Raw genomic sequence first — 72,089 nt, 5'->3', positions numbered from 1 at the left:
GTGTATTAAAGAAAAATGCGGGCTAAGGTCGACAAAGGTGGACCAATTTGGAAAGATTGGTTGCGCTTTGTAGACGGTCACAAGTAAGAAGACAGGACAGAAATTACTTGTGACCGTCTACAAAGCGCAACCAATTTTTCCAAATACAATGAACCAACTGCTAAACCAACTGCTAAAGGTGGACGAAGGAAGATTAAAGTGGATTGGGGATGATTAAGGTTGATTAAGGTGGATTAAGGAGGATTAGGGAGAATTACAGTAGGTTTTACAAAGCTTTCGCCTTTGGGTCTCTTAGGCGATAGCTAAGGGCACCTGGTATTTTTTTTGTTAGCTTAGGAGGGTATGAGCCATTGCTGATGATGATAGTTTTTGCTCGCACACATGAAACCTGGTCGCGGGATCGAATCCCGGCCACGGCCGCCGCATTTTGATGGGGGTTAAATGTGAAAACACTCGTGTACTTAGATTTAGGCGCACGTTAAAGAACCCCAGGTGGTCGAAATTTCCGGAGACCTCCACTACGGCATGCCTCATAATCAGAAAGTGGTTTTGGCACGTAAAAACCTATAATTTCTTTTCAGATGAAAACTTCACGCTACCCTAGTCATAAACAGCTTCGCTGTAAAAACAGTCACCAGATATTTTCTCTACCGTGTGTAGCTGGGTATTTGTGTCTGCCCAATATTTCAGAGGGAGGATTTTTCAATGATCCCTTCTTGGTCTCTTATCGTATACATTGCACCAAGTGGCTTGTCCCAGCGATGACGACAGTGTCCCAAGCAACGACAACGGGCAACGCAGTGGGAAATGAATTGGATAATTGCAAAACACAGTCCAATTTATATGGATCCGTGGATCCGTAGCTATGTCCTAAACGTGCCTAAATATCGCCACAGGGACGTCAAATCCTAATTTAGTACAAAAAACTCTAGATCTAGGGATGAGTCCCTGAGTTGGAATCACTGCTGCTGGCGAAAGCAGCGAGTTTCGCCGACCCGTGATGCGCGGAGGGCAAGACCATCTGGTGGTGTTACAGGGAACTGAGGCTTGGCATCTCTTCACCGCACACTCCTCTTTCATAGGAAGCGCACGCAGCGTCGCCTGCATTTACGCCAATCACAGCTTCTTTTGGCACCTCCCTTGCCTCTATTTCTGCAGCCGGGGCCAGCGGTGCGAAGCTGAACAACGAGATAAGTAAAGCTAATGCTTTAAACACAGACAGACTCTGTGAGATATGTGGGCTATTAATCGAAATATTTTAACGCGATAGCGTTGAGGGCTCCGTGTCGCAGAAAACCCGGCGTCGGTGTCGGCAGAGTTGTTCGTGAGCGAAAATTGCCGTATATATTTGGATATATGCACTTGCCATGACTTGCTACATGGCATGCGGTATATGCGCGTTATATTGCCACACCATTCTATCACTTAAGTTGCTCTTACCTTGTCTGACATGCTTGACCAAGTTATTCCTCGGAATTTTGAGAATGACAGCCCACAAACAAATGTAATAAAACAAAACACATACAGCGCATGCCATTCATGTTAAATCTTCTCAGACTTAGATAATAAAAGTGTGTAACTATAACAGAAACCTGAAAATGATGTAACTTTGGGGGGGGGGGGGGGCGGCACTGCCTCCGGGAGCGGCCTATACGCAAGAGGCCGCGTTTGTACCAGAAAGCTCGCCTTCGCCGCCAGCCTTTCCTGGTAAATATTACGGGTACATAAGATGCAGTTGCCGGGAAGCGTGAGAAGCGGTCGGGGATCTTTGATTGCTATCGCGTTCCACTCTTAAAGGAGAATCTCAAGCGTACTCCAATTTTTGTAAGTGCCGTCCACGATTGGTTATCGCCACGGCAAGCATCTCGTTATAATACCGATCGCTGCCATGGGCGGCGGACGTCCGAAAACAGGCCAACGAGTAGAGAGGGAAAGAGGACCAGCGACGGCTATCGCTTGAGCCATCGACAGAATTAAGAAGGGGGAAAGGGAGACAGAAGAAGCAGACGCGCGGTTTAAAACAAATATGTGTTTCGTGTTCTCGTGCAAGTAATGTCCGCCTCTCTGAATGATGCAGCTCAAAGATTAGAATTACGTTAGCGCTGCAACACACTCTGACAGCGGAGCTGCTATACGCTAGGTTCTGGCGGTTTGTGTGCCTAGGCAAGAAAGATGGCGGCTACCCGAGAGGTAGAAGAGCTAACCCATAAAGCAAGAGCGTATCGCCGGGTATGCCCCAGCTGCGTTTAATCGCGAGGTGTGTCAAAACGTATTGTGATGAAATGTTACTGCAATAAAAAAAAGTAAAACCGGCATAGACACTGTTTTGTATGGATTGCGGTTTGACGACACGGGCTCTATAGGCAAACATGGGCAAACCACGTAACCTTATCTCAGTTCCCTTCCATCCGTGCAATGGGTTGGCCGCCTGCGGTGAGGACTGCAGAAGAACAGCGCACCTACGAAGAACACCCTTGGAACACCGTCGTGAACAGAAGCGGGAATGTGCGTGACGATAGCGGGCGGCACGCAAATACGGACAAAGATCATGCCGCAAACGCCAGGAGTAAGCAACTTTGGTTGGAGAACCACTACCGACTAGCCTCCCATCGTAATTGTGGGTGATTTCAGCATAGACGTGTCTCGGCTTGACGGAAAGTGATTCGTGGCGTTTCTCTTGGAAAGGTTCGGCATTCAATAGTACACAAACATTGGTGTGCCAACGACGCGTCATCTGTCGTGTATACACCTCACATTGGCCAAGAGCCTTTCCGGTGTCGCCACGGAGCCACTGGCAGTATATCATAGAGATCATAAAGCAATAGTGGCCTTGGTGACCAAATAATAAATCCAAAAAAGCAAACAAAAGAATGTTAAAAATACAAAGAAGCGTTGAGTACTCAATTTAATAAAACAACGAAAAGCTCGTTCGAAACGAAATTCATTGTGGCATGTCTTTTATTTTCAATCAACATAGTCACTATCAACATATCCATAATCATATATACAACTCCGCTGGTCATTCCCAAAGTGGAATGGCTCTGATTTTTGTTTTTAATTTGATAAAAATTAAAAAAACGATCACCTTGTATATCAGAACACCACTACTTGTTAACGGGTATGTAACAGGAGGAACACCGGAGTTTCACGTCACGGCACCCAGTTAGTCTGATTGGCAACTACGGTATGAAAATAATAAAATAATAAAAACCCCAGCACTCCTTATATTGATTTTACGCTAATAGCTGACCATTATTAGGCCACATTTTTTTTCACTTAGTGCAAAATTTATTTTATGAATGTTTGCTATGACCGAAACATTCTTCATGAGTACAAAGGAGAGAAATATTCAAGACAAAGACTATTGCTTCAAGGCATATAAGTAGGCAGAAAAATGGAATCCAGGAACGTATAGAAGGATAAGTGGGTGCGATGAGATACAGAAATTTGCGGACATTGAATGGAGTCAGCTTACACATGACATGATTAATTAGGATATTGGTGGGGCGGATCCTGCAGAAAACATAAAATAAGTTGCTGGTGTTGATGATGATATAAACAGGAAATTTAAAGCCTCGTGGCGCCTTGATCTGCACAGTGAATAACTATATTTGGTCTCTCGGGCCAATGAATCATGTTGTTATGATACTTATCTATGGCGTTAGATTGTCCCTGGACATCAAATACTGGCTAACGGTGTTTGAGAAGACCTGCCTCCTGGATGCAGTCCAAGAAAGAGCAAAAATGTGGTCCGCGAGTCCACTTGAGCACGCCTGGTGGCCAATTAGGATGAAGACCCACAGGGCGCGGATGACCCAGTTATCAGCGCCGGGAACGATGCCGCATACGGCACACTGGCTGCCCCTCATTCTGTGACGTCAGTCCATCACGTCCGTGCTATGGCAGGCTTTGCAAATTGCCGCAAGAGTCCGCCGCTCAGCGCAGGAGCTTGCAGCCCCATCGATTGCCCCCGCGACCCTGTGCTGCTTGGGCCGGAGGCATTGATTTATGGTCGAAGCTCCGTCCGATATTGGAAACAGCGTTCAACGATTTTAATTTGAAAAGGCTAAGTTCTAACACGAAACAAATACGTTTCTAAAGAGAACAACTTGAGAACAACATGGCTTCAACGCCGTGCACGGAAAAAATGAGCGGGCTTAGAGCGATAGAATTAAAAAAAAAAAGAAAAAACAAACAGACAAACAAACAAAAGAGGCTATGCCACAAGGGTCTCTGTTTTCTTTGCGTACACAGTGCTATCTGGGGTTCGAGCGTCAAGGGCGCATGCCGTCGCATATATTACCGGACAGAAAGCTCGGAAAGCGCTGACGTTGACCGGCTTCAGTGAGCGACCACTTTTAATTAGCCGCAGCGAGAAGCCACGAAGGCCGCACTCTTTGTACGCGCAGTCATTATGGCGAGCGCGAGAAAGGGACAAAATGATTTACGGTCGTCGTCCTGACCTTGCATCGATTCTCAAGAGACGTCTGAGGCTTAGCTCGAGACGTGCCCGTAGCTGCAAGAAGTGTTGCCACCTCGCTGCCCCTGTTTAATATTACTCTTATCGCGTACAGCGGCCGAAGGAGCTTAGCGTTGCCACGCGGATAGTGTCCAGGCACGCACATCGGCATCGCCATGAGGGTAAGCGAACACATGATCAGTCATTTGGAGCCTTTTCTGGCTCGTTTTGGCGCGGCTCACCTTTTAGAGGAATAAGTCAGCGAGGGTGCAACCGTATGCCGATGCATATGCCGCTCGGCGCCATATAGTATATATATGCGTATGCACACGAGGGTGCGAGGCGGCGTGTGGAAGATGTTTGCGACGAAAGGCCGCTGCATTGAATCTTTACTGTGATTTATCGGCGGCGTGCACTTATCGATATCACTTCCCGCGGCGTGGCGATGAATCTGGTGCACGGCTTTTGTGGTGCTGAACGTTGCTAATAATGTAGGCCTAGCGGGATGCGCACTATATGCTTTATCTCAACGAGATCCACATTAGCTCGAAGTATGCCAGGCGATCGAAGAAGAGCTTTCTTCCGTTCTCGTCAGCCCATTCTGAGCTTGTGAAACGTGCCATGGTCATTGCGGCCTTAAAAAATGTCTTATGCACATCATGCCTACATATCAAGTTCGAAGTATACTTCTGGATTGCAAGTACGCCCCTTGACCTCCGTCAGTTTTCCCGACCGAGGTGCTCGATCGGCTAAAAGCACTTTCGTAAATCTTTCTGGGAATCCTAGACGGCGATCTAAGGAACTGTTCTCACCCGCAACTGGCATACCCTATGTTCACGCTGCATCGTACAACATAAAAAAAGAAAATAACTGTAGGGCGCAACAGCATCGAGGTGCTGCTTTAGGCGCCTAAAACACTGGCAGCCCTTTAACGCTCGGATGATGTAGACACACAAATTTTCGAACAGAAATGGAAAAACCGGCTTGTAGGGTGCAAGAAAAAATGTTGTTCATTACATTTCTTCGACTTTTCCATGTCTTCTGTTTAACAAACAGTTTCCAATTAATCTGACCGACAGCTCGCATTTCGCTTTACCACTGTTGCTAGCAGGCCGTCTTTTCGTTCCTTACATCATTTTTTTTCCTTGTCGACACGGACATGTGACGTTGTCTATCTTTAATGACTTCCCACCATATATGGGTATAAGTCCTTCCTATGAATAAACCGCCAGTCAGTGCCTGTGCTGTTCCGTGTTTCTGTGGTCCTGTTGCATCGTTTTTTTTTTGTTTTTCTTTCGGAATGCTTCTTTTTTATCAGTGTCGTAGGTATGATGCCGGTTCACGACGGTCCATTACGGAATATTACTAAGACCTCTAAGAAGTTGCGCACACACGTGCCCTTTGTTGTTTTGCAGAGCTTTTATTGTGTGCTGGGTCTGGTTACACGTACAATGACGAATGCTTGGCTGAGATGCCTTTCGAGGCACAGCTATTTGCCAATGTTGCCTCGTCCGTGGTCATTCAGGCGCATAGCTGCAGCATATTTGGCCAACGTATCATCAGCCGCATAGATCAAAACGGTACGTAGTGAACACGTATACAAAGCTTGGGCGACAGAATGATTTTGATTTGTAGTGTTATTGTGTGCATTACACATGAAAGTTTCCAACGTCCTAATTTGAACGTGCCCAGTGTCAACAGCTGCTGGCCTAGCCTCACCAAACACTGCTCCTTCCCGCTAGTCAGACAATGAAAAAAATACATACAGGGCAGAAATCGTCTCACAATGTATGCAGACGTTAATTCGACTAGCATTGAAGCAACGTATAGCGATACACCGCATTGCCAACGCCGAAATGAATATGCACCGGGTTCCTCGCTCGCGCTTCCCACTGCACACGGTGCACCATTTAGCGGCTTCGATTCCGTCGAGCACCGGATAAATTTTAAAGAACCTTTTTTTGTGACGGAAGAGCGGCAGCACGCAGTGGCATATGTACCCAGTTACTCAAGTTGGCGTCGTAAAAAGGTTCATTGAAGAGCGGCACGTACTCTGGGCCACATAACCAGTGACCGAAGTTGGCGGTCAGACAGACCGAACGACCGACAGACCGGCCGACCGAATTCTTCTCAGAAAGCCTGGAAATATTGTGACGTCAACTATTTCCTTCAAAACCAATGTTAACATGTAGGTCATGTAAGAAACATTCTTATCTTGCTACTCAACGCAGTCCACAATGACCTGCAACGGAAGTGGAACATACAGGTCGTGCCAGTCAATCGCTAGGAGCGCGACCATGCGTATGTCTGTTCAGTTTCGAGGACAACCTTCAGCGTAAAACAACATTCAGAGTAAAAGTGAAGCTTTCCGCTTCCACCAACGATCTGCGCCTCCGATATACCGTCGAAAGTAACAGCGCAACAGTTCATGGACAGGCTAGAACTCTTATGAAACCTATTATCATGCGTGAAGACCTGGCTCGTATGCTGTTGACTGATATAAAACCATTTTAGCCCCTTATGTGGTGCCAAATTATAGGTTAGGCCGCGCGTGCAAGTCACGACGCAGAGCTGCCTTTGTGACATTCTTGCTTCTATGTCACTGCCTGCCTTTGTTTGTACACGTGCGCTTGACCTTGTCAGCGGGTTATACGCGCAGGCTCTCGCGCATGGCGAACTCCAGACTTCCAGCTTCTACGAAAGCGCGATTAAATCTTGAATATGAGACGTGCAGCCTACGCTCATCGTAAACAGAGCATAGATGCGGCCAGCATCATTGCATTGTTCATCGCTCTACAGGTTTGCAAATCACGTGCACTGCTTGGTACTTGACGATGCATGGGGCCCCATATTTAACCTTCGAATGAGGTTTTGCGTTTGGTATGCATATATACAGGGTGTTTAAGCGAACACTCAATTTCTTTAAAGATTGCCTGTGGCAGGTAGCACAAGCTAGTCTACTCGAAGAGGAGGACATTACTTGAAAAAAAAAAAAAAAGAATGAAATGGACTAGAATTGTGCTATCTGCCGCAGGAAATCTTTCAAAAAATTTGAAAGTTTGCTGAAACACCCGGTATATACCACGGTTTCGCATGCCTGACGACATCACCGTTCAAGTCGCCCTCCCTCTTCCACCTATTTTTGCACCATTGTTTAAAAACGTTTCTATTGCCATAAAACCAAAACAAGCAACCAGCGGTCATAACACGTCGTTATGACTCTTTATCTCTCGAAAAAAAAAGGAATGTAGATTGTTGCACAAGCAGTCATAGAAAAAAAAAACCTTTAAAGGGACACTAAAGAGAAAAATTCACCGACGATTACGATACTTCCTAATGCGAAATTTGAGCGCAGCTTTATGCGTGTTTTCATTTCGCGATAGATTGGCTGGCGCGGACAATCTGCCCCGTGCGGCACGTTGCAAATGGAGCGAAGTGCTGCGCGACTGCCTCGCTAATCTGGAGATCGCGAGGGCCAAGCGCGTGAGTGAAGCGTGGGCGCGATTCACAGCAGCAGCCGCCGCCGCCGCCAGACCTCCCACACGACGCGAGCTACTCTGGCGTCATCTCGTAGCCATTGTCGCTGCATTACCCTTTTCTTACGTTTTCACCATACACTCCTCCGCTTGCCGCCTCATGGTTCTGCTGCACCCTCCTCTCCGCTTACCTCCTCGCGTCTTTCATCCCCAGCTGCGCTCCGCGTTCACTTTCAGCTTTAGCTGTGCTCGTTCGCTCGGTTACGCCACCGCCGCCGACGCCGACGCTTGCTCCAGAAACGAGCTCCTAAGAGCTGCACTCTAAAAATAATTTGAGCTGCGTTAGTAAAGAGTAACCTTCTGCAATACAAAGACGGGTGGCGACAAGCCACCTTTAAGTGCCCACACTAGCTCGCCATGACGTCATGAACTTCGACGGCGTCTGCTCGGATGTGGTTGTATATTGGTAATGACTGTACTTAGTAAGATTGAAGAACATTTACTGGGCCAAAACGATCTGAATATGAAAAAAAATACATTGAAATCCGTGCCGGCGCTGCGGTTGCGGCGCGATGATGATGACCGAATTTTTTAAGAGCAGGCTTAGTTGTCTGGTCGCCTTCCTTGTGGGTGGCCCACTCAGTCCAGGAAGCTATGTGACCTGACCTCACCTCACCGTTTTCCTCAGCTGACTCTGGTTGTCATAGTTGAGGCTGGTGAGCTGGATCTGCCACTACTCCGGTGTGGGGTGAGTGATAGGGGGCATGTCGGTGCTTCTGTCGCATTCCCATACATAGTAGTACAGGGTGTTTGGTGTGTGGCTGACTTTGCAGTCGTATTCGTAAAGTGCGGTGTAAATGAAGTTGTATTTCGTGCGGTGTTGGAAAGTGTTCCTTTGTAGATGTCTGTAAGTTATCGCGCCCTCTTTCTAGAGCTTCGGATGTGGCTTGGCATAGATTCTTCTCCCCAGTCTGTGGTGTGCGAGTATGCCTATCTGCACGTGATTCTGCCCGGGCAGTATATTCGCGGGCGGCAGCGTAGGCTGCCTCGTTGCCTGCTAGGGACCAGTGTCCCGGGGCCCAGGCTATGCACAATTCGGGTAAGGGGTTAGTGCATTAGAGGATGCGTAAGGTGGCTGTCGATATTCTGCCTACCGTGTAACTGCAGCACGCTCTTTGTGAGGCTGTCAGGATTGTGACATAGTCTCTTGAGTTAGCCGTGGTAGCTGCTAGCGTTATTGCTACCTCCCCCGCTGTGTCTGAGTTCCGCGGCAAGTTCTTTTAGATTTTTTACTACCTAAGGGCGTATGCCTGCCTGCGTTTGTACTCGGCTGCGTCGGTGCACCTGGCAGTTTCCTCCTTCCCACAGGAGCGCTGCTGTGCGCGCACTCTCGCCTCTCTTCTTGCTCCCTGCTGTTCCGGTTGCATGTTTCGTGGGATAGGATAACTTTCTATTTGGTTCCTGATTTGCAATCGAATTCGCTGCTTACGGTCTTCTATGTCGTATCTCAGCCGGCGTAAGGTAGCTCGGTATGTTGTCGTGACTTTTAGGCGTTCTAATTGGCTGGTGCGTTGCGATTTGGCGAGTTCCTCCCACTTGTTGTGTACGCCCTATTGGATGAGTTTCTCCATGGTGAGGTGGGGGGAAGGATCAAGGTGAGAGTATGTGTCTTGCGCAAGAAGATGTCCAACTTCTCTCTTTCGCTGTTCTTTAAGCCGAAGAAAGGCGTGCCATACGTGACGTGGCTGATGACTAGGGCGTGCGAGAGGCTGAGCATGTCGTGTTCCTTGAGTCTGTGTTTTCGGTTGGGCAGTCTCCACACTAAGCGCATCACTTGCGTGATGGTCTCTTCGAACATCGTTGATAATCCCGCTCCATCTCTCTGTAGGAGGCGTCCGAGGATGCGGAGAGTGGGTAAGTTCTTGACCGTCACTCCGTGCAGCGTGACTTCGGGATTGGCGTTGCTTGAGGTGGTATTCCTCGCGTTCGTTTGTGCAAGACGGGAAGTTCCGATTTCTCCGGAGAGCAATAGAGACCCTCTTCATGAACGTAGGGTTCGTTCCTATCAAAAGCCTCTTAAAGCGCGTCCTCATGTTCTCCGGCCAAGCCCGTCCTCGTCCACATGGTCAGTTCATGGGCGTATAGGGTATGCTTGCTTCCTGCGATTCCTTCTAGGAGGGGTGGTAGACCTCGCATGGCGACGTTGAAAAGTGGAGGCAGATCACCGAGTCTTGGGGTGTTCCCTTATGCGGTGCGTGGATCTTCTCCGTGCAGATTGCGTCGAGGCTGACTGTGGCCGTCCTACTCGAAAGGAAGTCGCACGAAAAGAAAATGAAATTGAATTGTTATCTTTACTTTCTCTTCTAAATCAAGCACTTACTGCCAAATTGACGACTATATAATTCTGAGAAAATACGTTACATATATATATATATATATATATATATATATATATATATATATATATATATATATATATATATATATATATATATATATATATATATTTTTCCACGTGCTAGTAACGCTGGAAGCCGTGGACAACGAAGTGTGTGTGGCCATAGATGCCCTATAATTTGCAAAAACCAGCCCCAACATCAGTGTTTACTGAAGTTATATTGCCTGAATTAGCTCAAGTTATTCGTAACGTACCCTTACCAGCCGTGGTTTCTCAGTGGCTATGGTGTTGGGCTGCTGAGCACGAGGTCGCGGGATCGAATCCTGGCCAGGGCAGCCGCATTTCGATGGGGGTGAAATGCGAAAACACCCGTGTACTTAGATTTAAGTGCACGTTAAAGAACCCCAGGTGGTAAAAATTTCCGGAGTCCTCGGCTACGGCGTGCCTCATAATCAGAAAGTGGTTTTGGCACGTTAAACCCCATAATTTTTTAACGTACCCTTGTCAGCCCCTGGTCCTGATGGAATTACCGCTGATATGATAAGAATTTTATTCTATCTATCTCTTGGGGAGCTTCTAAACGTTATAAACTATTCATTAACCAGAGCCTGGATCCCTTACGATTGGAAAGGAGCTAAAGTAATCTAAAGTAAAGGAGTAGGTTATAACATTGAAAATATGAGACCTGTTTCTCTTGCTTCTAATGTGGTCAAGCTCATAGAGAGGGTATTATATTGCATAGTTACTATCTGGATGACTGATAAAGTAATATTAAGTCGAAATTAAATAGGCTTCACAGCTGATTGCTCAATAGGCTGTGTCCATGCTGATTTAGAAAGCCGCATCTAACTTGCTTGGAAAAGGAGGCAATATTCTGCTTTAGTGACATTAGATATAGCTAAATCATATGAGCGTTGAACATTCAATTTTACGGGATATTCTGCAATGTCATAATTTCCAAAATTATATTGTCGCATGGTTGGCAGAATTTTTGTGATCGAGAGAATTTTATTGCTTCAAGGACGGCTGTTCCTCGTCTGAATTCAAACAGACTCGCGGTGTTCCCTAAGGAGCAGTCCTGTCTCCAATATTATTTAGTATATTAACGAGCTCCATCCCTACTTGTCAGCACGCGCAAGTTTATGTGTATGCATGCAACATTGCATTCTTCGCGGTTGACAGTGTTATTTACGCTCTGACCAATAATAACAAAGATACATGAGCATGCTTGAGGTATGGCTTCAGACAATCTACATATCATTAAATGTAAGTAAAAGCGCAATCTTAGTGGTCTCGCTCACGGACCTGATTGCAATTCTTTATATCTTATAAACAACAACCCCTTCTTCAGGTTAAGCCTCTAAAATATTTCGAAATCATCTATGGTATAAAACTCAACTGGAGTCCACCCATAGAAAGTGTAGTATATAAGACACAACGTGCTTTAGGTATACTCCGCAGAATGAGTGACCGACAATATAGACTACGTAGGAATTCTCCGCTAATGATTTACAAAATTTATATGCGCCCAATATGGGAATTTCGGTGTGTATTGTTCTCAGGTGGCCCTGCTTATAAAACAAAGCCTCTGTTTTTTTGTTTGTTTTTTTGCAGCGTGAAGCCTTGCGCCTGTGTCTGGGACTCCCCAGGTTTGTAGCTAATGTTATCTATCAAGAAGCGCGCCTACCAACATTGCCCTACAGATTTCGTATCTTAACGATTCAGACATTTCTGAAATTTTACAACTTGCCGCTTAGACGATCTGAATACGCCTTTATTAATGATCCAAATTCCTTCTTCTTGCTCATTGGTCTCGTTTCCACACTCCGCTGATTGTATTAGTACAAAAACAATTACATAGTCTAAATGTGAACATTCGAGACGTAATTCCATCAACTGAATCAAATCAGAATAATAAAATAGAATTTGATGACATTTTCCCCGAGACCCTAAGTTTCAATCAGTCATGTACTTAACCTGTTGCAAGATTACCTTGCACACGTACAAACAAATAACATTATACCTACAAACACTTCAGTGAACAACGAAAAGACTGCCAGATTTCACTCCCGTCTTTGAAGCTGAGCTTTTAGCAATGATTTTAGCGCTTGGGAAAAACGCTACACAATAAGTGCGGTTATTATAACAGATTCCTTTTCTGTCTGTACATCGCTTACAGCTGCATCCAATTCGCCAACTCTAAAGACGTTTCTAACATTAGTTCCTCCACAGTTGAATTTTCTGAAACTATTATGGGTACCAGGTCACTGCGGATTACATTTAAATGAACTGGCAGACTCATTAGTGCAAGCATCCCTGAGTGGACCTATAATGCCAGTTCTTCCGGTAGTGGCGCACATAACAGCAATTAGATATCGAAAATATTCAATTCATAGAGATATCATTCAATCAATAATAACATGGACAGAATTTCAGCACCTAGAATTTCCGTAGAACATCCAGTGGTGCCCATCAAAACAATCAGAAGTAGTGATCACCAGATCACACTGCCATGTCCCTCCATTAAACCTATATTTACACAGGACTGGTCTGACATCACCTCTGTGTCTATACTGCCAAGAAACAGAATCCCTAGATCACTGTGTTTTGTTATGTTATAAAAATTGTTAAGAAAAAGACTTGTAGAAATTCCGCGTGCTAAATTAGGGTGAATCTTATAATCAGAAATAATACTACCTTTCGGTGTGTCATTTATAGGTTTCAGCCAGAGGGACGCGTCTGATGCCGTTTGCAGTTACATACAATCAATTAAATGAATAACTTTTTGAATGTTCTTTCATTATTTGTTTTTTTTTCTTGTATTCGAATATGTAGTACTTCAAAAAATTAAGTAAATGTTTCAGCGCACAATTCTTGGCCAATCCTCTAGTGTGGGTATGAGCCATATGAGACCACATCATCATCATCATCATCATCATCATCATCATCATCATCATCATCATCATCAGCAGCAGCAGCAGCAGCAGCAGCAGCAGCAGCAGCAGCAGCAGCAGCAGCAGCAGCAGCAGCATATGCTGCAAAAAACGAACAGCAAACTGACTACTTGCCTTTTCCTCTCGCGACAAACTGGTGGAGGTGCTGGGTACGCATCCGCCCTATGCCTACTGGTCCAGAACCAGAAGCTACCGACGCCAATACCTCGGGGATGGCAGAAATCCATCGAAGCAGCCGTCGCCTGCAAGGTCTTCCACAGCAATGCAGTACCCTGGCAAGCTCCGTGAGGAAGATGTCAACAACAACCGCAAACCAAACTAAGGGGTTCCCAAATGCTGCTGTACCATGCAATGTCAACGCTACTCGCACGCTTAACCCGTTCCACGGTGACGCCTTTGAGGACATCGAGGACTGGTTCGACCATTTCGACCGGGTCGCCACCTTTAATGACTGGGACGATCGCCGTAAGTTGAAGAACGTCTACTTTTCCCTTTTAGAGGCGACAAGATTTTGGTACGAGAACCACGAAGCTTCATTTACCAGCTGGGAGGAGTTTGACTGACTGCTTGGCAACGCCTTCAGCACTTACGAAAGGAAAGAAAGAGCCGAACAGGCACTATCTTCGAGGTTCCAAATGCCGAACGAAACCGTCGCCATGTTCGTCGAAGGCATGACGTGACTGTTCCGTCGGGCCGAACCACTAATGCCGATAGACAAGAAGGTGCGTCTGTTAATGCGAAGCGTAAAATAACAGCTGTTTGCGGGCCTCGTGTGCAATGCTACTACAGCAGTGTCTCAGTTCGTACGTGAGGCAACAGTCATGGAACGCATGCTTCGGCAGCGCCTCTCGCAGTATGAACGCCAGACCACCATGACTGCTGCATGCTCGCTTGTACCTGCAAATGATGACAGGGAGTTTCTTACCGAGCTAATACGGCAGGTTGACCGAAAAGAACTCCAGAAGTATTATGCATCGGCTCTGCCACCTCCGAGTGCCGCAGCTCTTACAGACGACATTCGGGAGGAACACTAGCCGAACCTCCCACGTTCTCGTACGCGTATGCTCTTCAGGTTTCTACGCCGCCGACGGGCCGTTTCTCGCAGCCGCTTGCTGGGATTCCTCAACGCTGCCCAAGTTCAATCCACCGCACGGCTCTGCAAGCAGCCTTTCATCCGGGTCCACGGAAGTCCGCGGCATGGCGCGCTCCTGAGAAGAGTTCGTTGTGCTACCACTGTGGAGAGGCTGGACACTTGTATCGCGACTGCCTGTACTGACGGATTGATGCGCGGGAATACCACCCGGACGCCCGTTGCCCGCGCTATGGCGAACGCCCGAACGAAATCGAAGAATACTTGGAAAGCAACCGTATTCCTCCTGCCCCGCAGCGAAGACAGTCGCTTTCACAATCATTTCGTCGGCACGCGTCACCAAACCGCGCACGACCCGCCTTTGATTGCACTGGCGTCAGCGACAGAAGCCCACGCTGGGAAACTGAAAACGGCGACTTCCATGGTCGCCACTGTCATGTGAACCGTCAAATATTCTCCGCCGACCACCAACCCCTTCCGACGTACCAATTCCTTCGAAACCGCCAAAAGAACTTCCGCTGCTATTACTGCTCCCGTCAGCTGTCATCCGGTAGCTGCACTTGTTGATACGGGAGCTGATTACTTAGTTATGAGTGCCTCAGTGGCCACGGCTACGCAGGGTGCTGACAGCGTGGAACGGCCCACATCTGATCACGGCTGGAGGACACTTCGTGTCACCCATGGTACGATGCACCGCCAGACTTGCAATTTGTACGTCGACCTTCGTAGAGTCTTTTCTTGTGCTGCCCAAGTTTGCTCGGCTGGTTATGTTGGGCATTGATTTTCTTCACGAATACGGGGGGATTATTCATCTGCGTGACTTGTTTCTGACTTTTTCTGTTTCTTCGGATTAGAATGTGGAGGATGAACATCGTCGCGCGGCTTTACGCATGGTCAATGACTGCACAACGTTACCGCCTCGAAGTAGAATCTTCGTCCTCGTTGAGTGCCCACAAAACCAAGTAGACTAGGCATCGCCTAAGGTAACCTCACCATTTTGTATCGAGAGGTCGGCGTCGCACGAGGTCTCGCCGAGCTCCAAAATAGGCAAACCACGATCCTAGTTACTAACTTCAGTGGCGAATACAAGCACTTTGCAAGGCATACTACCGTGGCCTACTTTGAAACACTGGACGAGTCCAACGCCTGTGCTTCGGTTACGACAATGTCGATTCAGGTACACAGCGATATGGACTTAACCAGCCACATCAACGTCAATCCACAGCTGGAACAACCTGAAAATGAGAGGCTCCTCAGTCTACCATCATCATTAAGCAACTGTTTCGCCACCACGTCGAAAGTCAAGCAGACTTCTCCAACCAAACATAGAATCATCACTGACCCGGCCGTTCAACCTGTTCGTCAACATGCTTACCGCGTGTCGCAAAGAGAACAGGATGCTATTCGTCATCAAGTCAAACAAATGCTGGATGATGATGTCATTCAACCATGGACAAGTCCTTGGCCTTCACCTGTTGTACTAGTTAAGAAGAAAGACGGTTCACAACGATTCCGTGTCGATTATCGCAAAATGAACAAGATCACGAAAAAAGGCGTTTATACCCTTCCTCGGATTAACGACTCTTTGGATAGCCTGCGAAATGCCCGTTACTTCTTTTCAATAGATCTATGTAGCGGGTACTGGCAGAATGAAGTTGACGAATGGGACCGGAAAAAATGGTGCGTGTGTGTAACACCTGATGGTCTCTGACTTTCAGCTCCTCCCTTTTGGATTGTGTTCCTCCCCGGCCCCATTTCAACGCATGATGGACACAGTTTTACCTGACCTCAAGTGGCACTCGTGTTTACTACTTAAGACGATGTAATTGTTTTTTTCACCACGCTTGAGCAACACATCGAGCGGCTTGAGGCTTTTCTCTAGGCCATCCGCACTCCCGGCCTGTCTCTGAAGCCCGAAAATTTCACTTCGGGTACGAGGAGCTTAAATTTCAGTGTCATATTGTCAGCAGCACCGGTGTTCGCCCTGACCCTGGCAAAGCTACGGCAGTTTCTTTGTTCCCAATACCGAAGACAAACCACGATGTAAGCGCATTTTTAGGGCTTTGTGCGTACTACCGCCGTTTTGTGCCCAAATTTTCTGAGATAGCCGAACCTTTGCAACGACTCATCAAGAACGTCGTCACATTTGTTATGGGCCCGGCACAACCCGACGCTTTCCACGACCTTCAGCGACGTAACTGCAAACACCGCCTATCCATGGTCACTTTGGCACAGAGACCGACACAGAAGCCCATACTGATGCTAGCAATGTTGTGCAATTGACACTCGTGATATTTCAAGTTGGTGTTGAACGCGTTATTGCCTACCAGCCCCACGCTGTCCACTGCTGAAAACTATTCAGCAACTGAAAAAAGAATGTCGGGCGGTTGTTTGGTCTATCCAGAAGTTCCGGCCATATTTGTAGGGATGCCCCTGCCTTTTCCCTCTCGCAACAATATATATATATATATATATATATATATATATATATGTATATATATATATATATATATATATATATAAATAAAGGAAAATGAAATAATAAAAAATAACTACAACGAAGAAAATTGTAATAAGACGACGACGGCGAAGGCGCTACTCAAGTTCCTAGTTCCTACGTTCCAGCGACCTAGTTGACCGACTTTAACACTCACGCATTTTTTTTTATTGCGATAGCAATTATATCGCCGCTCCAGGCGCATTTCTGCCATCACCGTCGCCGTGATGTTCCGCATAAAGTCCCAGGGCGATAGCATCGTCGCCGCGCACCGTACGCTCTATGTGCAGTTAAAGATTGGGAGGGTGAGCCTACGATGGCGGCTCAATATCGCCCGCTCATAGGAGGAAAGCGGGGAGGAAGCGTGCCGTCTTCCGTCGCGCGCATTGCACCGGGGGGAGGGGATGGAGCGGGCATTCTACTTCGGCGGCTGCTGCATATGACGTGACCGCGCGCTGCCGTGCGGGCCCTACCTTGAAAGCGATCTGCGAGGAACACAGTGCGCCGAGTGCTCATGGCTTCATGTGCGCTGTGTTTTCGCCGCTTAGTTCGCGTTGATGTGATAGGCAGCACGAAGGTTAATTTACTCGCTGCGGCCACGCTTCCTAACTGCAGCGTTTTGATAGCGAGTTTCCGCGGTCATTGAATGAGGTGCGTTCATGTTTGCTTGTGCGCACGTGACACCATGCTTGTTACTTTGGTTAGTAAGCAAATGTTTACAAGTTTATATGGCCGACAGAACTACTGTCCTTACTTCGTATAGCTGTCCACTAATTTGCTATTGCAATAGATGCTTCGCCTTTCGGGAGAAACTGCGACTTTTTTTTATTCCTTTCTTTTTTTGCCTATGCGTATGCTTTCAATCTTCGCTTTCTTTTTCGTCTTTCTACCTCGCCTTACCCCTTCTGTCTAGGCTAGCAAATCGGAAGTTTGCCTTTCGGTTAACCCCCCTAACTTTCACATATCATTTCTCTTTCTCTCGTTTACTCATCCATAAGCGAAAGACAATCATCGCTGCCATACAACAACAATGACAACAACAAGAACTACCGTATTGAATAGGAAGTAAAAACAACACAAACAAGAGAGTAGACGGCGCCAACGCAGCCTTTGTGTCATCTGCTGTCTTCCTTCTGTCGTGTTCTTGCGCGCTGCCCACCTCCTGTTCAATATTAACAGCTACCAACTCGCCAACTTATCGGCTTTACTGAACAACGTCAACGAAATTTGTTGAAATTATACAAATAAGGCACGTTGAAAGTTGCATAATAAGCTAAGCAACAACCAAGTCACCGCTGAGAAGTATGATCCCTCGGCGACAACGATTTTCATTCGGAAGCACTTAGACGCGAAAACACCCCCGAAGATGAACGACAGGAACAATTTATACGTCGCAGCGCGCAGTGACCACACTCGATCTGGCAAGGCTGTCGCCTGGAGGCGTGTTGGCTGCATCCACCTATTTCCCTCACGTTGCTGTATTCTATACGGCTGCGGGCAGCTGAAAAGGCGTTGCCTGAAAGTCTCTACCGAGTAGGACCATGGTCACTGAGCTCGTTCTAATGGCTGCCCATTAAAATTGCTCGTTAAGCGGACAGCCGGCGCGACATATGCGCTCTTCTAACAAATTACTGTCAGACGAAGCAAAATTGGTGCCCCAGTAGCAGTCGTTGCGAAGGAGTTATGTACATGAATGCAGAAGTATGAATGCGAAGTCCAAATGCGGAAGCGTGAATCTGACGCCGACGGCGGATTGAACCCTAGCCGGAGCCCTTTCTTGTGAGGGCTGCTATACTGCTCCCGAAGGCGGCGTTGCTACGCCGCGATTTCAATATTGCGCGCCTCGAGGCTCGGCTTATTGCGGGACCTTGTAAATAATTCGCACTTGTCGGCTCCGACGCTGCGCGTCTTTCGGTCTCTCGTGCCAGCCACTCAGTTTGTTGCCACGTGCGCCGCCGTTCGTTGTCGCGAGCCGTTTTTTGTTGCACTCGTTTTGGCGGTGGCGTATATTTGCCGCACCCGGGACACGTGTCGACGAGCCGTGCGCAGCTTCCCTTGCCTATCCGGACCATGCTTTAGAAGAAGCGCAGATGTCAAAATATCGACCGAATTTTCCTTCTTAAGGGTCACGGGTGGATCTCACTGGCTGCGAATCATAAACAGAATCCACACCTTAATTACCGTGCTCTTTTGTCTTTAAAGCGTGTTTTTACTGTTGATTGAAATTTGTCGAGATTTGGCGACTACCCGCAGTGGTAGTTTATAGATATCGTAGTGCAGAACACAGCTTAAGAATTAGAGATAGAGTCTTGCATGTATGCGTCCTCTACGCCTTACACGCTAGAAATAACGGGACGACACTGTATCCCAAGATTTTAACAGACATGTTTTCTCATTCTGTCTCTACGACTGATTCGAACATTACAGAATTTAACGCATTTTTGTAGTGTATGGGGGCCATTAGAGGAGCTGCATTTGTTCTGCAGCCTCTCCTAAAGCCTTCCTCACAGCCAGCATCTTTCCTGGGCTTATTAAAGTGGAGTGTTATGTATAGATATTATGGAAAAGTACAGTAGTTAACAAATATATGGCCGAATATGGATTAGATTCTGTCCAACTATCAAGAGTATCTGATTACGAATACGTTGGCGTTTACTTTTCCTTCAACCTCCTATGGAATAAGCACGTTGAGCATGTTTCATCTAATGCTTGTGCAATGCTGAATTTTTTAAAACGAAGTTTTAAAACGGCACCGCTAAAAGTTAAAGAGATTCCATATTTAACTTATGTTCGGTCTACATTGGAGTACGCTTGTGTTGTTTGGAGCCCGCGAACTTTACATTTAACCGACGTGCTTGAACGTGTACAAAACTGTGCCGCTCGATTTGCATCAAGAGATTATAACTTCCGTAGTAGTGTTACTAACATTAAACTAACGTTGGGATGGGAGCTTTATGTTCTCGCCGAAGGAACTTTCAGTTAGAAATGTTGTATAAAATTTATCACGGTAAAATAAAAATAAACAAATATATTTATTTGCTTCCACCGCACTTTAGGTCGAATAGACTTGATCACGGACGGAAAATAAGAGAAAGGAAATGTAAAACTAGCACTTATCGAAGCACATTTTTTCCACTTACAATTCGTGAATGGAACCGGTTGCTCAAACAAATTGTCGAGTGCCGATCTGAACCAAAGTTTCGGGCCTTGTTATCAGATGTATGAACGAGTGCAGTTGTCTTCATTTAGCAGTTGCTTTTCATGCCTTGTAGTTTTTTTTTACTCGCCTTTTCCTTAGTTACGTATCCACATCCCCCCCCCCCTCCCACAATAATGGCTTCGGGAGCTGCAGGTATTTGGAACAAATAAATAAATAAATAAATAAATAAATAAATAAATAAATATTTTGTGATATCGACAGCAGCCTAATGCGTCTAGAGTACGAATTTAATTCGCTGACGTCTTCTTTCTTACGAATATATGGAAAGAGCTGTGCGGACTCCTTCAGTCCTGCGTGATTAGTGACCATCCTACAGTTACTGGACTGTGCTTCCGGTGCTGGTTCGTGCCCACAGTTTAGGCAACCTTTGTGCGCTTGTGTTCGTGGTGTGCGTCGTGCTTGTTGGTAGTGGTTGCTTTTCCTTTTTTATTGTTTATGAGTCGGAAGTTTGAGATTTCTGGGCCAGCCGGCTCTATCTTAATCTACCTTTCCATGTTTCATGTAAAAAAGAAGAATAGAAAAATATATATTACGTCGGCGTCATTCATGGGACATTTGAAGTGTTAAGGCATTGCGTATAAAAGGGCCGGCACTTCTCCAGTACAATATCTCCCACGATTTTTTTATTACATTCGGGGTAGTTCCATCGTTTTCTTGCACTTGTGCCGTGGATATATCCTGCAACACCTGGTAGTTCTACTGACTGCTACCAGGTCGGTCTTATTTTTCCTGACTTTTCGACTGTCTCTGCTTCAGGCCGACGATAACTCTGGCCTTCTATACTCTGCACTTATGACACTTTATATTTCCTGGGACATATACATCACGAAGAGTGCTAAGATCGTCACGCAGCGCTGTCACACATCGCTTGCAGCGCGCGCGCTCTAATCGCGCGCCGGACAACCTGCGCGGGTTCGAGTACTCCGAGCATCCGTACAGGGCGCCGCGTCAGCACCTGCTCCGGCCGCTCTGTGCGACGACGTGCCCAGCCGGTCCCGGCTAAGGGGAGGCGAGCTCGCGCACGCCGCAAGGGAGACCCTCAAGCGAAGCTTTCCTGAAAGAACAACGGGTCATTCATTATGCTGTGTCTCAATACAAAAACAGTTGCTCACAGTTGAATCGAATCAGAACCTAATTACTATATACAATATGGCCTAAATGATTGCCGTTGGCCGCTAACGGCGCACCCCGACAGGACCCAGGGCAGAGCGGCCGCCTATATCCTTCGGCCTGCGCCTTCCATCGCGCATCCCGCAACAGAGGAAACAGAAAGAAGCAGCGTAGAGGAAAAGAGAGGCGCCACGATCGGCCTAAGGACATCGAGGCGACGGAGGGGTGCACGCGCGCGCCGACGAGGCCGGATCCCCGACGAGCCGAAGTAACTGCCCGCGGATAGAGGTCCGCCACCGGCAGAGAGGAACACGTGAGCACCTTCCCACTCCTCGATGCGGCCTCTCCCCAGGCCCCGCTTCGCGTGCGCGCACCGAAAGCGCGTGCAAGCTACTGAGGGCCCGAATCCCCCTCCCCCCCCTCCTCGAAAGAAAAACAAAAAACTGGACCAATGAGGAAGCCCGCAGACATTGCGTAGGCGGGATGACAGCTGAGTGAGAGTGTTTTATGACCCGCTACCAGGCATGAAGGCGAGAGACCCGCAGTTTCCCGAAACGCAATGGCGTCGCGTAAACGTACAGCGATCGCCCTAACTCCCTTCATATCCCGTTTCACCTTTTCCGTCTCCACCTCCTGTTACTGTGTTTCCGAAGAAGGAGGAGGAGACAAAGGAGAGGAAAGACAGGGAGGTTAGCCAGTGTAAGTAGTTCGCGAAGAAGGTAATTGATGATTCGCAAGGGATTCCCTTCCGCGAACACCACGAACATAACTGGAGGGTCAAAGTCTGCTTCCTCCTTACTGTCTATCATCTCATCCATTCATTTTTGCCCCTGCAGTGTGATCCATGCTTATGACGGATAAATTAGTGTACTCACTAAATAAACGTCATGCATATTATAACATTAGGGGCCAGTGAATACTCGAAATTTCGAATACGGATCGAATACGTCCTCATGGTTATTCGATTCGTAATCGATTCGATCATTCCTTATTGAAAATCGTGAAATATTCGTTTATGTTCGTATATAACTAATAGGAAGCACTTAACAATGGGAAGCACGAATGGGGATTGTTCCGAATGGTTTTTTCGCCGGAGAGCCGCGGTTGTTGCTCAGAAGCCCGAGTTTCTGAGAAGAGCGCATGAGGCAGACAACTCCTGCTGAATGATTTCGAGTCGTCCAATAAGAATGGCATCTGGTAAACAGCCTACCAATTCGTTGTCACGAATTAGGCAAAGTAAATTATTATTTTACACCTTCGTCATCCCTTTAAAACAACGCGCGGTGGTGTACTATACTACGCTAATTTGTTTCAACGAACACAATACTCTACATGCATCTCATGGGGTGTACTGTTCCCTTCTTCCATTCCTATAGTATGATGGTGTACCCCATAACTGTAAACAGGTGCTTCTCATTAACAGGCTCCTCAGTTGACCAGACATTGAATTGTGAACGACATCACGTGCATGTGTCGCACGATATAAACAATGTTTTTTTCTTTGTAAGCAGACTCCACGCAAACTTTTTTTATTTCACATTGTGCATTAGAGAATACGCCGTATTCGACTGAATATTCGAAAGTATTTTTTCTCAAATATTCTTCTTCTATCGCATACGGAAATATTTCTCTTCGAACACTCCTACATAATAAACACAATTTCACTACCAATGGCAGAACCTGACGGACCGGGCACGGGACTGTGCGGCTGCGCACCCACCACCAGCACTTGCTTGTTTGCGCGCTGAAGTAGGCGTGGATTAACATGGGCGATGTAGCTCGTATGTCAATGTTACCTGCTGTTGCGTTGCATGATGTGCTACAGATACACGCCCTGTCCCCTTGCCACTCACTTTTTAAGCACCTTGTAAGTCAAACTTGCTCCTCGACGCACAGAACCCCTGCTGCGGGGCAGATTTCTCTCGATTTGCGCGGCTGACCTCATTTGCTGTTCAGGGTGAACCTGGAGCACTGAACAGAAGTATACTTTCGCGTTAACTTATGTTTGCAGGTTCTTATTTGATTTCCAAAAGACATATTTTCCTTACTCGCACTAATCGATTGTGGCATCGGACCGCGCTATGTCAAAATTGTGCGTGTCCTTCGCTTACGCCACTTGGTATACGTGCTGTTTACTCCGGCAAGTAATCAAAAGCAATTGCACGTGTCGACGGCCAGACAGTCACAAATGTGTGCTCCTAGGTACGTAATTAGTGTAAATGAGTGTTAGTCGCGTCGTTAAGGACAGATCTGGAAAAAACACTACACAACGTCGCAGCATTAGTTGTCATCTGTTACAGTGTCTCTTTGTTTACTATACTCAGTCACAAAAGGAGTAAGACCTTCCATCTCGCACACAGTGATCAGTGTAATTGCGAAATGGTTCTTTATTAAGTTAGCAACACAATGCATCCTGTGCTCTGTCTCTTTTTACATCATTTATATCGGTTCGTACCTGCCGTTCGTACCTGTCCCACTGCTGAGCTCGACGGGTGGTGCTATACTGGATACTCAAATTCCGCAATGTTGTCGAATTCCACCGTCTTGGCGTTTGCAACCAATCAGAGAGACCGTAGCCGCCCTATGAGCCAATCAGAGCTAAGAAGATGACGGCTTCGACAATATGGCGGCATTTTACAAAGTACTGGGTAGCACCCCCGGCGGCGGCGTTCCCCTTTCCATGGGAGCGGAACACAAAGCCCTCCTATATCGAGTTCCGGGTGCACATCTATCTAGACCCCTTGACTACGGCGTCTCTGAACTTAGACCCTGCTAACCTAGGGGCGTCAGATACAATCAATCAATCAATCAATCAATCAATCAATCAATCAATCAATCAATCAATCAATCAATCAATCAATCAATCAATCAATCAATCAATCAATCAATCAATCAATCAATCAATCTGCCAGTACGTGGCAAAATTATGGCGAAAAACTGCAGTTTTAGATGGAACAGGCGACGCAGACGCAAACATCCCGCATTGAGTGCTCTTCAGGGAGCGATTCGTGCTGACGCCTCGCGCTGCAACGTTATTCCCTGACGTACCAAGGAGACCTATAGCTGCTCAGTGCTACATACTCTCCGCCAAATCAGCTCCCCTCTGGTTGACATCTGTTTTGTGCGCTCCTTTTTTACTGAACGTATAGTAATGCGTATTTAGTACAGTTCCTCCGCTTTATGTTCATATCTGTATTCTCACTACTATACTGAGTGCGACGATAACCACCGTGGTAGCTTAGTGTCAATATGGCGTTGGGCTATTAAGCTCGAGGTCGCGGGTTCCATCCTGGCAGCGGTGGACGAAATTCGATGAAGGCGAAATGCAAAAATGCTCGTGTGCCTGGCGTGTATATTGCGCACGTTAAAGAACCTCACGAAATAAAAATATAAGAACTCCCCGTGGTCAAAATTTAAGCCCCCCACTACGGCGTCTCTCATAATAAAATCGTGGGTTCGGCACGTAAAACCCCAGAATTTAATTTTGATTGAGTACGGCGATGAAGTAATCGCTATCTCACTTGTCACTCCCTCCATCTTCGTCGTCGGCAGAATATATATCCTTTTTGGACATACCACGCATCAGCAGCAGCGCAGTAGCTTCAACCATGGGCCTATTAGCACTGTCCTCATGGTTTAGTCACCAGGACCCGTATTTACAAAAAAAGATGTTACGCTAGAATTGTTCGCAAGAGAAAACATTCAAGCCAATCCTGACGCTGGACGGGCTATTAGCGAAGGCGACCAGTCAATGGCAAAGAGAACTTATGAGAGAAAACCCTTCTGAATTCGGCCCCAGAGCTTCTGCGACGGAAACCGCGTTATGAACCTCCTCCTCGACAAACGCGCTCCGCCTCGAGGCGCTTACTGAACTTGAAGCGCTTCCCCGGCTCCGCGCAATGCTGAACAGGTTTGCAGTGGTCTTCTGGGCTTCAATGACGTTGCTCGGCGATTTTTTTTTTTCGGCGAGGAGTTGAATAATAACAGCCTATCCTTTGTATTGCCACCGAGTATTATATTTTTGTTGTCGGTTTTAATAACGTGACGACGGGCGACGAATGTTGGTTGGCGCGATTCTGCGAAGGATTCTGGCAGACCTGAGCCGAAATCCAGTTTGGATCTGCACTGCAGGTACACAAAGAGAAGTGCATCAGATTCGTCTACACGAAATTCCTGGGTCTGTTACAATGAGAGGACGCGGTAGTCGATGCTACGTGAAATACGGAAGATGCTTAGGAGATTTTTCGTTCCGAAGAAGTACTTGCCAATGACTGCGCCTCCTCTATCAGCTCATTCGTTTTATAGCGAATTGCTGGAATCTGTTCTTTCAAACAACTTGCGCGTTCGAGACCCTTGTGAGCCTATCGGCACAGCAACCTTGTTTTGCGATACAAACCACTTGAGCGGCTTATGTTGCGAGCCGATTCAGCCAGCTCTTCCGTTAGTGCGATAAAGAGCGTCGTATAAGAACGGGCGCCGGCCAACAGTGGCACAGGAGAGGACGTTAATGAAGTAACGAGTAAACTATAAACAGAATTAGGACGGCAAATCGGGCCCATTGAATTGGATTCATGGTCACAAACAAAACTCAACGCTAACACAAGGGACGAAGAACGAAGTGCATGGCACGAGTGCTGTCGCACAACTGAGTACGAGCGTGGCGCTCTTTTCGTCCCCTGTTTTACCGCTGAGTTTCGTTTGCATGCCATGAATGATAAACAGTTCTTACCAGTGTTTAGCTCTACTATCCAAGCGCGAGCCCTTTGTCCGAGAGTCATTGAATTGAAGAACTGCACCGCTTTGGACTTCTAATCAATGTTACCTGAAGGAAACAAAATTTGATGTCTAGCAGGAAAAAGAAAGAAAGAGAAAAAAAAAGCAACAGGCTTATTTAAAAAAAAATATCGCGCGAGACTGTGGCAACGTGTGCGTGAGTCTGACGTCATGAATTCCATAGTACTTTCCTCTAGCTGGGTGATATATATATATATATATATATATATATATATATATATATATATATATATATATATATATATATGTGTGTGTGTGTGTGTGTGTGTGTAAGAAGGTTTCCTGAAGGTTGCCAGGTTGAGTATTACTTTAAAACGCTATGGGTGGCCTATTTTATTGATATACCGTAAACTAGCATCCCCCCCCCCTTCTCCTTCCTTCCTTCTAGTAGTCGCTGCCAAACTCTATATGACGCCACACAGTGCTGCAGTGCACAAATTCCCAGGTGAGGACGCCAGCGCTCTTTCGTTTTCGGGTCCTCAATGACTTATCACGGTAATACCGGTTTGATTGCAAATTTCGACAGTATACGCTGTGCCCACACAAGCTCGCCTCACATATTTATTTAGTGTCAACTTGTTGCTAAGCTAACGGCGGGGGCCCTTTCTATCATTCGAGCCAATATTTGGGAGGAGAATGCACTTTGATGCAAGTAATATGCTATTCAGCTCACTTTCTCTCCCAGGTACTTTATATAGAGTGCTATATATGCGACCTACCTTGGACTTTTTCTTTTCAAGTTAATGGGAGGCATTCATTTAACGACACGTGCGCAATTCTTACTTAAACCTCTGCTTCAAACTAACACCGCAGTATAACGGTATATATATATATATATATATATATATATATATATATATATATATATAAGAAAATTAGGAACAGTGACTCTTCAGCCTGCCATTAGTGGACGCAGCAAATCGCTCAGGTTGCACATGTTACCAATAGCTAAAAACGCACGTGTGTCCTCATATAATGCGGTGCTTCTGAGCGTCATGTGGCGGCTCTTTGGGAAAAACTATACCGTGAGGTCGTTTTCGGTGCCTGGGTGGGAGGTATAAAAGCAGCAAAGCTTTTACTGCCGACGCTTCCAAATATGGGCTTCCTGAAATACACGCGGCCCTTAGATGACTTGTGGTCTTAGAATTTCAGTGCCAGCCAGCGCTTAAGTGCCCACATATGAAATCACGATACCACCTAGTAAAGGCACGTGGCCCGTGATAAAGTTCTCCGTTTCAGAGAGCATGTCGTTACAACACGAAACAAAGATAAGTATGAGGTACCCACCATAAATTGCTCTCAGTAAAAAATAGGAGCTTAGCTTGAACTCAATTTAAACAAATTAGTGGCTGTATACAGTTCCAATTGATGGCTGTGCATGTATAGTCTTCCTTAACGAGCAGTGAACGCGCCACTGTGAGGAGAGTTGCTGCTTCCCATCAAATCGATATTATACTATTCCTGTGTGCATTATTATGGCCGCTGGTTATCAGTGCCATGAGCATACAACTTTCGCTCGCCGACGTGCGTCGCCCGCACCGCGCGCAGCGCCGCAAACACGTCGGCAGGAACCTGTAGGGCCAGCACAATGGCATATTGCAGCCTCGCGTTTAGTTAATGCAGACACATATACGCTCAGGAGAGCCTGCCACGTTGTACACGCTATAACGAAGAGTGCTGCGCTGCATGCCAGAATTTTCTCAATCACCGGCGGCTGCTACGCGGGCCCTGGCCCGTACGCGTTGAACGCGAGCCCCCCGGAATCACCCGGCGAGGGTGGAATCTAGTCGGGATTCGGGGGAGGTAGTGCCCTGGGCGATCCGCGCGCACCGAAGCTGGAGGAAAAGGCGCGCATCGCGTGCGATGGACAACTCCCGCGAGGCGTGACATGTACGGTGCGCGCGAGAGAAATAAGAGGCGCCGCTCGCAGCGAGACAAACGAGCGCTCGGGAATTGCATAGGCGTCATCAGGCAAGATAGATTTATGCAAATGCACACCATACGCAGCGAGAAGCGCGACGCGTCCAACGGCGCTCGCCGTTGTACATTGGTCTGCGAAAGACGCCCCACTTCATTATTCGATAACTTGAAGGCCTCCTGCCCTTTCTCGTTTTTCTTTCTTTTTTTTTCTTGTTCGTCTTTTCGCCCTGCAAGGGAGTATTTCGTTGCTGAAACGAGGGCAGTGCACACGGAATTCAGGATCTTCGCCGGGCCAGAAAAACCTGTACATGCACAGGTTCCATTTGATACAGAAGGCGCTCTGGAGTGTGGGGAGACCGATACAGAACTTGCAGGAGCTTGTTCCGACAGCCTATTTCTGTATAGTGCTCACGTCAAAACTGTCTGATTTATATCATTACAGTTGTATGAGCGCATTGGATTGCTTAGTATTCATTCACAGTCCACGACACAAAAAAAGTTGACAGGTACATAAAGAAAGGCTGGAAGACTGCGGGTTTAAACGTCCAGGTGAGGCAGTGAGACTACTTCAGCTATTCCCTGTAAGTGTCAGGTGCAGCTTGATGCAGGAAAGCACACGGATAAAGCACAATCTTGAACGCAAATATTTTGACGACTATTGAAATGGAGGTCCTTTAGCGCTTTCGATGACGCCAGGCAAGTGAGTGGGAGTCTGCATCATACTTGGAAGTATCAACTGGATGCCTCGATACTTTGCAAGCGCACCCGACGTCTGATCACAGTGCTTCTCCTAAACTAGCAGAACTTGCTATTCGAGGAATGTTATGTCACTTCACATCGTTTAAAGCCTTCATTCATTGAGAGTTCGCGAGATAATAAGCAGTGCAAGAATGATATCGCAATGTGCTCGTGTGTGCTATTCATCGACGTGTATAGTGCTGTTCGAATCTGCGGGATTTACAGCTCGTTTTGTGATTTAGCCTGTCCTCGAAGTCGGCGTTTCTTATCGAGTGCTGTTCTAAGTCATTCTCATTGACCTCTCAAGCTCGTTGTCTAGAGGAGCTGCAGTAGTTTGCAGTAGCATTTATCGGGCAGCATGTTCGGCAGCGGTTGCATCAGCATGCCCGTTGTTACTGACTGGCGTTTCAACTTCCAACCAGTTTATTCTGCTAAGTGTCTGACTTTAAGCTTATCTTTTGTCCGACTACAGCGCTAGACAGTGCTCGCACATTGGGCTTGCTGGCCTTCGTTGCACTAAACGCCTTGGCCGCAGCCCAAATTTGAACCAAATTCTAACAATAGAGTGACACTCTTTAGTTGAATGAGGCGAAACGGATATTGTTTGTGGTAGTCTTCAGTTACGAAGACTATTTTGGAAGTGTGATTAGATTGCTAATTAGTGAGGGTATCCGAGTAGTGAAAGTTGAAAGAAAGAGTGAAAGAAAGGTGGGCGAATATCAAATTTTAGAATACGAATAGAGGAGAAATGGTAAGTATCGTACATCTAATGGAATATTGAATAGCCAAAGACAGATGCATATATTTGCACTAGAAATATATATTTCCGTATAATTAGGTATCGCACCTGTACTGAATAGCACAAGAACGATAGCTAACTATCGGGTCAAATGTTTAGTTTTAAACGCAAGATCACAAATTTTCCTTAGAAAAAAAAATGCGCGAGCAACCTTCAACCACATTAAAGCCTAGTTACAACTTTCAAACAAACTCTCTATGAAAAAAATGACTCCTGCGTCACTAGCTTTCAAAAGGCGCTAAAGAAATGGCTGCCGAAAAAAGACTAGAACTCGCGGAAAAAGAAAAAGAGGACTTGTGTGCCGGAAGACGACTACTGGAGGCCTTATGTGCCATAAACACGTGTAAAATGGCCCGTTGCAAAGAAAACATCGCATGGTTGTAGCCCAAGAGATAAAACTGCGGCATAGCTATACTGCCAGAAACACTAAATCACAGAGTACAAGCAAAACTCACAGGTTGTGGTGTAGCGTCTCACCGCGAAACCGAAAACAAAGCTTGCATTGGCCGTTTCGTTTCTACATTGCTTCGAAAATTATTGTCCTCGTCGCACTCTTGTTAATAAGCGATACTTTGTTAGCAGACTGAGAGCAGTAAATACTTTAGCATTCGGTTATTGCGAAGTATTTGGTTAGCTTGGAGTATTCGAAAAATACCGAATGGTGCCTTTTCGAATGCGAATCGAATATTACCCATTAACTTCGTATTTGAAGCTCCCTCTTCGGCATCGTTAGATTAAAGGCAGCAACTTTTCCTGCTTCGGCAAGTGCATCACGATTCCGAGCTTCACTGAGCCACGTTTCCTTGGAATGCGCTCGTGCATCAGGGAGCACAACCCAGAGCTCAGGGCAGTTGCCGCAGCAGGGTGTCCCAGCAGTCACGTTTCGTGGGAACGAACTCCTCGCGCGTTTCGCCAAGTTTTGCTCGCGGAACAGGAAGCACAATGAATATATTTTTGCGCGCTGCTGCTCGTGGCTCCGGTGTGGTCTAGTGGCTATGATGTCTGGCTTTAACCCAGAATACCCGGGTTCGAGTCCCGGCGTCGGAACGGTCGCTTTTGCAGCTTTCTTTATTGATTTTTTCATTATTATTTTGTAAAGGTGGCGTGTACGACGAAAGTGTGCAAGAAAAAGAAAGAGAGAAAGGAAGAGAAAAAATAAGACCAGTAGATGAAGTATGCAGCGTAACGTGCATTATGGACCCATCAGGTCAACAGCATGTCGAAGGTTCTGCTCTGCGTTTTTCGAAGCCGGTCATTTCGCGTTGTTCTTACATTGCTTCATCCCACAGCGATTCCTAATCTGTAGTCTTTCAGAAGATACTCAGGTAATAATATGTAAGTCGTAATACGTCGGTTATAAGTTTCATCACGGCCACTCTGTCGACACTGGTAGGCGTTATGATGACTCCTCAACACGATACGGCGGCTTTTTTTGTCGCTGGAGCAGACCAGTAAAGAAAGTTGTTATTTTCTTCTTCAGACATCGCAGTGTACCCGTGTTATCCCGATGAAGTCATTTTTTATCATTTCCTATTTTCTTATTCACTTGGTCCGAGTCATGAAGTACTGATGACATGTGCTTGAGCACACTGTTTCATAAACATGCCATGACCTATAAAGCGTTGACACTGAAATCCAAACTTTCACGGCAACCCGTCGGGCTGGGGAAATAGATCTTGCACAAAGACGTGAAGCACCGACCAAAAGAGTTGGAAATTTATTCACATTACATTTCCTGTGAGGGAACCAAAACTGAAACAAAAGATTGGCACGCAAACTTGTTGCCCTGAGTGAAATAGTCGTTTACAAAATTTCGGTGTACGACACACATCATGTAAAGGCTCTACTCGTTTGTGGATGCAGCTGGTGCCAGTGCTTGAACACTTCTGTTGCGGACGTGTACTTGGTTACGAATAATGATGTCGCTTTTACTGCGGCGTCTTGAATGGTTGCCACGTGTGAGTATGACATGGCCATTGATGACGAATAATCTAGTCTACTCATGTGGGTGCCGTTTGCGTACCACTTGCGATTTCCACTTACCTGACGTGAAAAGCAGGCCGACAAAACTCCGTCCGATTGCGGCGCAAAACACGCCACATACGAAGTACTATAGGGCAAACCAGCAGAAATATGGAGCCGACGCACGGAGCTCTTCGGTCGCAGCTGTTGAACGACTGCATTTAGAAATCTGGGGAATTTCCCAACGCCAGGCCGACAGAGCTTAAAGCGCTTGTGACATGGTCGACCCAAATAATGGATCTTTAAAATTAGAACTAAGAATATAGAAGCCCGCTCACCCAAACTCCATGCTTGTACAATAACTGTGCTTCTGAGCATAGAGTTCGTTTCTGGACATGCTGTTAGTGGGCCTTGTGTTTCTTGGTTTTCTTACATGGTCAAGCTATATGGCCTACATGAGCCGCTTTAAGCAATCGTCCATGATTCTGGGAAATAATCTAGACTGAAGTGAATTAAATCCAGAAGTTGCAGAGATTTGCGGGTTCTAATTTGTTCAACATCAGCGAATGAGCTCGATGCTTGCTTACAATCGGAATCGACTGCCACGTTGATGTGTAGCGTATGACATCAAGAACAGCGGCACACTGGCGCGTCGTCTGTGCATAATAAATTGAACTGCTGATGCGGTACGTGAAAGTTTATAGTAAATCAGTACTGTTTCCCCACCCGCCATGGTTACTCAGTGGCTATGGTGTTGGGCTGCTGAGCACGAGGTCGCGGGATCGAATCCCTGCCACGGCAGCCGCATTTCAATGGGGGCGAAATGCGAAAACACCCGTGTACTTGGATTCAGGTGCACGTTAAAGAACCCCAGGTGGTCGAAATTTCCGGAGCCCTCCACTACGGCGTGCCTCATAATCAGGAAGTGGTTTTGGCACGTAAAACCCCATAACTTAATCAAAATTTTTTAAGTACTGTTTCCGAGTACTCACAGGCAGCGGCAAGGCCCGGCTGCCGCTCGCCCCTAGAGTAACTGCGCTACACCTCATACGTATGCCCTTAAAGTTCATATCTCTCTATGCAGTATACATATATAGTATAGCAGCCGAACACGGCACTAATGCAGGAACGACGCTGACAATCGGCCGAGTCATGGGTAGGTGCTGAAATGCTAGCGTGCGCAGATGACATAGACACTACTGACAAGTGGAAGCATGGAGGGTGTTTTTGTTAACTGCACCAAATAATAATAATAAGAGAATTAGCCTGTGGCAGATACACAGTTCTGACCCTTGATCTAAATTACGCGATGAGGCAACCATTGATTATACGAGAAATAAAAATGCTCACCTGAATATGTAACATAATTACGCTAATTACCTTTCCTTAATTAATTACTTTACGGTACATATTTCAATCTAGTAATTGTAGATAGTGAGTATGCAAGGCATACAAGGTGTTTCACGTAACTTGAACCAAGAATTTGAAAAAGTGGTTTACCGCAGCCGAATGAAACCAACGACATAGTTTGCCGCCAGTGTCTTTAGAGCATGTTGTATGAGCATGTTGTATACCTGCCATGAGTAACTACTTAAGAGGAAAAAATGAAATCAGGAAAGAAACCATTTATGATAACTCAAAGGGAAGCTCATTACTTTTCGAAGCGAGATCGGGATGCCTTAGAACACGCACCTATAAAGCGAGATATAAGAAGGAAGAAGAAGCATGTGCTAGCTGCGGTAAAGCTAGGGAAACTACGGAGCATGTTTTATTAGAATGTGAGGACGTCTACCCAGCGGTCGATTTAGGCACCACTGGCTTCCTTGAAGCCCTTGGGCTCAGAGGGAGCAGTGGTAAAGCGAACATGTCTGCAATAGACATTAGTAAGAGGCGACTGGAGGATTGGGGGAAGAAAAGTAGGGAAACGACAAAAGACGGAGACGTACAAAAGCACAGTTCGCAATAGGGGATCAGAAAATTTGGGCGTGGTAGTTCAGAGTGTTTTTTTTCTCTTTTTTCATTGTTTAACCTAGGTAGGATATTAGGCAGTACAGTAGCAAGAGCTTGGTGGCGCAACCCACCGCCCCGTTCCAAAGGGGACGCTTATAACATCCATCCATCCATCCATCCATCCATCCATCCATCCATCCATCCATCCATCCATCCATGTATATCCCGCTTAATTAGTTAAATAAATAGGATCAGTTATGCAAAATTTCTGATATTCACTTCAGGGCCAAGTGCGTTTCGTTGCTCTTGGAGGGTGTCTAGAAACGACCGATCCAACGAAAGCCCGCGAAATATGAAATAAAACCACGTGACTGCGCTCGTGCGATCGGCCGTGCGTCGAGCCTATCGCTTCTCAGGGACAACGGCGCTTCCTTTTCCGTGTTCCACCGCCAAAGATGCTGATGCACTGTGAAGTCGATGCCTAGAGCCGTGGACGCTCACTTCGCCATGGTCCGCGCGCACGGTTCTTTCGCACGAAGCGCGGTTGAGAGCGCTGCAATATGATAGCGCATGAGCGCAGTCACGTGGTTTTATTTCATATTTCGCAGGCTTTCTTTAAACGAGGGAAAAAATCGCCACGCAGCATGTACGTTGCCACTAAAAATTGGATGGGTCGTTTCTGAACCCTCTTTACAACACAACGAAACGCACTTGGCCCTCATTGAGTAATTTCGATGAAAGGTTAGAATCTCTCACAACAAATTATTAAAATTTGATGCAGCTAACAAAAAAAGAAAAGGAAAACTGTACCACAGCTTGGCCGGCTCAGCTATCGTGCCGGCAACGCCGGCAAAAATAATTTCTTGATCATCGTCGGGCTGATCTCCTGGAGACGGGTCTCGGAATGAAAACTTGAGCAAACGATAACTGCATCTGAATAGAAATACTTGTATCTTTTTTTCACCTGTGCTGAAAAATAACTCTAAACGAACTTCTGAAGCTGGAACGCACTACCTGAAGTGTAAGTTGCCGGTCACGTGCATAGAGATTGTCGCCGATGTCGCCTCCTTTGCGCGAAGGTTAGGCCGGTTTGCGTAGAGTGAACAATCGTTTGGGTGCACATTGAGCGATTTTCGCGGAGACAAGAGCATTCTGCCTTTAGCGCTTGGCTGTGATGGTTTCGAACGCACGACGTCTTTTGACGTTGTAGGGAGCACACTCAAAGCGAGAAGTGCCCGCGGTATGAAATGGTGTCGACAGCCGTCTGTAACCTTTGTCAAATTTGTTCGGTCGACATGAGTCAAACAGTTGAGCGCATTTATAAGTATTGCTAAGATGACGCGTTATTTATTTTCAGCAGATGGTTTTGTGCGTTTCGCGATAAGAGCACTGCAACCGTTGGCCCCTTCAGTGCAGCTGTGTACTTACAGTATCACTCAACAAACGTCGGCGGACAGCAGGCGACGCGATATGTGGATCGCCGCCTATGACCTCAGTATAGCTGTCATCCTACAGGTGCTAACGAGTAAATAAACGATAATTTTAATAATACCTAGAGCATTAAATCTATTTAAATATCTCAGAGCGTTCGTTTCACGTGCGATGTACACGGTTAAATAGACGAAGAGTCCGCACCAAAATGAAACGCACACGCATGCACGCAGTGCTAGCCTAGCGGAGGAGCATCCGTTTCGTATGCGGGAGGTACCGAGTTCAAATCCCGGTGCCGCCGGAAACCCACCGCTTTTTTCTAATTGGTAGAGTTGTTCCTTGGCCCGGTGCTCGGCTCCCGTGGGGGTTCGCATCTCGTATAAGGGGGCCCAATGGAGACTTACGAACTGTTGTGCCATGGGCGCCATGGTTGTCCAACCACAGACAGCCCTGTTGAAGAGCATCCACCGCGTCTGTGGGAGGCAAGTGCTGCCGCTGGTGATCCATCAAAGTTTCGACAAAGACTGATGACATCAGAATTTTAGTAGCTTTATTGCTGGCAGGAAACTTTCATTTGCCTGATTTATGCTGGCGTGAAGGAAGTTGTGAGTACACAGCAGGTGGAAACTTTAGCTTGGAGATGAAAAGGGGATTAAAGCAATATGTTATTGATCCAACTCGTGGTACAAATACATCGGACCATTCTTTCTGCGACTTGCCAAATATAGTGAATTTTGTAAAGGTTATTCCGGGAATAAGTGACGACGTGGCTGTCGTCACTATTGTTGAAACCAAAATTAGCAGACAGAAGAAAAAAAGAGGCCAGAACAGTGTACCTATAAGACAGAGGTGATAATGACAGCATATCAAGGAAGCTTCTTGATCATTTGCCGCTTTTTGAATGCCTCTCAGATGATTGTCATATCATAAGAAGCCAACAAACACTGACACCAAAGACAGCATAGGGGAAATTACTTGTGCTTAATAAATGAAATAAAGAAACGATGAATTAATGGAAAATGAAAGTGCATGAAAAAACAACTTGCCACAGGTGAGGAACGATTCCACAGCCTTCAAATTGCGATGGTTGTAGGATATAACCCATGAATACAAACGAAACATAAGGTTTGCTACGGGGTGCTACTTCGAAAAACTCGGCAGGGAAATAAAAACGAATGGCAAGGCATTCTGGTAATATATGAAAGGCTACGGAGCAGATCCAGTGGACATCACCGAAATTGTCTTTAATAATGAGACTTTTTAGATGACACTGAGGAAGCTACTTGTCTAAATAATTACTTTCGTTTGGTATATTTGCCAAAACACAGCCCTAGTACTTCACCATGCACAAGTTCTGTTCCGACTATGAAGCCAGTAGAGCTAAATGTGAAGGGAATCAAACATTACTAGACAAAATTAACGATAGTCAGGCAAATGGACCAGGTGGCATTTCTCCTCGAATTCTAAAGCAATGTACTGAACCAATTTCCCTTTATTTATACGTACTCTACACCAAGTCTTTATCTTCGAGTGCCCTCCAGCATGACTGGAAAATTGCACATGTCGTCCCCATTCATAAAGGTGGGTCGAAAAAGGATGTAAATAACTATAGGCCCATTGCACTTACGTCCATACCATGTAAATTATTAGAACATATTTTATATAAAGAGATAATGACACATTTACTGACAAACAACGTACTGGCTTCACAACAACATGGTTTCCTTAAAGGTCTATCTTGCGCAACACAAGTGATTGCATTTTATCATGACCTTGTATCTCATATCGACACCGGCAGACAAATTGATTGCCCATTTATGGACTTTCAAAAGGCGTTTGACACTGTTTCACGCCCTTTGCTTTTAGGAAAACTAGCATCACTAAATATTGACTATACAGTTCTAGCTTGGACCGAAAACTATCTATCGTTCCGCCGACAGTGCGTAGTATTGAATGGCAAGAAATCCAGTTTCGTAGATATCACACCGAGTGGCCCACAGGGCTCAGTTTTGGGGCTACATTTATTTTTAATATGTATTAATGACGCTTGTTCAGGAATTAGTTCTAGTATACGCTTGTTTGCCGATGAGTGCGTCTTATATAGGAAAATTGGAAAAGAAGATGACGTTGCCCTGTTACAATGTGACTTCTCATGTGTTCTTGAATAGTGTTCAAGATGGAGAATAAACTTAAATACTAAAAAATGCGCTTTATGTTACTTTTACACGTAAAAAACATAGGCTAACTTCTGAGTATGTCATCAGCAATAACACAGTGAAGCAATAATTACACTATAAATACTTAGGTGTGACATTCTCAGCCGATTGTTCGTGGAATGCTCACGTTGACACAGTGGTTCCTAAGGCTGCCAGGACCTTAAACTTTTTACAGCGAAATCTGAGATACGCGCCGCCTTATTTGAAATCAACTGCTTACCTAACATACGTTCGACGAATGCTCGGATATACTTGCGCCGTGTGGGACCTTTTGCAAAAAACACTAAGTGATAAACTTGAAAAAAAAAATCCAGAACAGAGCAGCAAGGTTTGTCTTAAGCCGGTACTCGAAAATCGATAGCTGTACCAATATGAAGAAATGAAATATAAGATGGGAAATTCTGTCCTCTAGTCGAAAAAAATTGCGACTGAAACCCCTTTACCAAATATTTCACGGTAAAACCGGCATTCGAAAGGAAATATACTTACACAGGCCTCATTATGCCTCTGCACATAATGATGATCGTTTCAAGATTTTAAAATACCGCACTAGAACTAATACGTATGCTAATTCATTTTTGTTCGTTTCATTAACGAATGGAGTCACCTATCAAGTCAGCAAGTGTGCTGTGTCAATGAAGATGTTTTTTTTTTCAACATTGTAATCCCCCTGCTATAGCGCCTTCGGGCTAAGTGGGGTAATCATTGAATAAAGACTCAAGAAAAATAAATAAATATCAAATTGTAACCCTTATGTATACAGAAGAAGGTCCTGTAGTCAGTGACTGTGAAATTAAATGGCATAGACAGAAAGCATACAGGGAAAGCAATAAACATCAAAACTGGTATTGAATGAAACAAAATAACACAAAAAGAGAAAAAAAAAACAAATATGATAACTGGCAGAAAGTTTAAGTATCAGAAGCACACCTTGAAGGAACATCCTAAGAATAGAGAATCCTTAGGCACAAAAGCAAACAGGCAAGCTTATGTTTTCATAGAAGGAGAAATATAACTAGAAATAAAACAAAACCAAGGAATTGCATACACGCTGTCAGATGTTAAGCAGAAGCACAGGTAATAATCAGAACGTCTCTAAGGTTTTTTTTTTTTTGCTACGTATCGACTGAGAAGTTTTTGTGAACAATGGCATAAATCTCATAATGACAGCAAAAAAATGAACCATTTATTTACCGTGATTAGTTCGCGTTGTGGTAAGATGAAGTTTTTGGTGTGAGCAAACCTAGTAATATTATTATTTTATAGAGCTGACGCAGGCATGGAGAGAAAATAAATCTGCTGAGTTATAGCTTTAAAAATAAATAGACCAAGATTAAATTTGATCAATTAACTAAGAAAGAGTATGTCATTAGAGTGCAACAATAGAATCGCTGTCGAATCATGAGGGCTAGTAGTGAGTATTCTAATGGTATGATTTTGTAGCGTCTTGAGGGAAGTAAGGTGAATGTTGTATTTCCTCAGCAGGTTATGCAGTAACTCATATAAGAATGAATAAACGCAAATAATGAGGTAAGACATGCAGACACGAACACAAGAGAAGAGAAGGGGACAACACGGGACAACACGAACGCCGACTGTCAACTGAAGGAAGCACTGATGCGAAAAAAGGAATAAGACACAAAACTCATCTGCGGATGCTCTAGAATGCCTTAACAGTTATCTCTCACGTAGACCGGCTCGTGTACACTAGTGACACGTGGTACTACCATTCTAGAGCATGCGCAGATGAGTTTTATGTATTCTTTCTTTTTTCACCTCAGTGCTTCCTTCAGTTGATAGTCGGCGTTCGTGTTGTCCACTTCTCTTGTGTCCGTGTCTGCACGCCTTACCCCCTTTTTTGCATTATGAATCCTTACCAACTAGCTCAGCTTTCTGTCATTCTGAATAAACGAATAATATAAGGACACCACTGTGGAGTGAATAAAATACAGATTAGCCTTGACTAATACACGAATGACATATGCAGCTTTGTCTTTGAAAGATATGGTTAGTAAACTTTACAATCGGGTTCGGCACCTAGGAACGAGCAGCTGTCACCATAAGGCACAACATGCTATATTAAATTAATTGTCGCAATAAAAGACGGAGACCTTTGGGGAGACCTGAATACAATGTTTTTAGCGTCATTAATTCGAAGGTGGTCATACTTCCATTAGTTTAATATGTTAGCTAGGTCTTAAGTTCACTTTTGCTGTTAATGATGACAGGTTTTGATCAAAATTCACAAAAGTAGTATCATCCGGATACAAGGTGCAAGGTCAAGAAATGAGACAGTTAGACAGATCATTAACGTATAACAAAAACAACAGATGACCTAAGATAGGCCCCTGTGGGAATCCAATATTAGTAATTTTTACCGTAGAATACGCATCACAAACGCTGACCAATTGACTTCTGGCCTGTACATAACAACGAAGTAATATTAATGCCAGACCAGTCGTTCCTAACAATTCTAAGTTCGAAAAGAGCATTGTGGTCAATTAAACCGAATGTTTTAATGAGGTCGATAAATACAGAACCGGCGTAAGAACGTTTATGATAGCTGTTTTTAAAAGGTCAGCAAACGAAATCAGAGCAAGGCCAGTCAGTAGCTACCCAGGACGGAATACAAACTGAGACGATGAAATAGTATTAAATTTATTCAGGTAGCATGTTAAGTGAACGAGAATTTGTGTTTCAAAAGCCTTGCTTAAGAATGGTGGTAAGTATATAGGTGATAAGAAGAAATTAATGAGCGGTTGGCCTTTCTTGTGTAAAGAAAGAACCTTCTCTCATTTTAATTCATGAAGGAATAAACCAGACTTGAATATAAGGTTGGGTATAGAACAGAGTACATCGGATATAAAGTGATTAATTAAATGTTGTCTAGACCGGAACTAGACACTTTGAAATCCTTAACTACTGCGACAATTTCTTGAGGTCTCGTGGGGAACACAAAAAGATTAATCCTATACACCATACAGGGCGAGATTACTGTTAATGGCATCGTCAAGATAGTTCTATAAAACATGTATTTCAGAATGCTTCAGCAATATCACAAGGCTGCTCATACGTAATTACCTTGTGTATAATTGCAGTTATGGTGCTATGTCCGATTTTTTCGGGTTATTAGGTTATTATGAGCTATTTTCATTTCATAATAAATAGCTTTTACCCTCCTTGGATAAATATTAGGGTCTTTGCAAAATTTATGGTACCGAGTGAGAAGTCTAGAATTGAATTGTTTCTTTTTTAGTACTTCTGCAGAAATTCTTTCGCTTACGCATGTTTTTGAGAAGGTTTTTCGTTAACCAAGAATTTTGAAGGAAAGCTAGTTATTTCCTGCATTTTGTCCTCTGTGAATTAGCGTTAAATAGCGATGTCAAATGAGAAGAAAACTGGAAAAAGGCTTCTAAGTGCATTGTTTTTATAGGTAAGCGAGAACCAATCAGTGTTTGTCACTACTTGAATAAACTCATCCATATTGAACAGAGTCTTAAAAAGTGAACAGATATAGGTTGAGATACAAATTAGAAATGAACACAAGTAGGGCAGTGATCAGTAATTTCTGCATCAATGATGGCCACTTCAGCAGGGCATAAAAGATTAGAAAGGGGCATGGTCCAAAAGAGCTTCTTCACTTGATTTGTTTTGACGCATTGGAATGGTGACTAAGCTTTAAACTCGAAAGCTAAGAAAGCAGCTCGAGTAATCCAACGAATGTAGAAATTGAAAATCACGAACGTTGATATTGATATCGCCCATTAGGATAATGCCGATGCGGCCGAGAGGCTCGGCCTTCCGGTTCCCACGTGGGAGCGGCCCGTTTCGTGAAGACTGACGATCTGCAGGACTTCATTAAAGTTATACCATACCATACTATTGGGATAATGCTGTTGTTATAACGTAGTGAGCGGTCTGAGCAGAATGCAACGGTTTTTGAAGACTGTGATCGATGAATAGACCCGAATATAAAGTTTTTGTTGTCATAGTTAGGGACTTTCGGATTCATTCTATCTACACTGATTCGACATTTGTTGCGGGGAGGGCTAGGTCATATCTACGCTTATACAATATGCTGGATAATACGTAGATTGCTGAACAACTATAACTTTTACCAGAGTTCTTCAATGCTGTTCTGCTCACGAAACTCGGCCGTAACGCTATGGAGAGCGTGCTATGTTGCCGCAGCTGCCACGCGGCGGCGCTGGGAGCACAGTGGGGGCCAGACGAAAGCTGGGGGCGGCGTCAGTTGGTTCTCTATGGCAGTAGCATAGAGAAAGAAAAAGACTAAGAGCGGACACTCCGAGAAATCTGGCCTCAGGAACTACGTCACGGTTACGTAACGAACTAGTGCTCTCACCAAACGCCAGAGGACGCAGGCGCAAAAAAAAAATAAAATGTTTTAATGAGTTCTGCTCAATCGTTCTACAAAAAAACAATTATACGCCCCAATTTGGCGCGTTTCTTATACATAAAAACAGAATTTATCCAAGACAACTTCCGTGATTTTTGTTCTTCATCCGTACTGCCATCAACACCAATCTACATTCGTCCATCGAGAAGAAATCAACGATTCGTGTACCAGCGGCATGTCAGCGGGAAGCTTTCGTGAACGTCGGCTGCGGCGGTGTTTTCGTGTGCGAGACAGGTGAGTCACGTTTTCAAGCGAAGCTTGGAGTAACTGGCTTGTGAGTGCGACGAGGTTCGCTAAAAAAACGGTTCGCGGCTCTATATGAGGCGGCTAGACGCGAACAATGCGAAAAGCATGCCCACTCAAGGAACGCGTAACGAGAGGGCTGTACCATGTACTTTCTTGCTAGCCCCACCGAGAACGGAATAATATTTGTTGGTTGCGTTCCATGAAAATCGTGAAGCAACGCGAAACTGTCATTAACTTGCACCGGTTCACCGCTGTGCACTGCGCTGCGACTCGCAGCTTGTCAGACGCCATCGAGACGCTGCGTCTCGGTTTGAGAGGGTAAAGCGCTGTTTGCGATAACCACGGTATCGGCGTTTCATTGAAATAGTTCGTGTTGGGGAACTAAAAACGATCTGCTGGACAACGCTTAAGGTCAATATCAGGAATTGCACATTTCAGGAAAATTCCGGTTTCGAGAAAATTGAATTCCTAACCCGCGTTTACATGATCGCGTGATGAATGACGGTCCTTTCGTTGGGCCGTTCTAGAGGCTGACGAACGCTGGAAAGAACGTAAAAGACGCCACGCCGATTCAGACCGAAAGCGGCGTTCCGGGGACGGGCGCTACCTAAATAAAGAACAGGACGTTAGGCACGATATAGCCAAGCTTTGCTTGCGCGTCTCCCCTATAGACTAAGGGCTCCGGAATATTTTAATAATATTGCTTGCAAACAATGGCATGTGACATAAACAGCGAGCGTAGCTTATTGCGTTTTGTACTGCAGCGAGGTGTATATCTACGGCGCACGGACGGACGGTGGTGCATACGTCCGTGCGATTTGTTTACACAGAAAAGTAACGGTGGGGAAAAGTCCCCAGTGACTACTGCATGTACTTATTGCGGCGGCCGTGTTGGGAAGTACTGCGCATTCTAGTAACTTTCGGTTGCTTACCATTTTTTCGTGGCGCAATACATTGCTCAACGTATTGTCGCGTAGGCGTGGAGTGGCGCACATTTGAACAAAGGCCTCGTATTTGGACGTTTCGAATTTATCTTTACTACGCCTATGTGAACTGCTATTTCGCCTACCAATGTACCCCTTATACTGAGTACGTACAGGGGTGTCCAAAAGTTCACAGGTCGCGATGCCATGGGTTTAAATATGATGGCGGCCTAGGAACATTTAAACACCCCTGTACGGGGTCTTAACATTTATCCTTGTAAGTCCGAGTTTTATGGGTCAGAGGTCAGAATGTGTCGGTGGTTTTATATTGTGCATCGGTTCGCTATTCATTCAAAGCGGTTTCCTGGTTCAGTTGCCACGTGTACATATGTTTTGGGTAATTAACGAAGCGTGCACTTATTGACATTTTCAGACCGTGCTGACGCCATGCTGTCCGGCGATCCAAGCTACGGCAGCTACTGCTGTGTGTCGTGGTGCTTTAACAACGGCAGAACCCAGAAGAAGCCTATCTTGCCTTGGAATAAAGACATTGCAGAAACTCTGCCTCTTTGATATATATGACCGCTTGCACCAAAACACGGAAGACAAGCGCGATGGATAAAGCCGTAGTGAATTATGATTGCCTCTATCTCCATCTGTTATAACCTAATCGAAATAAAAATTGCGTCATGACCTCAATTCACACTAAATATTGAACTCGACAAAATATGGAATCGCTAAACCAAAACGACAAATAAAAGCGTTGCCATTTGGGTGACGAAAAGTGGTCTGAAATGACGAGCTTCCGCTACAGCGTAACGTCAGTTACGCGGGGGTAATCCAAATTTCGCGCCAGCGAAACCGAAACAGGAAGTGCAGGCCAGTTGCTCTCACCAACCGCCAGGCGCGCTAGGGTCGATTGGGCCGCTGGAGGTGTATGGGAGTGTCCACTCTTAACTTTTTTTTCTTTCTCTATGGCAGTAGTCCGGCGGCATCGGCAGTCGGTTTTCTTCATTTCAAGCAATAATTTGTTGATCTGCACCGCGTTGTCGATTCGGCTACACAGGTACGAGCGAAAAGGTAAAAGTGACGCCGATGAGCGGGTGAAGTAGTAACGTGCAATACCGCGACAGGAAGCTGGCGGCTTTACCTTCGACTCTCAACACGTCAGAGTGCACGAAGATTTTGACACTGCGGACGTTGTTCGAAGCGATAAGTTCGTTGGGAAAGGTGGCGCTGTGTCCTTGCCCCGCGCCGTTCCTTGGCTGTTCGAAGGGCTGCCGGTGTACTACTAGGCACCATGGCAAAAATTGTGAATTTTTTTCTCAGATGCGGTCTGCACTTCTTCACAAGGGAAAAGAACAAACTTTCACCGGCAAGTAAGCGCGCAACATACCCAGTCGGTGGGGGCAAGAAAGTGATGAGCTGAATTGCTTCCTCAACGGTTTCAGCCATGCAAAGAAGCAGCAGTTTCTTTTTCACTGTTTTTTCTCAATGCGATATATAATCGTAAAAAATACATTTGTCTCTTTTCATTCGCTATTATATCAACCATGCTCATTTTTTTAATTTTAACCTACTTCATTAGAACTACTTCGTAGCTTGCTGTTTTTTGAGATGCTTTCCATCATATTATGTATTTTGCGTTCCTGCCTTGCTTACTGTAATTTTTTTTTGTGCAACAGTGTCATGTTGACGAACATATGTAATGGAATGTGCCATTATACTGAAGCTTGTGACGCAATGGGCATTAGTGTCTCCTCAGCTTGACACGTTTCGTGGATATTTGGCCCAGGTTATGTGGTTCACATTCTGAATAAATCGGCAGTGCAGCAGCGTCATGCTCGTGAACACGTGTGCTTATTTTTGTTTGGATTAGTGACATGAAACATGGCTTCGTTTCAGTTAATCAAGTCCTCCCCAGTGCAGTCATCATTACGCAATCTCGCGCCATGCAAGCGTAGTCCGTCCATGCATGCCAGATTAGAGTGCAGGTTAGTGGGACTCGTCCGAGAAGGCGAGACATTTGTGAAAGCGCAAGCAACGCGAGAATTGGAGCTGCACGGGTGGCCTTGCGTAGCTGCGCAAGGTGAAGTGAGACGCACTCTCGCTCGTGCAATGCCTACGTAACATGAACTTGTCAAGGTTACATGTTGTAAATGAACAGACGGTGGTACAAACTCGGAGTTAAGGCTAGGCTAGAGGTCAGCGCGTATTCACGCGACACACGGACGTTGCCTTGTGAAACCTTCGTCGTTCCCGCTTTGAAATGTTGCCGACGCTCCCTGCGATAGGTTGCAGCAGAGTGAAGTTATCTTTTATAAACTGTAAACGCGGGAAATCTAGTAGCTTTTCTGTTTTGTAATGCAGCAGCGGCAAACTCCCGAGGCGTAAACGGTCTCATTGCAAATAGCTAGCGAGGTCAGCACTGCTTCAAGTCTCGCTGCGAGGCTTAACTGTGCGAGTACTTGGCGAGTTTCTTAGGCTTGCACAGTGTCACAAGCCCAAGCAAACGACCTATTCTTAAATAAATAATCTCATGCTCCTCTACCTGAGATACGGAACTGCGCTGCAACGACGCATGCATTCAATATTGCTGCGTCGTTTCGACTGCCTCTATCGTAGCCTTGTTATCTTGCAAAGGTAAGCGAAAGCAACTTTTTCACGCGCACATGCAATAACCGTATTGTATGTAAGCCGAAATATGAGTGGTAGTAGAATGTTAGTTGTTTGATGAAAGATAAACAATTGCTTCGAACCGGTGCAGGAGTTTCAGCCGAGTGCAGTGCGTGCGGACACGGAATGCCCCCACGCTAGCAGCAGCGACCCCAGCGGCAGCTTCTGTCCCTGTATAAAACTGCGGGCGGAGTTTCGTGACCAGACAAGTGTTGAAGGACTCTGATATTACATTGTGTTCTGCTGAGTGTTCTGCAGAGTCGGAAGAAAAGAGAATTTTTTTTCTGTCATCATCACGTAACCAAGTTTCAGAGAGAGCAATAGTTATAAAGCGTGTGACAAGAATGGTAAGAAAATAGTAAATCTCATCGTAGTGTTTACGTATGCTCCTTGGATTAACGCGAATTAAGAGACAAGATCATTTTACTAGAAATTCGTCGAGTTGTACCATGGAAAGAAACGGCGACATTTTATTTATTTATTTTCAATACTGCCAGTCCCATTAGGGACCATAGCAGGTGGACATACAAAAATTAAATACATGGTAGTAAACGTGCACGTACAAATTGCGTGTCACTAAGCCAAACAAGGAACGCAAAGGAACAAGGTAAGAATACATAAAAAGAACAAATATAGATATCACAATGCCTAGCAATACAGAGAATACATCATGAAAAGGACAAAATACGGGAAAAATATTACAGTAACACCTTCACAATAATCAGCACGGCTTACAATAGTTGCAAAGCATATTATGTGAATAAGACTGCGTTACTGATTGCTTCATATGGATTCTAACCGTGATGTGAACTGAGATAATGAGTCTGCAGAAATGACTGAATGATCGAGGCGATTCCATTCCCTTATCACGAGGGGGAAATAAGAGTACATGAATGTGTCATTATGGCATGAATATTCTGTTAAAGCGTGTACATTTTTATTTCTCGATGATCGTGATTGCAAAAAACATATGTATTTTGTTGGGCCTATCTTATAATAGTTGTGAATCAAGTTAAATAAAAATTTGAGCCGTGCTTGTTTCGCTCTTGATGATAGCGTCGGTAAATCCGATATAGCCGCAAGGTGAGTGGATGAATCTGTGGGTTTGTACTTGTGAATAAACCGCAGCGCTTTCCGCTCTACTTTTTCCAGTTTCGTTATATGAGTTACTGAGTGGGGAAACCAAACTGTGTTAGCCTACTCCAAAACCGGTCTAACGAAAGTAGTATACGCGAGAAGCTTAGTCGACGTGGGTGCGAGGCGGAGACATCTTCGTAGATAAAATAGCTTGCGTAATGCCTTCGAGGTCACGTTGGCAATGTGCGCGCCCCATCTCAGGTCAGAAGTTAGTGATGCCTAAGTATTTATGCTGGTGAACTTTTGTTAGCATTGTGCCGTTAATAAAGTACGGAAAATCGTAAGGTCGTTTTTTTCTTGTTACCCTCATGCAAACTGATTTAGTTGTGTTTATCGTCATTTGCCATTTTTTACGCGAAGTATTTTGAAAGTTATGAAAAAAAAAAAAAGCTCAGTGAAAATTCAGTTGGCAAGGTCGGACTCATCGGCGATGCGATTAACTCTGCTTTCGGTACTCTTCCTGGATTTAATTTGGCAATTCCCTGTCTAGAGGACCCTCCAGCTTTTGAATCTTTTGCTACTCAGGGTCTCCGAGAACAAATATTTGTTTCGGCGTGTCCATCGTTCGTTAATGTGGTCAACAGAAGCAGTGAGGGTGATGTCTTCTATAGAGACCTTTGCCTTTCGTGCCTTACCGATAAAGTACACTTTTTCTTTAGCTCGGCGTCAATATCTCGCGACAATGTTCTTTCGGTTCTCATACCTTGTCAACCCACGGTGAACGATGTCTATAGCAGAGGTTCATACGGGGCGACCAGTTTTATCACCAGTGGCCCGGGTGACCGCTGCGCAGTCTCCGCCTTTAGTACAGGGAACGCCTCTAATTTTTTGTCTCGATTAGGTTTAAATTCTTTCATTCGACGAGTGGGGGTGCTGTTTTGCGTTTTCAGTTCTTTGTTCTCTGCAGCCACGGGGGTGTTCTTACTCCGACGCCTTTCAACCAAGCCGTTCACAAAATCTACAATCGACACTAAACTGTCCCCAATCGCCGTGGTTGCTCAGTAGCTATGGTGTTGGGCTGCTGAGCACGAGGTCGCGGGATCGAATCCCGGTCACGGCGGCCGCATTTCGATGGGGGCCAAATGCTAAAACACCCGTGTACTTAGATTCAAGTGCACGTTAAAGAACCCCAGGTGGTCAAAATTTCCGGAGTCCTCCACTACGGCGTGCCTCATAATCAGAAAGTGGTTTTGGTACGTAAAACCCCATATTTTAATTTTTTTTTAAGCTCTCCCCTTGGGTTTTCATTGCTGGCAAGTCTATACCAGGTGATATAACTTTTAAGCGGAACCAGCTGTACGATTATGTCATTCCATCCACATTATTGTCCAGCTTAGGATTAATGTCATCAATCGTTTTAGCGCGTTCAGCCCAATTGCGTACGGCGGGTGATTGACCAGCAAGAGACGTGAAGTTACAACAGTAACGTTGATGAGCACTTACAGTAAATTCAGTGGCAGCAACGACAGCGCACAACTGAAATAAAAGCGCGGCAAATAAGTACTGATTTACTAACTTGCGGAAGTAGAAATGCAATGATTAAACAGTAGTCTGGGCGCTGTCACCGCCACCAATGATACCACCCACTAATGCGGCCGTGCTTTTGTAAGCAGGAGGCGTGATGCCTGGAACTTCCGCTACGGGAGCAGAGCTGATACCTCCCGGTGTCGGTGATAAGAAAGCTGCGGAAGTTTCGTCTTGCTTCCACATATCATAGAAGCAGTGGCAGTAGACAGATAGCCGCGCAAGCAGAAATTCATTGATTAAGCAGACGCCGTTACGGCTTTTTTTTTTTTTTTTTTTTGCCAACAGCAGCTGGAAAGCATCCTCTTCAATGCTTTTTAGTATGTGCCGAACCTTCTCGGAATCCCCCATAGTCACATCAACGCGCTTGCGCAGGTTGACAACACTCTCTATATAATTGGTGAAAGTCTCACCGCTCCACTGTACACTGCCGCGCAAAGGTTGTTCGGCGCAAAGAACTTAACAACGGCGGGGCGCCAGAACACCTCTGTGAAGTTCGTTTTGAAGGTTATACTCACATCGTAAGGCTATGCTTAAAGATCCAGTACCACAAGTTAGTGGCGCGCTCAAATAACAGATCTCTTTGTTCAGTTCCATTGTCTCGCTTCTTCGATTGCGGATGTTAAACCATTCATGGAAGGTGTGCCAATTGTATACGCCAAGGTTTTCCGTGCCGCTGAACATGGCACGGTAGCGCAGACGCCAGAGGCCATGGCAGACCACGAAAGGCACCGGTGCAGCGGGGTGTGAAGGGTCTCCTACCGGTGTGACGAAGACGGGCTCGAGTGTCCACCTACGAAGTTCCAGGAGGAAGCAGGCTGTATTACTGCAGCAAGTATGGTTGCGCTGCTGGTGGCGCACACATGCAGGGGCAACTGACACGTAATTAAGCGCGAAACGGACGCGGGCTTTGCGCACTACCAACTGTTTATTCATTCGCTTGACGCTCGCCATCCGTATACATACGTTTGATAGGTATCAAAAGATCACGTATGCAAAGAAGCAGCTAAAACAGTATGCGATGGCACAGTGATCAGCATTCAATCACGCATACGAAGGCACACATGGCACACTGAACACGTGCCTTACGACGTGTCTCAAAGGAAACGGGGCACGAAAGCCTTACGATCGGCAGCGCATGCAATGTCTGAGTGCAAAATTGGCGCGCATTTAGAAAACATCTAGCGCTGTTTCGAGCCAATTGGCAAAGGTGGGGGTACCGAACGGGCGAAAACGGAACGGGCATTGCGACAAACGCGGTGCCTTCTAAAGGACTCGTTCCGTTCGGCTCTAAGTTATTAAGATTCTCGGTACACGGACCCACTTACGCGCCGAGCCTAATGCTTTGAAGTAGTGTTTTTTTTGAAGGTGACGTAATGAAATATACGTACGTCGCCGGAGTCCTTCATACGTACTGCAACAGCCTCTTCGCAAAACCCCGTGTGCCGCTTTCAGAATGCGAGCATCACGCGTTATCGTCATTGACAGAAGGCTCGCGTTTCCCCTTCCGCGTAGCTGCCATCAAATATGCACTCGCGCGTGGCGCTGAAAGCTGCTAATAAATAGAGGACAATACGGCGCCCCGGAGCTCGCAGCGCGGAGCATTCTCCCACGCGACCGTCGCAGCAGCCGCGGTATGCCTCGAGCGCGGTCGAACAAGCTGCTAGACAGTGGCCTTCGGCGCCGAGCACACTCTTCTCGCAGTTCGAGGTTCGGGGCTGTTCCTCCTCCGACACGGACTCCGGGGTCCATTAAGAGATGGGAAGGACGCGCGCGCCGACCTCGCCCTTGCTGGAATCGTGTGGCGCGCCCGCAGAGATAAACGGAGCAATCGGCGTCGCCGTGTGGGCACTGCGTTCATACAATGTGAGCGCGAGAGTGTCGGGCTCTCAGTGCGCGGCGAAATCCTTTTGTGACTTTCATTGGTCAGCTTTGAAAATCGCGATGGACGGCCTGCCGGCCGTCACTAGACGACGAGCTGCGAAGGCGCACCGTGACAGAGGGGCGAAAATGTACGGGTTGTATACCATGCAGTAAAGAAAAGTTCGGCAGCGTGCTGGGCCATTAAACATGCTTAAATTTGTGCAGAGACATTACGAAAAAAAAAAAAAACCCCATAGCGAAGGCTGGTATGCTTTGCTCTGGAGTAGTGTGTGCTGATGATGTTTTCTCGGAAGACTCAAATACAACGCCATACAAAAGTACATATTCTGAAGATGACTGTAGAATGCGTAATACATTCAAGAATACCAACGAGAGCGCTGCGAAGACTTTCCGAGCTCACAACGAAGATAAAGCAGTCGTACCGAGCCGAAGCGTTTCAAACAATAAAAAATTAAGCAATTAAACAAGAATAACTCAAATTAACAATTTTCCTTCCAAATGCGAGCAGCTTTTCACACATGATCGTACCAGAGAAGTTTCACAATACTGAGTGACCATTAAGAATGACATGTTTCAAATATGCAAGATAAATGGAGGCCGTTAAATTCATCAACGAGAACTTATTGCGGTTTTTATCAAGCACTTGCCCCATTGCAATTTTTTCTCGAAAAAAAAAAAGAAGAACTCCAGCGGCAATGACAAAACATTGCTATTTGCCGTAGGTAATAAATAAAAAGAAGATATGCTGGAGAATGCAAGAAAATATTGTGCGGATCCCACGCCCTGTGGGAATCGATGTAAGCTAAGCTTTCCGTGTTGTTTGCTTCAATTGACGATAATCAGCGGTGATGTCGACGCCGAATGCTTAATTTATTCAGCGTTTGCTGCAATGCGGACGTGGTGAGTTAATGTTAAACGTTACCTTGCGTGCACCGCTGCTGTGTGCCTGCGTATAGGACACAGAACACAGGGAGACGTGTTTGCTTGAGGTGTTGTTGTGCACCATTGTCCATAATCTCTGAGAGCATTTCGGCGACAGTGCACAGGGAACACGGACTTAATCTTTTCCTGTTACACTGCCGTCCCTACCACGGATCAACTGCGGTGAAGGGCCGATTTGTCAAGTAAAGACGGCTGCTATCTCATCACCTTCGGTCGTCGGTCGGGTGGCTATCTGGCGCATGCGTACTCCATAGAGAAGTTGGCTACGACGGCGACGCCACACCAGCGTACTTAAGGAGGGCGACAGCCAGCTGCCACTACAGTTCGGCGGCACTGCGCAGGGAACACGAACTTAATCTTTTTCTGTTACACTGCAGGTGAGGCCATTTGCTATCCTCAAACAAATCCTGCTTAATAATAAGGTAACTGAATTGCTGTGTTCTGTATTTACGTTGCAGACATTATGTTGCATATGTAAACATTTTGTACCAATTATTTGCTGACTGTATATTCGAGCAGTGACTATAGTCCCCCTTTTTAATATTGTTCACTGTCTGAACCTATGATGTCTGTCTGACTGAACTTTGTTGATGTATTTTGTCTGTGTATATTGTGCAAGGGGGCCGGGGCCATTGTCAGGTGCTCTGTCGCCTTTAGCCTCGGCCCCCTTTTAGACTGTGTCTGAGGAAACAATAAAGAAAGAAAGAAAGAAAGAAAGAAAGAAAGAAAGAAAGAAAGAAAGAAAGAAAGAAAGGATTGAGCCTTGTCATTGCTTCACATGGCACATCGCATCGTGGCAGATGTGTTAAACTTTAATTGAATTCTGGAGCGGTACGTGCCGAAAGCATAATCGGAATATGAGGCACACCATAGTGGCGGACTCCGGATTAAGTTTGGCACCCTATATAGTGATCTTTAACGTGCACCTAAATGTAAGTGCACTAGCGTTTTTCTATTTAGCTCCCGTCCACATGCGGCTGCCGCGGTCTGGATCGAATCGGCGACCTCGAGCAATGCCATAGCCACAAAGCTACCGCAGCGGGCATAGAAGTGTTGATTTGATGTGCGACCACTTCTGTAGTATTGCCTAGACTCTACGGCGCCTTTTTTTTCATCAGCACGCCCTGCGTCAGTTGTCAAATTTGCATGATGCTCATTTCTGTATGGGAACTGCGAGCGAAGAGTGGCAAGGCTCTTATTCGGTTCTACCCACGCTGCTGCTGCTGCTCCGCAGTAGTGCTAGTAGTAGTACTGGAAAAGTCGAACGAAGAGGCAAAGAGAGCTTCGCTTTAGAGAATTGTCGGTATATCCAGCTGCAAACAGCGCGGCATATCTGTATAGCAGCGATCGCTGCTTTAGCAATTAACTTATTGTTCAGGCGAAAATGCGATAGGCTGAAGCGATACGTGCTGAACATACGGTGCATATCCGGCCATTTTTATTTCTCGCATACGTTGCTGTGATTCGAGGGCGGCGACGAATGTCTCTATACATCGTCTTCTTGCCACGCAGCACGATGCCACCGAACCTTCGTGTCGCATTCCGTTCCTCGCCAGCCATGTATGTCCTTAAATGTATAAAAGCTACTGAACATCAGTGGCAGCAAAGGGCTCGATGAGGCCGCCTTTGTTTGCAGTTGCAATCTGTGCAAGCTCGGTGCGGTATAGTTTCTATAGAGGTGGCGTACGTGTGCTCCCGCGCGGTCTCCACGGCGGCCCTCCGGTGTTCTTCGTGCGCGGGTTCTCTGCCTTCTTTCGAACGAAAGGAAGTAGTGTGTCGCCTGAACTCTGTAAGGGATTCTCACAATGTGTGCTTTCCTTGCGTTCTTTCTCTCCTACGCGTACAGAGAAGCGCCCAAATTAGGTTTTCTCAGAGCCCTATATGCCCATACACTCGATTCCCATTCTCGTCTGGTCTTCTCACTGCAAATACGAAGCTAAGAAGCGACGACAAAATCAAGTCAGATGGCGCACCGTGCTCAGGCCTTTATGTTTCCGATAGCTCCCCCCAACCCGCCTCCCTCCTCTTCTGTAAGAGGCGGAATCAATGAAATTTGTTTCTGTTATTTCTGAGCGTTTACCGCGCCTTCCATAAAAGGAACACTGGAGACGTAAAAAGAACAGCAACAACAACCATGGAGAGATTTTTAGTCGATCGCATGAGCAAGGTAAACCTTTTAACGATAGTCTGTAAAAGAAGCCTGACGACTATACCGTCGCTCTCTTGTGCAGTAAAGTTTGATTGTTGCTACTTTAAGATCTGTATATACCGGAATACTTATTTCAGTGCGTGTCGCCGATTCACACGGGCGGGGGTTAAAGTTATAAGAAAGGATAACTCTACTGTCAGAATCTCAAAGTGTGTAGGCTAATAAGTCGTAACCTGCAGGTCACTTCATTCAGGGAATGCAGGAAGAAGTAACGAACGTGGGTTAACTTTCGACGGGGTATGGTGCGGGGAGGGTGCATTTGATATTTAATGTATGAGCCCCTAATAGCGACTGAATACGTTCTTTTTTGCAATAAAAGAAATGGAAAGGCGCTGTATACACTGTTCGCTTTTCACGCAACTTTAGTTTAAACCATGATTGCCTTTTAGACGGCGTTAACCAGAGCTCGGACAGTTGCTCAGCAAGTGTGTCTTCAGCCTAGTCGGTTTTAGAATATTCCGTCTGATCTCGCCAAACGTGATCCGTTAAGCCAATCGAATAGCAAATAAAGATAACATTCGAGAAAAACGAAACCTTGGTTTACCCCTACACCGATGAAAAAAAGTAAAAAGTAGTTATTGACGAAAGTTTAGTTTACGAGCTTACTGTCGTATATTTTAGGTTCCCAATAAACTTCAGCGATAGTAGCGATAATGTAGCTAAAGTGCCAACAGGCTATTGCCGTAAATTATGTCGGAAAACAAGGTTCACGCTGCATCCTGATAAAAGCAAAATAATAACATGAAAACCTTTTTCCCTTTTCACTGGTGTCTTTGCAGCAAACATCATCACGATCACACATCGTGTCATCTTACAGCACCATTATGAATCAACAGCCGCAAACAATAAGCACAAACGAGCTGGCCGACGAAGCCGCTGATCCTATCTTGCGCTCGTGGCAAGCAACGGGCTTATGAACTCGCTTCAGTGGCATAGCCAGAAATGTTGTTCGGGGAGGGCTCACGTTGTAGCTCGGCCTCCTCCTTATAGAATCTGTCGAGGGATCAAATACTGACGTATTTGAACAATAATGAACCGTATACAGAAACTCCTCCTATAACTAGAGAGGAGGTCAGAAGGTCCTCTCAAGGCATGACACGGGGAAAAGCGGCAGGAGAGGAGGGAATAATAGTCGATTTAATCAAAGGTAGAGGAACCATAATGCTCTCTATACGAAGTATCTATCGACTGCAAACGTCCCAAAAAACTGGAAGAATGCAAACGTTATAATAATCCACAAGAACGGAGACGTCAAAGAACTGAAAAATTATAGGGCCATTAGCTTACTCCCGGTACTGTATAAAATATTTACCAAAATAATCTCCAATAAAATAAGGGCAACAATGGACTTTAGTCAACCAAGGGAACATGCTGGCTTCAGGAAAGGATACTCCACAATGGATCACATCCATGTCATTAATCAGGTTATCGAGAAATCCGCACAGTACAATAAGCCTCTCTATATGGCTTTCATAGATTACGAAAAAGCATTTTATTCAGTAGAGATACCAGCAGTCACAGAGGCATTGCGTAATCAAGGAGTACAGACCACTTACGTAAATACCCTGGAAAATATCTACACAGATTCCACAACCACTTTAATTCTACACAAGAAAAGTAGGACGATACCTATGAAGAAAGGGGTAAGACAATGAGACGCAATCTCTCCAATGCTATTCACTGCGGGCTTGGAAGAAGTATTCAAGCTATTAAACTGGGCAGATTTACGAGCAAGGATCGACGGCGAATACCTCAGGAACCTTCGATTTGCCGATGACATTGTTCTATTCAGCAACACTGCGGACGAGTTACAACAAATGATTGAGGACCTTAACAGGGAGAGTGTAAGAGTGGGGCTGAGGATTAATATGCAGAAGACAAAGATAATGATAAATAAACGGGCAAGGTAACAAGAGTTCAAGATCACAGGCTAGCCCCTAAAGTCTGTGAAGGAGTACGTTTACCTAGGTCAACTAATCACAGGGAACCCTGATCATGAGAAGGAAATTCATAGAAGAATAAAAATGGGTTGGATCGCATACGGCAGACATCGTGAGCTCCTGATGGGGAGCTTACCGTTATCATTGAAAAGGAAAGTATACAATCAGTGCATTTTACCGGAGCTGACATATGGGGCAGAGACTTGGAGACTGACAAAGAAGCTTGAGAACAAGTTAAGGACCGCGCAATGAGCGATGGAACGAAGAATGCTAGGCATAACTTTAAGAGACAGAAAGAGAGCGGTTTGGATCAGAGAGTAAACGGGTATAGACGATATTGTAATAGACATCAAGAAAAAAAATGGCGCTGGGTAGGTCATGTAATGCACAGATTAGATAACCGTTGAACCATTAGGGTGACAGAATGGGTACCAAGAGAAGGGAAGTGCAGTAGTGGATGGCAGAAGACTAGGTGGTGCGACGAAATTAGAAAATTCGCGGGTATTGGAATCGTTTGGCGCAGGACAGGGGTAATTGGAGATCGCAGGGAGAGGCCTTCGTCATGCAGTGGACATAAATAGGCTGCTGCTGCTGCTGCTGCTGTTTCTGCTGCTGATGATATACATATACAAAAATACATATTTTACTTGTCTTGACAGTGCGTAGCGTTCAAGAATTCATCATCATCAGCCTGGTTATGCCCACTGCAGGGCAAAGGCCTCTCCCATACTTCTCCAACTACCCCGGTCTTGTACTAATTGTGGCCATGTTGTCCCTGCAAACTTCTTAATCTCATCCGCCCACCTAACTTTCTGCCGCCCTCTGCTACGCTTTCCTTCCCTTGGAATCCATTCCGTAACTCTTAATGACCATCGGTTATCTTCCCTCCTCATTACGTGTCCTGCCCGCGCCCATTTCTTTTTCTTGATTTCAACTAAAATATCATTAACTCGCGTTTGTTCCCTCACCCAATCTGCTCTTTTCAAGTCCCTTAACGTTATACCAATCAAGAATTCAAGAATTAGTTTGCAGCATCTTTCGAAATGGCAATGCAGTTATTATTCATGTATTTGATCCCTCGACAAATTCTATAAGAAGGAGGATGAGCTGTTTTAGGTAGAAATTTATTTTATATTAGACGACCTGTGGCCGGTTTAATGTAGCGACCCCTTCCGTTAGATTTTTTTTGCTGCTCTTATCATTGACCAGAGGTGCGCTTTTTGGCGCTACTTTGTTGTTTACTATATAGAGCGATTATACGGGGTGATCATTTTTAAGTATTAGGAAATTTTAAAGGTCGCCTGTTGCAGGTAACATAATTCTTGTCCTTGAGCTGAATTATTCGAAGAGGCGCACATTACTAGCACTATAAATCGAAACACATATGCAACTAATTAGCACAAACGCGCTAATTGATTCTTAATTATGTACTTTACGGCACATATTGCAATTTACGAATTGTAGCCGGAGGCCTCGCAAGACGTATCCTACCGAAATGAATTTCCAGGATGACACCAGTTTCGAGACATTATTTCCAGAAAGAAATACATGTGCGGTTCCAGTCACTTTTGTGCCTCAATGCGTAAAAGAGTGCTTTCTTAAAAAAGTAAGTGGAAGAACAGGGAATTCTTACAGCTAGTTTGATGGCGCATGTCTCTAAACCGGCGTCGTTCTGAAAGTTGATTCTAAGTGGATACGTCTTGCAAGTTTACCGAGTACAGTGAGTGGATTGGAATATGTGCCATAAAGTAGATATTTTAAAATATGATTAGGTAATATTTGTTAATTAGTTAAGTATTTGTTTCGATTTTCCGAGCGAGTGATGTCCGCCCCACTGAATAATCCAGCTCAGGGACTAGAAATACGTTATCTGCAATTGGCTATTTTTAAAAATTTCGTAAAACTTTAAAATGATCACCCTGTTGGTACATCCATCACTTCCATTAGGCGCACATGTAGGCCGCGTATATAAATAAACAAATAAATTCGGCGAGATATCGATCGACCCGCCATCATCCAGCAGCAGTAGCAGCGAGGCAAGAAAGCTTCGCTTTAAAAGCACAAGTGACAAGGGAATATTTCCCAAATATTTATGTTTAGTAAATTCCTGACCACTGTTACCAACCGACTGCTTTGTCGATCTCAGAGCGGGTTGCGCCGTTACAGTGAAGAATAATTAACTAACCCGCCACTACACGGTGTGGTGCAATTCGCGCTCACGCGCAGCTGCATTTCCTTGTTTTTTCCTTCCAAGGGTCTACTGCAAATATCTGGTGCGTTGTTTTTTCTCGGAAAAATACTGGTGCAGGCTAGACTAGCTAAGAACCTCTAAAAGCAACAAACGCTACTGTTATTAAAAATAATTTGAAATATTTTCATCACTGCCTACTTAGACTCCGTTCTTTAAAGGGACCCTGAAACGATTTCGTCGATCTTGTGCAAACGTACCGAGTCGTTAGGGTACGTCCTTCTGAACACTTAGTGACGCATTTAGGCGGTCCGCGAAACCGTGTAATTTATTTATAAGGCTTTAAAAAAATGTGCGTCGCTACTAGTCGAAGCGGCGCTGCTCTTCCGAGTTTTCAGCCGCCTACTCGCAATTGGCATAGTTAGCCCAATTGACGTCACTTGGGCGAGCTATCAGATTGGCTACCCAGGTTACGTCATTGATAAGCTTTCCAACCTTATAGACCGTTTTTTCGTAGGCGCCGCCATATTGTGAACGCAGTGGCGCCGCCTATGAGCAGCGCCATACTGGCTTGGGTGAAAGCGGTTTTTTGCATGGCAGGTATACGCTAGGCGGTAGGTTCTGGCGTTTGTTTTCGCGGTCGTGCGGTCTGTTTAGTATGACGCGCGTTTTCTACGTGGTAAACGGTTCTGTCAGATGTGCTGAAGTGGTTTAAGGCGTCATGGCCGGAATTTATGCTGGCGTTGAGGTATGCGCGACGTGTGCACGCATATTTGAGCCTACGATCAGCCTCGGAGATCAATTGTGTATTTCTGAATGTTCCAATCACTAATGTGACCTTATTGCAGTATTATCCTCTATTTCTAAGCTGCGGTTTAGGAGCCATGAAACATACGCGACGATCGTAACAGCGTGGGTACCGTTCTGCTACGATAGAAGTTGTGCTGTTATACTTTGACAAGCGTACAAACTGTTCGCTGCAGGTTACATTGCGTGACTACTTGGTTCGATGGATGTGGTTTCCGCCCCTGAATAATATAGTTTTGGCAAGTAATAGCAGCATAACTTACAGTCTGAATTAAGCTTGTCCAGCAAAGGGACTGTTTACGAACTGCGCGAGCGTCCTAAGCAGTGGTAGGTGCGGGACTACATATATCTTTGTTCGATATACCGCATGGTCCAAGCATACGGCATCAGCGGTTATATATTTATAAACGTTGTGCGGCGTGACTAGGCGAGGTCCTACTGCGGCGTTAACCCGTTTTATCTTGCCTTTTCGAGAAAGAGGATGACAACCGAATTTTTTTTCGCTTGTGTTCGTTCGTAGCGCTTGAACGCCAAGTACCTACCGACCACCCCCACAGAAAGACACCCGGATTACCAAGGCAACGAGAACGAGACGCTAGATCGAGACATCCAGACATGGGAAGTCAGAGTTGCCCTGCAGGATCTCAATGGCAGGTCCGCCGCGGGTCCCGATCGAGTTACCAACAGAGCGCTCAAGAACCTCAACGAAGCAGCCATCGAAACGCTCACGAACTTCTACAACAAGTGCTGGCAAGAAGGAAGGCTGCCCAAGCAATGGAAAGCAGCCAAGACGATCCTCATCCCCAAGCCTGGCAAGCCGCCCAACATAGAGAACCTCAGGCCGATCTCGCTCACTTCTTGCGTGGGAAAGGTCCTCGAGCACGTTCTCATGAACAGGTGGCAGCGTTACCTGGAAGAATCGGAGCTTTACCCAAATTCCATCATCGGGTTTCGGAAGAAGCTCGGGACGCAAGACGCCATGATCTTACTGAAGAACGAGATCATCGACGATACGACGGGCACCAAGGACAACAGAGCCATACTCGGGCTGGACTTGCAGAGCGCCTTCGATAAAGTGAGGCACTCGGCTATCCTGGCCCAAGTATCCAGACTAAACATGGGCAGAAGGACATACCAGTACATCAAAGACTTCCTGACGGAACGGACCACCGAAATCTGCGCGGGAGACCTGCAGCTCGAAGAGAAGAAGCTGGGGAGCGTCGGAACGCCACAGGGCTCGGTGATCTCCCCGCTTCTCTTCAACCTCGTGATGATCGGGGTGGCCAACCGGCTAGAAAGAGTAGCGGGAGTCCGACACACCATCTACGCCGACGACGTTACGCTATGGGTACCGGGAGGAAGCGACGGACACATCGAGACAACGCTGCAAGAAGCGGTCAACGCCATCGAGGAGCAGCTGGGCGGGTCTGGACTCGTTTGCTCTCCGGCCAAGTCAGAACTGCTGGTGATTCCACCGACAGGAGCGGGCAGGAAAAGAAAGAATAAGGAAGTCGAGTACGAGCGGCCCAAGATCACGGTCAAGACAGCGTTAGGACAAGTAATACCGGAGGTTGAGAAGATTCGAGTGCTCGGGCTGCTCATCCAGCGAAACAGAGTCAACGGTGAAACGGTCAACAAGCTCTCGGGTAAAGCGGCCGCGGCAATGAGACTCATCAAGAGAGTGTCCAACAGAAGAGCGGGGATGAAGGAGGAGAGCCTGACTAGGCTCGTTCAATCCTTCGCAGTTAGCCACATAACGTACGTGGCCGCTTTCCACAACTGGAGGCCGAGCGAACGTAACAAGATAGACGCCACCATACGCAAGGCGTATAAGGCGGCACTCGGCCTCTTCGGGAGCACGAGCACCGAAAAATTCATGGCGCTGGGAGTCCACAACACGCTGGACGAAATAGCCGAAGCACAGAGAACGGCGCAACTCGAGCGTCTCTCTGAAACGAGAACCGGAAGAAAGATACTGCGGGACCTTGGCCTCGAGCCGAGGGAAGGCGAGCAGCAGAAAGACGTACCTATACCGGATAGCATCAACAGACAGCTCAGGGTCTGCCCGATCCCGAGGAACGTGAACCCCGAGCATAACAAGGAGCGGAGGTTGGCGAGGGCCAGGGCTCTCGTGGACCTCCACTCCAGAGAAGAAGGCGCCATCTACGTGGACGCGGCGGAGTACCCCGGGAGCAGCGACGCATACGCGGTGGTGGCTGTCCGGGGATCGACGGGTGCAACGAAGACCGCGGCGAGCGTCCGGACTGGACAGGCGCACCGGGCGGAGGAGGTGGCCATCGCCTTGGCCGTCTCCGACCCCGGATGCACTACAGTGTTGTGTGACTCTAGAACGGCAGTGAAGAACTACGCCAAGGGTATGGTATGTAGTGAGGCTGCGCGCATACTGCGCAAGGCCGAAGACATCGGACGCACAAGCGCTGTGGTGATCAAGTGGTTTCCGGCCCACATGGGCAGTGACGTGTCGGAACGCGGGAACGTGAACCACAACGAGACGGCCAACTCGGCCGCGCGAGGACTAACCAACCGCGCAGCTGCAAGCACGGCCGACTCGGAGTGTTGGTCGCGGTGCAGTGCCAAGGACAAGATGACCACCTTCAACGAGATCGTGAAGTGGTACAGACTTAACAGACAGACTATGCCGCCACCTCACCCGGGGCTTACCCGGAAGGAGGCAGTGTTATACCGGCAATTACAGACGGGGTCCCTGCTCACCCCGGTGCTAGCTAAACACGTGTGTCCGAGCGTGTACGCGAGTGACGTATGTAGACTGTGCGCTAAGGAGAGAGCCACCGCGGCTCACATCCTTTGGGACTGTCGTATAAATCCACAAGAAGCCAGCGAGAAAACGACGATCCCGCCGCAGCTAGAGGCTGCAACGAAGATATATGACCAAGATACACAACTCAAGGCCGTCCAGCAGGTCTCGGCAGCTCTAGAGAGGCAGCGACCTCGCGAAACCGAGGAGAAAGAGGGCAGCACCCCGAGGAAGGGGGCGGCGGCCCTCTCGGATCCGCGGAAGTAGCGAGGAACCAAGCCCTCGAGGAGCACAATGCACGAGATTGACGTAGTGGCCGCGTCGCGGTAAAAGCTTTTCCTCCCTGCGTGGAGGGAGCCTAACCGACTCTGCAGGCATTTTCCCTAAAGTTGTTCTCTCTCTCTCTCTCTCTGTGTTCGTTCCGTTCTCTACGACGCACTCACACGTATTACGGAAATTTTGTCCTCAAAAATAGGCATCGCATTCTTTTTATGCGATCCCTCTCATATATTATGGCTGTATGCAGGCCAAAAAGGTAATGCCGAAGCGCACGGCTTTCATATGTATCGTGCTGGTTCACCAACCGCAGTGGTCGCTGTGTTGAGCCACGCCATCGGCCTCATGCAGGAAGGCTAGCGTAGATATATGGTAATTTGAAGCCTACTAGACTTGAAATGCGGGAGAACGATGCCGGTGCATCACAAATATTTGATAGCGCCTGCCGCTTAGATGTTTCGTGGTTGCCTTAGGTTGGCCGTGCACGAGCATGCGCTCTTATGCTTTATGTTTTACTCCCTACGCCAATCGATCATATAGTGAGCTGATTTACCATTTCATGCTGCTAATACAGAGACACCTGTTTTCTTGGTTGAATTAAAACCGATATAAGCAAAGTAGTTCACAACACATACACACACCGCAACTGATAATGTGCGTACACCGCGAATGATAAAGCCCCTCACGTTTTTGCGCCGCCAAGAGATATTTCCGCCTACTGTAGTTACCGATCCACCGAAAGGCTTCCCTGGCAACCTTATATGAATGGACATGGCGTAAATTTCACAAAGTACCATCTAAAACATCTCGAAATCGTTCCGTAGCACGCGACAGCAATACTTTCAAGCAGCGCCGCACCGGATCGCCCAAGCCAGAGAGGAGGAAAGGCTCTCCGCGCGCCCTATCCTCCTCGCCCGATGAAACGATCTATAGGGAAGAAATGTTATTCGTAATAGTTGGAATGTTGGTCAATTTGCTTCTGTGAAAGTGTAACAGGAAGAGAAAACAAAGCGACAATTTATCGCTACATTCAAGCACTCCAGGCACACAGGAGGCGTCGTCTGCGTGTGCTACAACGTTTTGATATTCCCTCTTTCCCGCCCCTCCGAGTAGGGTAGCCAATCAGACGCATTTCTGGTAAAACATCCCTGCCTTCTCTTATTCTTTTCTCCTCCTCTTCCTTTTCCTGTCCGTGTTGACGTGAGCTGTCCGGTCAGTGTTGGTCTCGAGCTTTCTTTTTCGCAAGCAACATTGATCGCCCTTCCTACGTTGGGGGCTGCGAATAGAGCGATCGGCGACATCTAAAGTTGCGACATCGTGTCCCTCTGCAAGGCAGACATGCGAGCGGAGTGGCTGCAGCGCTCATTGTAGGTATCAGATAAAATCCAGCATTTACGCGTTTGCGGCGGTCCCTTGACGCCGGAGGATTACTATAGCATAATAGAGTGTTTTTAGAGTGTCCGGTATTCGGGTAAACGAAGAGCAAGCCGACTGGGCGTTTTACCCACACGCGTATTTACGGGTGGGGTACGGACACTTATGAAACGGCCGCTTTCTGCTGTACGCTGGAAAATCCAACTGAACAACAGCTGAGGCCAAATTTTCTTTCCAAATGCACAGTCGCGTAATAACGCTTTTATTTATTACGTATTACGTATTATTACGTTCTTTGAGCAGTGAGGATCGCTTTTTGATCCCTCGCCGCGAAGAGCTGTAGCAGACGACGAACAGGGCGGGCGTGTATGTGACGTGCGCCATACAAGCTTGCATTGCGGAGAAGGCTGGTACTGGGCAGTTCCCGCCATAACAAAATTTCATGTTGCGCAGCTTGCATCACGCACAGTTTTTTTGGGACCGCTTAATCATATTTGCAAACACAAAATTAGCTTGCTGTGTATAACCTTACGACATTTAGTGGGCGGGGGCGGCAGGGTACGGATAAACGATTATGAGCAGCCGCAACCAACGATGGCGTTCCCTACGGCATGAAATTGTCGTATTATCAAATACCACAACTGTTGAATATATACAGGGTTTCCCAAGTATAATGAACGAAGATTTAAATATGCATATACCATGTAGCTGGAGCGAACCAAGGTAATATTGTTTGCCGTCGCTTGGAGATACTCAGATGATGTTTTTTGCATTCCACCTAATTACATAATTAGCCTTAATTATTTAATAAACTTCTCAAATATAGTAATTGGATGAAAAGTGTAAATGACAAAATTGTAGAGTGAGATGAAAAAACTCCCGATACAGCTTTCTGTTGCTGAATACGTGCTACACAAGTGTTTTTCCGAGCGTAAAAGATGCCTGCGAATCCACGCAAAGTGCCTCGAGCGGCCCAGTGGCGCGTCAATTTTGCGTGTATTCGCGGGATTCTTTCACGCTTGGAAAAACACTTTTATGTATCCCGTATTGAGCAACAGAAATCTCTATCGGGAGTTTTTCATCTCGCTCTACAATTTTCTCATTGAAACTTTTTATCTAATTATAATATTTGAGAAGTTCATCCATTATTTCAGACTAATTGTGTAATTAAATGGAATACAAGAAAGTTATGAGAGTATCTCCAAGCGACGCCAGATATTACGTTGGTTCTGCACAGCTACGTGGCATTTGTACATCTTTAAATCTTGGTGCATGATAGTTGGGACACCCTGTACATACGTATATATATATATATATATATATATATATATATATATATATATATATATATATATATATATATATATATATATATATATATATATATACATACGTCGAGAGGCTCTCGATTTCCATTGTGTAATCACCACTTATGCTAGATATGTTGGTGAAAATGACCTTCAGTAATGTGGACAGTTGGGCGAGTTGGTGATCAATAACTTTGGCAGCGGTTATCCTGTGCGATATTTCTCCTTTCTTGCGCCTTATTTTTTTTTCTGCATCAAACTGTAAGAAAAAGAACGACATTGTCCAATGTGCAGATCCATTACAATACCAATGCAAGACTGGATGGATGGATGGATGCAAAACTTTAATAAGGTCCTGAGGTACGCGACTCAGCGCGCTGCGGGCCGCTCCCACGTTGGGACAGTCAGGCCTTGCCCGACCGCCGCATCGTGGGCACTCTGGACAGCCCATAGTTGCGCCCCGGCATCGGGGCTCTTGATAGCGGAGAGCCACTTGTCTTCATTGATTTGTTCTGTGCCTCGTAACGAGGGGCAACGCCAGAGCATATGCAAGACTGCTATAAATTTTTTTCTATCGGCATGTGTCATTTCTGACGTTGTCTGTCCATTTTATTTTTAGGCTATTTCAACAAAAGAGTTACACTCGCACACGTTCCCATGCAAAAGCAAGAAAAGGTAGAGATTTCATATTTAGGTGAAATGGCAGCGACGTTTTGGGCGGAATATATCCAAAGTTTGAGCAGTGTAGGTTACTTATGTGTTTTTAAAATATTTACTAAATACATGCTTCATCCCAACTTTTATGCGTTACATAAGGCATTTAGTTGCTTGTGCCGGTTTCATGGGTAAAATATGTCAGGCAAACTGTTTATACTTCGTTGAAGTAGGAATCGTGTTCTGAGTGACGAGCGATAAATGTTTAATCTGTGTGGGTCCATTGCAGCCTCTGTAAAAGCTACTTATTCAAGTGTCCCAAGGTGTCACACTGCCGTTATTCATGATGCTTCCCAGATTCCTAAAAGAACTGCCCCAAGTACGAACTTCAAGTTCCCTGTTTTCGTGTAAGGCGATGCGAATTAAGCTATCACGTACTTGCCTTAAAAGTAACGTTGTAAATAATTACTGAACCCTCGTCTTTTCTTTATTATTATTCCTTATATGTGAGACTTACAGTTTATGTTTCCGGTGTTTTCAGTGAACTAAACAAGGCCCCTTGTTCATATTTGGGGAAAATTAGGGGTATCGTATGGGTAATGTGTAATCACCGTTCCAAATAGGCGGGTTAAGTGCGCCTTCTTACAATATATTGAGTATGCACTTGGCCCATAGCGTTATCGGTGTGCTTTACAACCAGCGTAAAACTTACACCGCTGCCCTGGCCTAATTACAATTGCAACCGAGGTCAAATTTTGCGAACATAGAGGGAACGCTAAGCCAACTTTGTGTGTGATGTTAAACGCGTAATCATCTAATACAGCTTTTCCAATTTTTTTTTTACTTTTTATAAAATCTTAAGCAACGCGTTCGAAAGTGTCAAGCTGCCAATAGCAGCTTTCAGCTGATATCAGCCAATATCAGCTTCCTAATCTTTCAAGAGAACTGTGCATTTTACAAACTTTATACTTAGAACGAATAGCTGCAGCTTAAGTGTAATGTGTCGCGAAGTTTTAACGTTTCTGGCTTATTTAGAAGCCTTACAAATAATTATGAATCATCATTTTTGGAGGGCTTTTCATGCGTTATACGCATACTGGGTTCTCCTGCTGTCGTCGGTGAAATAAACGAGGCAGCTTTTTTTTTATGTTTCCTGACAGTAAGGCTATGTGCAGGCGGTCGTCATCACCCGGTCGCAATGGGGTGACCTAGCTCCCTTAAAGCACCTAGGTTCAACAGCGCAATGCTGTCTTCTGGATATCTTTAATCAATATTGGCCTTATGGCATAGTCCCTGACATTTGCAAGTGTAGCTGACTGGTGCCTCTTCTGAAGCTTGAGAAGTCTCCGCTGGACTTACATCGTACCGGTCGATTGCACTTGCCAGTTGCATCGGTAAGGTTATGGAGAGGATGTTGCTGACACATATGGAATGGTACCTCAAATACTATAACATGTACCGTGTTGCTGTGGCTGGTTTTGGCCGTGGACGGTCTTCAGTTGACAGCGTCATAGGTCTTGGGGTCTCCGTGCAGCAACAAAAAGCTATGAAGCGTCTGTTTGTGGAACTCTTCTTAGACGTGAAAGGTGCCTACGACAGCGTAATCGTTGAAGCCATTCTCCAAGCTCTTGAAGCTGCAGAACTTGGAGGCCACGCCTTTAGATGGATTAGGAGCTATCTCTCAAGGAGATCTGTGTTTTTTCTTACAGAGTATGGCCCGACAAATAGATCTCCAGTCGTGGTGTCCCACTAGGCGGAGTGTCGAGCCCTGCTCTTTTCACTCTCTTTCTAATGGGGCTCATCGAAACGCTACCACAGACGGCTAATCTCTCGCTCTACGCCGAGGATATTTGCATCTGGTTGTCCGGTGTGACACGGCCTCAAATGCGCGCCAGAATACAGAAAGCGGCAATCCTCACAGTGGCATACCCTCGCCAACAAGGTCTGACAATATCTACAGAAAAATGTGCACTAGTGGTACTTGCACGAAAACCGATGTCTTTCTACTCGGTGTGCATCGAGGTCCAGTCAATTGCGTATAAGAAAACTCACAGGTTCTTAGGCGTTATTCAGGATCGAGACCTTCCCTGGTATTCCCATGTCTCCTACGTGAAGAAAAAGAACTAATTTGTGTTGAGAATATGTTTAAAATCGTAGCTGGAAAATCGTGGGGACCATCCGTGCGCTCCATCTTACAGCTATACACGGCACTTTGTCTCGGATTTCTGCGATACAGTATTCCTGTCTTGTCCAACACATGCAAGACTAATATCCTTGCACTACAGAGTGTACAAGTTCAAACATTTCGGAGATGTCTTGGCCTCCCGAGATGTTCTTCGACAGCTGCAACGATTGTCCTTGCGCAGGAGCTCCCGATCCCCACTCACATCGTCGTTGAGACACTAAGAGCGCACGTTCGACACCTTTCACGGCTAACATCCCAAAATTTAGTCGATTTGCCATCGCGAAGACCGCAGGCTACATTCTGTGGTGTTGCTTCGAGGCACTATGACTCGATACCATCTGGATTCACGCCCGCGAAATGCCCAACATCGGCATTGTGGTATGTCTGGCAAATTGATGTGTGCCCCTCAGTTTCTCGGATTGTTAAGAAGTCAGACTTGTCACTGCTGTAGTCCTGATACAGTTGTCTCTGCTTCTCCTAAACGAGTCTTATTTTGACAGCATACACATTTACGCGGACGGTTCCACCAATTCCGACAGCTCTACGGAGCCGTGGTTGTTCCATCGGACTCTTTGCAATGTAAATACTCTCAGAATACCATATCGACAGCAGCAGAACTTGCGGCTCTTCAAGGTGCATTTAATTACGTGCTCCAGCAGCCAGAAAATTGTTGGGTCATTTTCTGCGATTCAAAAGCAAGCCCTGTACGCTCTGCAGTTTGTCATACGTCATGAGCTACACCAGCAGCTAGTGTACGAAATAAAGCACGCTCATCCCCACGCGCTCGAGAAAGGACACGATAATATATTTAAATGGTTGCCGAGCCACTGTGGAATTGTCGCAACGACAACGCAGATGAAGCTGCGCGCTCGGCTCACCAAAACATCAGCGGGTGCCTATACCACTCTTAAGCCGACAGCAGGCCTACAGCAGGCCTGCAGCAGGCGGAGAATAGGTTTGCTGCGCGGCTACCTCAATCACTTGCTTGGCACACCACACTTCAGCGGTGGAATTCACCAGGTTTCACGAACTCACGCTAACCCTAACTTGCGACTTCGCCTTGCACCTAGACTTTCCCGCCGCGAAACTACTATTTTGAATGTGGTTGGGCGTCGCATTTACAAATTGCTTTTCATTTCAAATAGGAACGGCCAACAGTGTGGCGTGCAATTAGTGCGGGTGTGATGAAACTTTAGAGCACCTTCTGTGTCACTGCTCAACCTTTGACGCTCAACGACGTGCTGTACAAGCTAAACTCAGCGTGTTAGATAATAAAGTGCTCTCTGGGACCATAAGACCATGGAATCCGGGGACCATGGTCTATGCACGCTTGTGTGCAAAAGGCCACAAAAGCTTTTCTGCACTTCTTGAAGGCTACTTCAAGCACACGCAGACAAAACATGAGATTAGGAATGCTTTTTAAAATTTATTTCGGTATGGTTAAAATAGATAAAGAAACTTACCTTTTACCTCCTCATTTCTTATCTCACACAAGTGACCACTCTCTAAAAATAAGAGAAGTTATTTGTAGGACAAACGTCGTTAAGCACTCGTTTTTTTTCCACACACAATATCACAGTGGAATATTATCAGCTACCGTAGGAAATTGCCGATTGTCGCACTGAAGTATCGTTCAGAGCATTTCTCTTGAATTTATAGCGGCGTGAACTTTTCTGTTGCTGCGTTATTTTTGGTTCATCAGTTCTTTATTTTATCGAGCTTATGTAACACTGTGTATCCCCCCCTCCCCCTGCAATAATGCCTTCGGGCGCTGCAGGTAATTGAAATAAATAAATAAATACTGGACTGTACGAACGCGTGTGACAGCGGACATTCCTGTGCGACTGACTCTGCGAATGACTGACTGTTTATTATTTTCTTCTCGTTCCTTCTTATCTAATGCTCCCCAAGTGAAGGGTAGCCAACCGTACACGTCCTTGGTTAATCTCCCTACCGTTCTCTCTTCGTTTCTTTCTCTCTGACAGTAAAGCCGTGGTAACGGGTGATGTGCAGGCAAAGTTCAATATGGGTGCACGGTAAGCAACACCCATAAGCGTGTTTGCTCGTCACATGGGTAATACTCCTGCCGTTAGGCCCTTACAAAAATTTATAGAGGACGACAACGGAGCTCTAACTACACGTGCGATGACAAAAGACACAGTTGAAAAATGTGTAATCATTCTGACAGCCGTGGGCGCACATAAATATCCGATATGAAAATTTCACAGGGATAGACATGAAACTTTATTTAATGCACTTTTTATGTTGCCTGTCACAGCTGTCATCATGTTTACTTGCAAGAGAAAGTCGGACAACAAGATGCTATCATTAGTTCCCACCAACAATTTGATCTTACCCCTTAAACGTGAAGGTATTAGCCAGGCGAAAACCGAACACCCTTTATACACTCATAAAGGTGTAAAAATGTTGCGCGTGGGTAATGGTGGTTGTGGTTATAAATTACGTATGCAAGCGGCACTAGAGCGTTATGAATGTGTTTAACGAGCGGCACAGAATTTAGCCAGCCCGTTGACCTTGTCGAACTACGAATGCCACTGAGATCAAATTTAGCAAAAATGTGTGGAACGCTATGAAGAGTCCCTATGCGAAGGTAAATGAGTTGAATCAAACACAGCTTTTGCAAAAAAAAAAATTCTTAATAAAGTTTTAGAACCTGTAATACTTCCACCATCAGCGCTTCCCATTGCCCCGACATAGCTATAGGTTACAACGTGTTTATATTTCGTGGGAATGACAGGGGTGGTCATGTTAAGTGCGATGTGCTGGGACTCAGGGTAGCGTAGCCCATTGTTATCAACCAGTTGTTGGGTTTCGGGTGTCCGAACGGTCATTATGTGGTCGTGGATAGTGATGTGCCAGGCACCGGGCGATGGAGAGCTCCGGGGTGATGCAATGAGAAAAGTGCTGATTTACATTGTTACAAGTTGAGAGGTTACATGTACTAGTACGAGTACAACTAAACGTACAAGCATGATCAGGAGGACACGTACGCTTCGGAGCACACGCACGAGTTGTAGCACACGTTCGCGTCGGAGTACCCCCTACCGCATCCCATATCTGCTTTTTATCCCGTTTATTTCCCTCTTTCACTCGTCGAAGGAATTCACTGACCAATCACAAATGCCGAACCGTTCACCACCCCCTGTCTATAACGTCCCACCGTTGCCGGCTCTTTTGTCGCCAACGTCGCACAATATGAGGCAACCACGTGGCAAACTGTGAGCCAGCCGCTGACATCCTTTCTCCGGGAGTCCTTGACAATGACCTTGTCGTCAATTAGTGATCTCTTCGTCACGATCAATCTGTCGGGATCGGGAGACCGGCCTTCACGCTACTCTGAGGGCGACGTTGTTGTCTTGAAGTGAACGAAGAACATTGAACAGCACCCAAGACTTAGCCGACACAGTACCCATAACGCGCCACATATTTTCGCCAAATGTACGTACGGTGCCTTGATTAGTTCACCAAGGACCTCGGAGAAACCAACTACGAATATCTATATGACGCATGAGATAGGAGGGGGGGGGGGGTACAACCAGGGGTAAGCAATCATCAGAACAGCACGTCTGCCGGTGAAGCATCCTTTGCTCCGGGGGATCACCAGGCACACCACGGGTCAGCTCTCGCCCAAGCGGGCGCTTGTATCGCCCGTCAGTTTTGGTTACGCCGGTTTACTATAGTGCTTAAACGTCAATCGTAACAGATGTAGGATAAAAATTTTACGTTCCTGTTTCATTTAGTAGTGTTGCAAATGATTGCTTAGCCCTCGTTCTACCCCCCCCCCCCCCCCTCCTATCTCATGCGTCATATAGATATTCGTAGTTGGTTTCTCCGAGCTCCTTGGTGAACTAATCAAGGCACCGTACGTACATTTGGCTAAAATATGTGGCGCGTTATGGGTTCTGTGTCGGCTAAGTTCAATGTGAAGGGACAAATTAAGACATTTACACTTAATTACGCACGCAAGCGATTCGAAGCTTTATCAATGTGTTTTACGAACAAAGCAGAATTTATCTCGCTGCTTTGGGAGAACTGAACACCAAACTGAGATCAAATCTAGCAAACATAGTGGGTGAAGGGGGAGGCCATGGCCAATGTTTTGGCGAAGTAAAATGTATGTTGACGTATTTCTGGCTTTTAGAAATTCAAACACAAAGTGCTCGAAAGCCTTACGTGCAGGTAAGGTTTTAAACAAAACCACCGCATACCGGCAACATTTTAATGGCACGAACATCGAGTGACACTCTTGTTTCTTGCGAAGCACTTCAGGTTCACCTCCTGGGACGACCGGGGACGAAATTCAAAATTAATCAGACCAAAAATAGAAAAATATAGCACAGTACAAAATTCATGGGTTTCATTATACGGTGTCCCACATAATTTGAGCCAAGAATTTAAAAATGAAAGGCACCTCGGAAGCGAATTGAACCAAACGCATACTATTCGCAATAGTCTATAGTAACTCAGACAATATTTTTGTTTTCCCCATAGCTCACTAATTAATTCAGTTTAATTACCCAACTTTTCAATTATTGGCTGAGGACCCCAAGTATGATGAGCCGATTTCTAGAGCACCTTCAGAAACCACCGATGGGGTTGTTTCCTTTAGGATACGTCTCACGTAGTCCTTTTTTCTTGGTTGCAAAGAAAGCCCGCGAAATACGAAAAAAGCCACGTGACGGAGCGTTTGCGCAGTGGTACTGTGCTGCTCTCAAGCGTATGTTCCGTGAACAAGGTCAGTGGCATCGTGACTGGCGACGACGAAGCGACAGGGCCTTCTTTATCTCATCGGCAGCGCTCAGCCAGCGGCATGCATCTTCGCCGTCATCCGAATGGAGCCGACATTGTTCACCGAACGCACGCTTGAGAGCAGCACGATACCACTGCGCAAGCACTCTGTCTCGTGCTTTTTTTCATATTTCGCGGGCTCTCTTTGCAACCCGGAAAAAACGACTACGCGAGACGTATCGTAAAGGAAGCAACTCGATCGTTGGTTTCTGAATGTGCTCTACAAATCTGCGTATCATACTTGGGGTCTACAGCCAATCATTTAAAAGTTGGGTAATTAAACTTAATATAACCAATGAGTTATGAGGAAAAAAAAATGTCTAAGTTACTATAGGATACTGCGAATAGTATGCGTTCGGTACAATTCGCTTCCGACGCGCCTTTCATTTTTAAATTCTTGGCTCAAGTTATGTGGGACACCCTGCATTATATATATATATATATATATATATATATATATATATATATATATATATATATATATATATATATATATAACTTGAATGAGTATTTTAAATGCTTAGAGTTAACGAAGCTCTCGATTTACCGACATAATTATCCAGTTCACTAGGCTTTGTCGAAGTTTAAATATATACAATATATACTCGATTAAGGGCCGCACTCGTAAGAGCCACGCACGAAACTCGACAGATGAAAATTAAAAAGAAAGTTAAGAAGCTTTATAGAGCTTTAATCTAACCTTTAATAGAGTGACTAAAATAACCACTTTGTTCAAGAGGTAATGTCGTGAGTGCGCTGTAGCGCGGCCTGCGCCCACGTCAAGCCGTCTGTGTGCAGTTC

At 45.8% G+C, this 72,089-nt stretch overlaps 1 protein-coding gene and 1 long non-coding RNA gene across 2 annotated transcripts; both read left to right on the top strand.

Moving 5' to 3' along the window:
- Positions 1–41,286: 41,286 nt before the first annotated feature.
- LOC140215277 (uncharacterized) lies at positions 41,287–43,159 on the top strand. The gene is made up of 2 exons (XR_011892232.1): positions 41,287–41,665; positions 43,034–43,159. It is a non-coding gene; the product is annotated as an uncharacterized lncRNA (long non-coding RNA).
- A 15,454-nt stretch (positions 43,160–58,613) lies between these two features.
- LOC140215276 (uncharacterized) lies at positions 58,614–61,059 on the top strand. The gene has a single exon (XM_072285917.1). It carries the CDS (start codon positions 58,797–58,799, stop codon positions 60,948–60,950), a length of 2,154 nt encoding a protein of 717 aa, XP_072142018.1. The 5' UTR covers positions 58,614–58,796; the 3' UTR covers positions 60,951–61,059.
- Positions 61,060–72,089: the final 11,030 nt, after the last annotated feature.

The sequence above is a fragment of the Dermacentor andersoni genome, chromosome 1 (genome assembly GCF_023375885.2).
Source record: "Dermacentor andersoni chromosome 1, qqDerAnde1_hic_scaffold, whole genome shotgun sequence".
Lineage (NCBI taxonomy): Eukaryota > Metazoa > Arthropoda > Arachnida > Ixodida > Ixodidae > Dermacentor > Dermacentor andersoni.
Note: the sequence above shows the minus strand (reverse complement) of the source record. Positions and strands in the feature narration are given on the sequence as shown.

Coding starts and splice junctions, on each gene's coding strand:
- LOC140215276 (XM_072285917.1), top strand. CDS start 58,797: ATGAACAGGTGGCAGCGTTACCTGGAAGAATCGGAGCTTTACCCAAAT.